This window comes from Podarcis bocagei (genome assembly GCF_964188305.1).
Source record: "Podarcis bocagei genome assembly, chromosome: 12".
NCBI classification, from domain to species: domain Eukaryota; kingdom Metazoa; phylum Chordata; class Lepidosauria; order Squamata; family Lacertidae; genus Podarcis; species Podarcis bocagei.
Window position 1 is genome coordinate 30,273,096 of NC_138137.1, and position 70,583 is coordinate 30,343,678.

Below are 70,583 nucleotides of genomic sequence, written 5' to 3' on the forward strand. Positions count from 1 at the left end.
TTTGGAAAAACAATTATCCAATTTTACATTTTTCAATCCCCCCCCCCATTGACTTCCCTCATCTTCCCCTCCTTGGTTTGTTACTTTTTTTGTTATCATCTGCATGTTAATATACATAAAATGTTATTGCATTGTTTTTCTCCACATTTTACTTAAATAAAATTGTGAGTGTTTATTCAAAACCTGCCAATGAGTCCATCTCTTTTTGTTGTTTCTGTAGATAAGTTGTAAAAGATTCCCATTCTTTTTAAAAGTCACTATTGTCATTTTCATGTAATTTGTCTGCTAATTTTGCTAATTCTGCATAGTTCATCAGTTTTTCTTGCCATTGTTCTTTCGTTAGTACTTCTCCAGTCTTCCAACCTTGAACTAATAGAATTCTTGTCACTGTTGTAGCATACATAATTTTTTCCCCATTTTTCTTTCTGCAATTTTTGACCTGAAATACCTAATGAAAAGGCTTCTGTTTTTTTTTCATTTTTGGGTCACTTCTGGGTTTGGCATGATGTGTGCATGCACAGTTGTGCACCTATCGGACACACCTAAAACTCCTCTTCATCATCAGTACAAAGACTCTGGATTCAAACTATGGTAATTCTGCAGGTAATCACAGCATATCCCCAGGCAGATTTGTCACCAGCTCCTTATTTAGGAATACATTTCTTGTACTAAATGAGGAACAGGAAGCAAGCCTACTGCCAAACAACCGTCTAAACAAATCTCCTTTACTCAGAAGGTGGTAGCAGTGATGGTTGCATGCATACATTGTAAGTAAGCGGGATTCAGAGAAGAGCTTCATTTAGTGGCAAACTCCACACCTAGTATGCACTGGTCTTATTGTGCATGGATGAAGGCCGTGGGGAGCATCTCCTATTTGGATCTTTACCATTGCTTCCCATTCATCCATTGAACCAAACTTATTGGTCTTCTTATTCTCTTGTGTCTTGCTTGGCCATATTTTCTCTCGCTTTGTTGAGTCCCCATATCCAAGAAATATATCAAACTTTCACGAAAGCAGCAATGAGAATTATCATTGCTGCGGCTCATTACAGGCTGCTTGTAGAGTTATAGGCATTGCTGTTTTGCAGATGATTAATGGCTTGTTCTGCTGGGGATTGTCCAGTCATTATACAGTCAAGGCTTGTTCCTGAAACTGGGAGCCTCTCCTCTAGGACTAGAGCAAGAAAATGGAGAGAGGGAAGCTAACACATAATAGGAAGTGGAGGGTGGAAAGGCCTCATCAGAGCAACAAACATTAGCAGTAGTCCTTTCCTGCCACCTGCCTGAAAACTGTATCAATGTTTTCAACCCACTGAAAGACATTAAACCTGCTATTTTTGTAGTTTATGAGGAGGAAATCCAAATGATGTCAGACAGCAAAGTGAAAATGCTGACTGGGTTTTCTCATGCCAAGTTCCAGTTTTTAAATTGCAAAGTAGAATCCTTAGGAAAAAATATGTTACAATTATCTCTGCTAATTTATAAGGAGGTGCATGTGCATAGGCAGGAAGATGCTGTCTGTCAGGAAGTTTTCTTGGTGCCAGCTCTGACATTATTTCAGTGTCAGGCAAAAACTGTATTGCCAGGCATCCTGCTGATTCTTGCTTCTTAGGGTGGAATTAGTTTTACAGGTCAATTATGTGGTGTTCATGACAATGGAATGGGGGTTCTTGTGAAGGTTTTCTTTATGTATACACCAGTGTTTTTAATTTTGAATCCCATGTGTTTTGCATTTGAGATGTGCTATTTTTATATTATCCATCACCTTGAGATGATTCATGTAAGGTGATTCATACCTAATAAATAAATCACATGGAATCTGGTATCCAGCCATTCTTGGCAATGAAATATTAATTCCTGGTTGACATTTTCCTTCAAGACAGCTGAGTCTGAACGAATGCTGTGTTTTGGTGGTTATCTGTCTAACCTAGCCATAAGGCAGACAGAAGAACATTACATCTTGCTGCTTTAAAGTAGATATTGCCCCTAGGTTAATGGATCTGATGTTATTTCTAACCTCCTTCCACAATCCATACTAGTGAAACAAGGAGTGCTATCCTATCCAGAATGAAGTCCCATTGAGTTCAAATAAGCATATTTCCAGGTTAGTGTTGTTGAGTTCAGAGGCCTGAGGCTATATTAGAAATGAGAACATGGACCGAGACTATGGTTTTAAATGAAGATGTTTGTTTTAGAATACTTTCCTTACTCACAATTACAGATGGATGCTCTTCCTTCCAGAATTCTGTGTGTCCTGGGGTGGACTAGTCTATGCTTAGGACAGAGCATTCTGGAATCCTGGTCTGGATCAAGGAAGGGATCTGCCATAGACATTATATAGGATTGCAATATTATACCTTATTTTACTCTGGAATGCATCCCTTGTAAATCATGAAGATATGAGGAAGGAAAGCCCATTTTTAAAATGAAACATTCATTCTAACGCATATACATCTTACATTCAAATAGCAGATGCATTAAATGCAAAACCAAAAAATGATCCAAGTGTTACTTGCAGAAACCACATTCCATATTCCATCTGCAAAAACCATATTCCAGATACTATATCGGGCATGTAATAGGATGGGTGCCAGTACAACCATCACAGACATATATGAAAGAAATGCAGCTGTTCATTCGACTCCCTCTGTACAAATATATGCCCATGCACATGGTGTTCTGCTGCACACACGTTTCTGGGGTGACTGCAATTATTTCAACAAACCAGTTTGAGATCATCACCTCTGTATGAGTCACATTTTTTAAGTTCAAGGGAGTGCCACTAACATGCCCATTCTAAAATATGTTTTAAAAGTAGATTGCATGCATCAACTTGATTAACAATCATGTTGTTTTCATGATAGACACTCTTGATGTACAATTTAATGATACAGAAGAATGTTAACACACACTGTACAGATAATGCCAGTAGAAGGAATTGATGTTCAGAGTTTTCACTATTGGGTTAATGTCAGAATCAGACAACACAGAGAACAATTTAAGTTGCTTACTGGTGGTGGAAAATATAGCATTGCGTTTCATTTGTCTTTTGTTGATTGCATTATAAAAGGAAATTGCTAATCAGGCCTTTCATTGTTGTGTTCATGCAAATAGTAATAAACTTTGTTGTTTTCCATAAGGTGACCCCTTACAAGCTGTGCAAATCTCTTGTGAGAAAATGGGATGCAGCTGTACAAATCTTTCTGTTCTGCATATCTGGAGCCAAAAAAAGTAATAGACCTAACAACTATGAAGCAGCTGAAATCCCTATGAGGGGTTTTGACTAACATGGTGTGTAAGAAATGCCAACAAGGTGGTTCTGATGACTTGTTCACTCTCACAAAGAACAGAATTCCGTAATCTCCAGTGCACTGCACCTAGTGATAATCAAATCTTATTGTAGGATCTATATTCATGGCCAAGTCCTGATGCTATTTTATTTTATTTTGATCTATTGATACATTGTACTTTTATTATATATTTTATTTGCATTAATATATATTGTTGTTCACTGCTTTGGGAGCCTTGAGTTAAAAAAGCATTATATAAGTAAACCATGCCATATATTCTTTAGCATTTGAATCTTGTGGTATTTCAGTCAGACAGGAGGTTGTAATGGGGTGGGGGGCAGTCAAAGATAATCAGCCATTAAATGGCCAATCACTCCCATGAGTACTAAGCATAGGCCATAAAAGTGGAGTCTTTACCCTTCCAGGAGGAATGGCTAAGTGTAGTGAGTTGGGGTGAATCTACACTGGTTGGTTATAACACTAAAAATGTGTTATAAAAATGTGACACCAGAGGGCGCTGCAGAGCAACAATCTGTTGGCAATGGGAAAAAGCTATGTAACTTTTTAAAAATAGCCTTCAATAGTGTTTTTACAGATCAGTATAAATCAGGCTTCCTCAACCTCGGCCCTCCAGATGTTTTATAGCCTACAACTCCCATGATCCCTAGCTAGCAGGACCAGTGGTCAGGGATGCTGGGAATTGTAGTCTCAAAACATCTGGAGGGCCGAGGTTGAGGAAGCCTGGTATAGATCCATCCTTGGACTGGATGGCCTCTAAGGTGCCTTCCAACTCAAAATCTGTTTCTAGACAGAATTATTCTAGGCAACTACATCTCTTTTGAAGTTTAGTAAAGCATGAAGAGTCATGGTGTGCAATATGCACTGCATTACTAAACCAATACTAATCTCAGAGTAGTATTTTTGAAGATGCACATTAATTATCCTGCTAGCAAGAGCTAGTGGAACAAAGGGGTTAAGAATGTTAGATTAGCCCCAGTTGGGTAGCTCACTGAGTGACCTTGGAGCAGGCACACCGCCTTTGCCAAAGCAACTCCACAGGGCTCTTGATGGGAGGGACCATGAACAATACTCTTTAGAGAAAGGTGGGATAGAAAAGTAAGAAATAAATATAAAGAAATATTTACATCTACCTCAGAAAGCTAAATAAAAGATAATTTCTTCAGTTAGTGGGAAAATAAACTCTATGTATATAACATCATGTCAAAATTAGTTACATTATGATAAAAGAAGGAATACAACAATGTAGTTAGATTGTTCAGGATTGGAAAGCATTTATTTATTGGATTCATACATCTATAAAGGTGTGTTTAATTTTTTTGTAAAAGTGCATAATTTAGAAAATTTATAGTCATCACGGCAGTCACTTTTTTGTAATGTATTTGCTTCTTTGAAATATATACTTTAAAAAATAGCTATGTATCAAAATATGACTTAGCACATAGATGCTCAGGTCCAGAAAAGGAGCGCTTTATGAAGAAGCAGGCCTCTACATGCGGGTTTCTTGCTAGATCAGGAACCACACATTCCTCCAAACAGCAATGTGAATCCACTGTGATCTTCATTCACACTCTATGGTGTGGCATTCATTTGCTCATCCATTCTTTACAGGTACTTCATGAGAATTATTTGACATACATTTTATTCCTACATTCATTTCCAGTTCTGCGGGCATCTTGCTCACTTTTTGCCTCTACTCATATAACATGCCATGGTCTGGATTAGGCAGATTTGTCTGGAGAGGTGGTAGAGGAAGAGGTGGTCCCAATGTGTGGGGTTTTTTGGCAGGCCACAAACCTCCACACAATCCTGCAATCACGTGAAAAGAGTGGCAAAACCAAAACAGTAGCATGGCGAGAAACCAAGCTTTGCTGAAATGTGTTTAGATCACAGTTTTGGCACAGAAAGAGGAACAAATAGAGTTTTCAGCAAAGGAGCACAGCTGGAAATGGCTTGAGTATTTCCCTCTAGGCTGTGGCTCTTACCAGTTACATGGGTTAAGAGGAGAGGTCAAATATAGAGACTCTACAAACACACTGTGCTTAAGCTTTGGCTCACTGGGATCAGGGAATTGGTCAAACAAGTTCAGGGATGATATAGCTCCCTTGAATGGCAACGCCCATCGACTTTGGTGGGGCAGTCCCCTCAAATATTTTATTGGGAGGGTGGAGTGACCTCAGCCCCTAGGAGTTTTACAGTCCCCTGGAGCCTTCAACTTTTGAGAGATAATGCAGAATTAGCATCCAGTACTTGAACTAAAAATAGGAGACATTTTGAGGGGACAATGAAAACTCACTGAAAAATACAGTGTCAACAATAACTAAAGCGGAAGCAATCTAAAAAGACCGCACCAACATTATGAGCTAGGCAAGAGCTCAGAGAAATCAGGCGAGCTTCTGAATGCTCACTGAGAAGTCATGATTACCAAGCTAGGTCTGAGCTGAGTGTAACTCACCCATCGCTATTCCTAACGGAGACCCGCACTCAATTACATAACAAGCCAAGCCACCGGCCCAATGGAATGCTATGCAGTGGGCGTTCTATTGATCCTTTTCAAAACTTAATTAAGTCTTGGATTTTGGGGAGTTATGCACAGACTTGGAACTGGAGAAGGGGCATTTCCAGTTGCATCCGGGAACATGTTTAGAGAATGTGTGCATATTTTTATACCGAGGGTCACCGATGTGGCACCTGCAGGTATCTGCGCAGGCTTTTCCCAGTGCTCATAGGGCCCCATTCCTCCCCACCTCACTTCTCACAGAAATTAGGCTTGAAAGAAGCATTGTATTGTAGCCAGCCAAAATAATAGGTTGAGCTGTGTGTGTGTGTAGTAGGGATGGGAGAGAAATTGTATTCAGTTTACATTTAAAGCTCAATTGGTCAAATTTGCACTCTCCAAAACAATATGAGAACCAAAACACAGCCATGCACGTATCCAAATGTTGTGATGCGGTTCCCCAACAAATGTTTACAAAAATGCATATATTGGGGAGAAATGAGCATAAAATTTAACATTATTAGTGAAAATAGCATGCAAAAACGCATTATATTAGAAGAAAATGCTTGCAAAAATGTATACATTGGTCAAAACTGCATACGAAAATGTGTTTATTGTGATAAATTCTTAAGGAAACACTTAAGAATTTTCATGAGGATCTTTTTTTAAAAAAAATGCAAGTTGCTGCAGAAATGTGGAGAACAGAATTCAAAAACGAGAAACTGAGAGAACCAAAGCTGTCGGGTCCTTCACTCTCATGTGTGTGGTGCCCACAGCAGTTTTCCAGTTTACAAAAATATTGGCAACTTCTGTGCTGTACACACACACACAACTGACACATGGACCACAACAGCAGCAACATATACAGTGATTTGCAAACACATGCTTAAAGCTGCCAGAGAATGGCTGTCCTGGGATATCTCTTCTGCAGTTGAAGCTTCAGTTTTTCCATTTGTTGTAATCCCAGCCCAAGAACCAGCCTGTGAATGTGGGGGGTTCGTAACCTTGCTTCACAATAACAAGTGGAGTCCCTTTATCTCGCCCAGAAGGATCAGTCTCAATGTAGCGTTTGGCTGAAACACATGAATATGCAAGATGGTAATCCATTAATTTATCAGTGAGGAGGGAAGTAACTTGAACATTACAGCTCAATCACAGATCACCACCCGCAATCCTAAACTCTCCTCTTTGCTCACAGCAACAGACAGGCTGTTCTCTGTGCACCTCTTTTCACATGTGTGTGTGTGGAGTGGCCTTGCCCTCGGTGGAAAGATATGTCCATATAGTTTTTCCTGCCCCTCACATCCTACCCTGGCTCCAATATGTTGGTTCAGTGCACAGTCGCTGAAAACCACACCTAGCCTGCCCCTGCCCTGATCTGTAGCCTGTGTGATAGACCAGAGGAATTGAAAAATCAGTGCAAGTGGTAAGTCTATGCCAGGGTAGCCATTTTCCTGGCACTGCTTCCTTGACTTCTAGCTTCTAGACCAGTGGTTCCCAACCTTTTTGGGGCCATGCCCCACCTAAGCATCTCTAAAATCCTGATGCCCCCTCCCATGACATATAATTCTTATTATTCAAAAAGTGAACTCCTATTCACGTGGAGGAAGCTTAATAACTCATTCTCGAATTCCCCCCCTTAAAAATCAAATTGCCCCCCTGTGGGGAGCATGCCCCCATGTTGGGAACCACAGTTCTAGACCAAACTGGGATCACTGAATCTTCTCATATGGATATGTAAGCCAGTCCGCACTGTAAATCTTGGCCATTATTCTGTTTCTGACACCACAATCCTATGCATAGTTACCGGGAAGAAATCCAATTAAATTAATTGGCACTTACTTCCAAGTAAACATGCATAGGATTGTACTGCAATTGCCCTATAAGGTAAAGGGACCCCTGACCATTAGGTCCAGTCGTGGACGACTCTGGGATTGCGGCGCTAATCTCACTTTATTGGCTGAGGGAGCCAGCGTACAGCTTCCAGGTCATGTGGCCAGCATGACTAAGCCGCTTCTGGCGAACCAGAGCAGCGCATGGAAACGCCATTTACCTTCCTGCTGGAGCGGTACCTATTGATCTACTTGCACTTTGACATGCTTTTGAACTGCTAGATTGGCAGGAGCAGGGACCAAACAACGGGAGCTCACCCCGTCTCGGAGATTCAAACCGCCAACCTTCTGATTGGAAAGCCCAAGGCTCTGTGGTTTAACCCACAGCGCCACCCGCATCCCAAATTGACTTATAGTACTATCTAAAACACTGTTGCAAGCTCCATTGATTAGATGCTGAAGGATCACTCCATCCCTTGAATTGTAGGGTTCATTCAGACATTTTTCAAAATGCAGAAGCATCTGTGAAGGCCTCCTGCTCTTCAGCTCCCACATCAGCGTTCTCTTATCTTTCAAATAAACTTCCGCAACTTTTCCAAATGAATGAGTTTATTGATTTCATTTTGAGCTGGATAATGTTATTTGGGTTTGTGTTGTTAGCTTTGATTTCATTGTTTGTCTTATTGTAATCTTGTTTGTAAACCACTAAGAGCTTTGCTACAGAGCCATCTGGAAATTTAATAGGTACACATTTTAAAAATGCAAAGCAGATCCTGTCCATACAAAAGATCTGAGTCCTGCAGGCATTTTAATAATCAGCAAAATGCCTATTATTAAAACAAATGGGGAATGTGTGAGCTTTTATACTGCAAGGACTATTGGGGGCTACAGTCTGTCTCATGTGAGATACACATTGCATTGTCTTAATGATCCCCTCCCTCAACATAGACCATCTAGGGCACCCATTGGGCTCCTTTGGGCAATCAAATGCACACAGGACATGGATCTTAATAAGCCGAGATACAAATTGAGGTTTCTGGATGTGCGTGCAGCTTCTTTGCTCTTCCTTTTTGTGGAAGAAACAAGAAAACAAACCAGAAACTGTTCAGTAAGCTATAGTTTCCCAGTTTTGTCCAAACATGGTTAATTGTGATTAATGCCTTTGGAACAAGCAAAGATATTAAGACAACTCTGAACCATGGGTTCGCAACCTGGCTTGTTATAAAGCCAATAACCATAGTTTCCTGGTTCAAATGAAATGGAAAACTACAGTTAATTGAAGACTTTGGCCTGTTCACTTTTGCGAAGAGGATGCATGCATGGAAATTCTTATCTCAGCTTAGTAAGCTGAGATGTTAAGATCAAATTTGGCTTTTCTCACCACAGCGTCCCCAAATATTCCTTATCAAAGTGAATAATGCTTATTTAAATGAGACAGAGAAAAAGGGAGAGTTTGGGGGGGATTTCTGTTTCATAACTGCTTTGATGAATTTTGCGGATTTAAAATGTTGCCCTTTCTGTTGTACAAGGATACAGTTTTAAGTGACTATCACGCAGAGGTCATATGAAGAGGTCCATCAAATGATACATTAGGGGGGAAATAAGGCACGTTCACAAATGCAGGGCAATCACAAACACACACCAGCTAAACCTACAATTCTCCAGGTTTTTTCACTGGCAGGTCAACAAGAAAAGTAGCAGCGTGATAACTCATACACAAATGAAGATGTCCTACATGGACAGAGGCTATCACTATGCCCTAAAGGTAATGTGGGAACAGGCCCAAAGTATTCTGGGTCAGCAGTGGTGGCTGGCACCCAGTGGGGCTGGTAGGGCAGAACTTCAGGAGGCCAACAGAACATGGAGGCGGGAGCCTGAGGATTTCTTCATGGGCAACACAGAGTGAGGAGGAGACTGACAGCCAGTGCCACCCTGGGAAAATGGCTTTTGCCTCTCCCAAGAGCCCCATCAATGCGCCTGTCTGGGATCTGGATTGGCAGAAAGTAGGGGGCAAGCTGAGGGCTGACTGAGGGGTTGGTGGGGCAATACCCCATCCGCCCAAATAGGCCCACCTCTACTGGGGTTACCTCTGACTACCTTGTCTGATTAGTATAAATAACTTGGGAGAAGCTCTTCAAACATCCCCTTTCATTCATCTAAAAAAAGACTGCATCAATTTTAATCATAGCTTACCTGATTTAACTGATTCAGTGCGTTCCGTTTCATTTGCATCCTTACCAATCCAGAGAAATATCTAGGATGTGATGAAGAGAGACTGCTTCAACAAAGTGGTATAAATTTGAGGTTTTGCCACAGTTTGACCTGTACATAAAATACTAATGACCAGCATTCAAAGACAGGGATGATTTCTAGTCAATATTTAAAATTCTGCTCCATGATTTGCCCAGCTCTGTGGGTTTGCAGTCCCATGGCCTTGAAAAAAAATTTCAGGCTGCATGTAGTCTGATTTCCACCTCATTTCTCTGTTGACCATCAACTTTTCCCAGTCTTCCCCAATCTGGTGCCCTCTAAATGTTTTGGACTCAGCCCACCCAGCATGGCAGTGATCAGGGATGATGGGAGTTGCAACACAAAACATCTAGATGGCAAAAGGTTGTAGAAGTCCGACATTAATCTGTCCTCCTCTCCTTCAAGCCATTTGCACCCCTTAGGACAACAAAGGTTCTTCTTTCGGTGTCCACATCATCAGAGATGTGGCAGGTGGCTTCATGGGACAGGGCCTGCTTGGTGGTGACACTCCAACTGTGGCATGCCCTTCCCAGTGTGGCTTGCCTGATGCCTACTTTGATGTCATTTTGATGCAAGGCAAAGACCTTTATATCCCCCCAGTTTTGTCCATTGCTTTTGTGCACATTGAGCTCCTTGGAGGAAAGGTGGGATGTAAATGTAAGAAATGGCCTGGAAAATTGCCCCCTCCTGCATATGCTTCCCCAAACCATGGGGGGGGGGTGGAGAGACTGTTGGCTCCCTCCCCCCAGATGAAGCACAACCCCCAGATTCCCAGTTTTCTTTTATTTATTTTTAAAGAGCAAGTTTTTAGTATTTGTAGAGCACGAGATACATGACAAAATGTTCAGGCACTCTTCTCATTTATTTAGCAAGGAGCTTGCCTGCTCCCACCTTTCAGTTATGGATGCATATTTGTTGGTTGGTTGGAGTGTTTACTTGTCCCTCTTCCCAGAAAAATTCCTTCGGATATTCATGCCCCAACCCTTAAGATACTCCTAAGAGGCTGCATGCACTGTGGGTGACCTTGCCAAGTGAAGGGAGATGGGTGTCTAGGAAAGTGAGAGGTTTTTTTGGGGGGGGGGTTGCTATTAGAACCCTGGCTAGGGTTCTTTCCCAGAGAAGCTTGTCTGGCACCATCTCTATGGTCTTTTGAACACCAGGCAAATACCTTTTTATACACTGTAGTGGTTGGGAGTTACTCGTGCGTAATCCTGCTCCGTTTGAGCATCGGATTGCCTGGTTAAACCCTGCGGACTACGCAGCCCATATTTGCGTGGCTGCCCTTAGTCACTCGTAGAATCTGTCTGTGGGCGTTTCTTAAAGCGTTGCCAACATAAGAGTTGTTTGACGCCCAATCGTTTCCGCCTCTCACTGCGCGGGAGTCTCCTGCGCAGGGTGGGCGTGGGCAGCGGGGTGCTTGGGCTCTCCTCGCTAACTTCCAACGAAGAGTCCTGGAGCCCCTGCACCTCCCTGTCCCGTTGCTCTCCTGGATCCCTGGTGTTACACTCATTCTCTTCCCCTTCTTCCCGGCTAAGTCTCCCTCTAGCGCTTGGACCTTCCCCTGCAGAATCAGAGACCCTCTCCTTCTCCCGTGCCTCTGATGGCAGTTCCCTGACATACACCCAGATCTTTTAACTGTGTTTTGAATTCAAGCTGTTTTATACTTCCTCTGGGTAATGGCAGTTTTCTGTTATCTTTTCAGCATTTTTTTTTGCTGGTTTTAATTATGATATATTGCAATTTTTAGCATTATTTTGCTTGCACGCTGCCCAGGGAATATTTATTGATGGGCAGCTAAATAAACTGTGACAGAAGAACTAGCGGAAGAATGATTGACAGGAAGGGAGGGAATGGAGTTGGGACTGACTGCTAGCGTGTGCCAGCTGAGAAATGAGAGTTGGAGAGTGTGGTTGTGAGGGACAGAGAGGAGGAAATGAGATGAGAGAGATATTAAATTACATATTTAGGAGAGTTGGCATAGCTGTTATGAAACGGAAGACAGTTACTATAAAAAAAATTGTATATGAAGACCATTTGTGCTGAATATCATGTTCCTTAATTAAAAATATGTCTTATGTTCAACTGACTTGTTTTCTGGTTTGGGTGGATTCTCAGATACATATATATAAATAGTCATCTTTTTACTTTTGGCAGAGCATCTGCTAAGTTCTCCAGGTCATCTCTGAGAAAGTGGTGTGAATGACTCATTTAAACATGTTTTCAAGGGAACTGCTCAATAGCCAAGCCAGAGATGCCAAATGTCATGTTGAAAGGGGCCCCAAGAAAGCCAAACATCTAGGACATTCTTCTGGCAAATATAGTTATTTCTCAAATACATTCAAATAAACATCTTTTACAACTGCTTGTTTTAAAATAGAGGTCTCTCCCTCCCCCCATGTCTCCTCCTTTAACTTCACTTCTTTGGAGTTCTGTGTGCCATTCATTTCCTTCACAGCACATCCCAAGATTTTCTTTTATCATTCTTTGAACTGCTTTACACAACAATTCAGTTAGACCAGGGGTCAGCAACCTTTTTCATCCATGGGCCGGTCCACCGTCCCTCAGACCATGTGGTGGGCCGGACTATTTTTTTTTGGGGGGGGGGGATAATCGGATTCCTATGCCCCACAAATAACCCAGAGATGCATTTTAAATAAAAGCGCACATTCTGCTCATGTAAAAACAGGCTGATTCCCGGACCATCCGCGGGCCGGATTGAGAAGGCAATTGGGCTGCATACGGCCCATGGGCCTTAGGTTGCCTACCCCTGAGTTAGACCATGGCTACAGAATGAGCCTGGGATAGGCTATACCATTTCAGACTAGAAATAGGGGTTGCCACAGCTCCCTGCACATAAAAAGCTAGCATTACAAACCAGCCTGCTGTGCCAGTTTTCTATTTGCAGGTATCTTTAATGGGATCGGGATTTGAAGAGGTGATTTCTCCACCTGCAACCTGAAGTGGTGCAGACCATTCTTCTTCTTACATGTCCTTTCACTTAATGCTGCTATAGGTGTAAACCAGATTGTATGTCTCTTTTGTCCCACACAGCTCCGTTAATAGCATGTGCCTTACCTGATCCCAAGTATCTAGCAGCATGACGTCATCTTCAGCCAAGTCCTCCTGAGTGAATTCTCCAGGAACCTCCTCAATCTATATTTTTAAACAACAACAACAACACTTAGCGACATACGTTCCTGTATACAAAATAGCACAGACTAGTCTACAATGTTCTCTGATTTATGAGTGGATGTTGAGGTAGAGTCCATCTTATGCTGGAAGTGGCAGAAGCTATTTAAGATCTGGTGAAGGTTGGGGGTCAAAATTGCAAGCAATGCACAGTATAGGTTGGACTGCGGGAGGTTGAAAGGGAGAAATCACAGCCAGGAGAACAGTTAAGAGACTGAGTCACAGTCAAGATAATGCAGTCAGGCGTTCAGGACCAGCTGCAGCAAGAGGGGAGGTCAAAGTGTCAAGAGTAAGATTATACAGTGGTACCTCAGGTTAAGTACTTAATTCGTTCCGGAGGTCCGTTCTTAACCTGAAACTGTTCTTAACCTGAAGCACCACTTTAGCTAATGGGGCCTGCTGCTGCTGCCACGCCGCCGGAGCACGATTTATGTTCTCATCCTGAAGCAAAGTTCTTAACCTGAAGCACTATTTCTGGGTTAGCGGAGTATGTAAGCATATGTAACCCGAGGTACCACTGTATCTGGTCTTTACTTGAGCATTCACTCTGATTATACAGTGGTTATACGGCAGTGAGCACTCATCCTAATTTGCTGGTGGGGTGTTCATATGGCTTTCCATTAATAATTTGTTCATCCCACATTTTCCAGTGCATTCCCCCATCACATTCAAAACCTCAGAAAGTCTTCATTCCTTTAAAAAAATGGATCTGTTGCACAAAGGCAACAAAATGCTTTAATCTACTTTAATCGCACAAGCCTAAATTTATGGTATGTGCTTGAATTCCTCCTACAAAATAGTGACTGTCAGGAGGCACCCATATTTTCACAAACCGAATAATGTGGAACATATCCTTCTTGGCCAATCAGAATCTAGGACTAACCATAAGACAGAGATGTTCCAGGTGGCATTACACCTATGGCAGCGCTTGTTATTTAGCTATCTGGAAACTTACCCAGGCAGTGAATTTGAGGCTGCTGATGATTTATTTTTAATAAGCAATGGACATATTGTGCTTGTACTGAGGAACCAGGTTTAGAAAGGATTTAAATAAAGAATAAAATGCAGTAAATCTGTTAAATTAACTAGACACCCGGTGACTTTATTTTTTTAAACCAATTAGCAGATTATTATTTTTAAGAGAAACACTTTTTTGGTACAGAACATTGCGTTTTAGAAAATTAGGACAGATGTGTGTGGGAATTTGCATTGCACCCGTTACTTGACTAATGAGTAAGCCGCCACCATTCGATACAATATAAAGCTACCAAATAAGAGAAAATAGGATAGTGACTACTAAAAAGTTCATCTCCCTATCCCTTTGCACACAGAGCAACTAGACTGCTGCTAAACGATAAAATTAAACTGGATATTTCAGTCCTTCTCATACAACTTTGAAACAAAATGTAAGCCCTCTTACACTGCAGAAAGTATGTGTTTTCATAATAAAGCCAAGCTTTGTTCCATTAATATGTTCTTCCTTAAAGCTTCCTGTGTTTTGCTATGACTTAATTATATAGTAAAATTGAAGATCTCAATGGAGTACCTGCTTAGTATGCAAGTATATAGAGCCTATAAGTCAGTTGCTTCTTTCCTTCAGAGTCCAGATACACTTGATGGACACAAGGAGCCATGATTTATTAGATATTTAGGTGAAGCAATGAGCAGATAAGAATCTCTCTGTATTCTTTTTATTTAATTAATGTTATTGGTTATCAATGTTTGTATTATGAAAAGTGGTTCTGGAAAATGTTTCTTCTAGTTTTTTTAAATTATATGTATGTATATGCAGTGCTTTCTTTCTTAAAAAAATGTTTAGGGGTACTCTCATTTTGACTCAAGAAAATCACCATTTTATAGTTCAAATTGGGGGGGGGAGGGGAAATACAGTAAATGGACAAAAGTACAAAGATTCACAAAATGTTGGGACTTCCGGGTTAGCGCCTCCGGCAATGGCGGATTTCCTCTGATCAGGAGGAATCCGCTTCGTGGAAATTAGGGTCTGGACTGCCACGGCGAGGCGGAGACCCATCAAAAACCACAGGCGGGAGAAGCCTATGGATGTGGGATTCGGCAGGCACCTTTTGCGCCTCCCCTACTCGCTGGGAAACCCGGTTTCGGGGATCCAGAGCGACGTGGGGTGAGCGGTGCGGTGCTTCGAATCGACTGCTCTTTTCACGGAGTGAAGCCGCATTGCTGTTGCCGGAGAGCGCTGACTTTTTCTGTGGACAATTGGATTTTAAACAACTACCCGTGAGTAGAACGGAAAATTGGACTACGAAATATCTTAATTTGGCACCGAAGCGGGAAGGCTCTAAACAGGAAGTCCGCCTTCCGCTTTTGTAAATAGATTGAAGCAAAGACATTGCAAGCTAAAGTCTGGAAAGACTTTTGTAAAGAACTAAATCTCCATCGGCTGAAACTACTAAACCTCCCTTGGAAGCACGAGAAGAGGGGGGAAATCTTAGATTGTTCAAGCCTGCAGGAGAGAGAGTAAAGAAAGATAAATTTCCACCGCCTTGAACCTGGGAACGGGTTGCTAGGAAGACAGACGTTTTGGGAAAGTCCATTGACTGTGAATAAAACGTTTGCTGATAGATAGTTAAAAAAGAGAAACATATTGAATCCAATGTTTCCTTTTGCATTTAAAAGGAACAAAATATTTGAAAAACAAAAGTAATTTTGTTGCTGGATCTGCTTTTAAAAGGACGGATACAAACAGAAATTGTTTCCCCTAGAGGGAGCTTTGAAAACTGTTGTTGGAGTCGATCTGGGGAATTCTCCAGCTGTAGAGATTAAAGATCGTGAGAACCAGACATTGACCTTGAACAAGAATGTGCCCAGAAGAAGCCTTAGTGATTGCTCTTTGCAAGACAAGCGCTTTATTGGAACAGCTACATGAGAAGATGGATTTGATGACTGTTGCAGTCAATAATTTTGGACAAACAGTGAATACCTATATAGAAACCACTCAGGAATCGACCCAGGAATCTGCTTTGACAGGACAAGTTGTGCAGAAGACAAAGGAGGAGGTTGCTGTTAAACCTCAAGAAATACATGTGGAGAGAGCCGAGGCTTTGCAGGAACATAAGCTGTTGTTTTTGATGACCGAACCTGGAGAAAGTCAGATTTGGAGAGATGGAGTCTCGTTTGGATTGGAGATGGGAAACTGGATAGATCTCCCTATGCAGGGCTGTTCTGGCTTCTGGGATCTGGTTTTGCGCCAGGGGGAGTCTGGAGTTGTGGGGGCCTTTAACTTTGGAGGGACTTTGAAACATGGCTTGAAATATCTTTTGGATTTTAGTGCTGACTATGGAGAATGGGCCGACCTGTTGAGAAAGGATAAAGACATTGTTAGGTTGGAGTCTCCCTGAGATCTACTCCTCAGCAATAAAGGAAGGAAACTAAGAACAAGATCAGCAGAAGACAAAGTAAGGTGCAGGTATAAATATAAAGAAGACCTGCAGAAGGGACATGGAAAAGAGTTAAGAGCCTCGGATAGAAGATCACCAGGTTGATGGACTAAATGGAATGGATAGAAAGGACTGACAGAACCCAAGACCAGGAAGAAGAGACGGTGGATGAAGATTGGAAGAAAGTTTAAAAATTCATTTAGAGAAATATTGTAAATTTAATGAGTGTTAGAAAAAATGTTGGAATGAAACTATTTGGCTTTAGTAGAAATGCTATAAGGAGTTATGTACAAATAAGTTTTAAGACTTAGGGCTTTTTATGGCAAGATAAGGTTAAAATAAATTAAGATAATTTAATGACAGAACATAGTGAAAGATGGAAAGGATTTGCTGAGATAATTAATAACTAGAATACAAAAAAGGGAGGTGTGAGGAGGTCGATGAAACAAGATAACGAAAGATAAAGATTTGGGAATATTGGATTTGTTTTTAGTTTTTTGTTTGCCTTTGTTTTTGGCTTTGATGTATTGTGTGTTTTGCTCTCTTTTTTCTTTTTATTGACTTGTATTGTTTAATTTCTTTTTTCTTTTTTTTTCTTTTTTCCCCTTCTCTGTAATTTTAAATTTTCAATAAATATCATTTTAAAAAAAAAAGATTCACAAAATGTTTAGGGGTATGCGTACCCCTGTGTCCCTGCAGAAAAAAGCACTGTGTATATGTATGTTTGTATGTATGGAAAGAGAGAAAGGGAGAGATTCAACAAAGCTTTCCTTGGAAAAAATGTTTTAATCCATGCCTCATGAAGATCCTTTGTGTGACCTACATTTTTATCCACCAGTGTTGACTCAGTTAATCAATATCTTCTTTGCTTATTCTGGGCTTGAATACTCAGAATTCTTAAAGGACCCTTCTGTTTTCACACCTATTACATTTCTCAAGGCAAAAGGAATGTATCGAACTCCAAACATAGTACAGCTATATACCTGGAGGTTTTTTGGCTCTTGGCTCTCTTTGACAAAGCTTTTGAGCCACAGTATATTACAAATAAATATATATATACTGCTAGGTGGCTCAGTGGACAAGGAGAAAAACACTGGCCAGAAGGAAATGAAAAGGGGAAAAATAAAAGACAGAATGGCAGGATTGTCAGTGGGTGGGGCAGCATTCCTCCAAAATATGATCAACTATAAGGCAGCCTACGTCTGAGACCTCCATGTTACGATAAACTTGCTCTATGCTCTGCAAATGATGTTCTTCTTTGCCCTTAATCTCATTTAAGAGCCAGAGACGGAATGACCATAGTAATCAAGGGACAGAACAGAAACTACAGTGGTGCCTCGCAAGACGAAATTAATTCGTTCCGCAAGTCTCTTCGTCTTGCGAGTTTTTCGTCTTGCGATGCACGGTTTCCCATAGGAATGCATTGAAAACCAATTAATGCGTTCCTAGGGAAACCGCCTTCAGACCAGGACCTCTCCTGAAGGCCGGCGGGGGGCGAAAGTCTTCCCCCCCGCCTGCCTTCAAAAGCCGTCGGCGACAGCGGAGAAAGGCGCTGCCTTTCTCCGCTCTCCCGGGAAGGCAGGCAGGGGGGAGCAAAGACTTTCGCCCCCCGCCGGCCTTCAGAAGAGGTCCAGGACCTCTTCTGAAGGCCGGCGGGGGGGGGAAGTCTTTGCTCCCCCCGCCTGCCTTCAAAAGCCGTCCGCGATAGCGGGAAGCGCTTCCCTGCTATGCCGGACTGCTTTTAAAATGCTGGCGGTGGGGAGCAAAGCCTTTCGGCCCCCGCCGGCCTTCCTGGACCTCTTCTGAAGGCCGGAGGGGGGGAAAGGCTTTGCTCCCCACCACCAGCATTTAAAACAGGTCCCCGGAGATTTCCCTATGGGCTTTCGTCTTGCGAAGCAAGCCCATAGGGAAATTTGTCTTGCGAAGCGCCTCCAAAACAGAAAACCCTTTCGTCTTGCGGGTTTTCCGTCTTGCGAGGCATTCGTCTTGCGGGGTACCACTGTATCTGCCATATACTTACTATAAACCTGCCGGTCTTATTAGAACAGCCATAAAGACGTGGAGGGTGGTCTTCGGACTCAGTCAGTAACTGTGCAGATGTCTGGTATTCTTTCTTTCCACCAAGGGCACTCCAAAATGGCTCTGGAAGATACAACAAAAACACTTCCTTGGTGAAATGCCCTGTGAACAAGTGTTGAGGAAACAAGATTGTTAGGGGTGTAAAATTTCAACACTGGGTGCTGCCTAAATACAGCTGTGTGCTTCCATCACTGGGCTCCTCCATGGAAACCAGGAAGTGAACTCTCCAGACAATGGAACGACTCTTCTTATATTTGCAGCTGTGATCTCCTGGATGATGTGGACGCAGTTGAAAAGTGCGTGCATGTTCTGTCCGTTTCCCTCCCACCCACCTCCTCCTCTGTATGGCCCTGGGCACTGGCAACCCACGTTACACCACTAATACGGCCAGTAATATTAGGAAGCCATTTTCCCGAATGTCAAGGGCTGTGGACATCTCCTGCATCAAATAATAGAACGCTAGAATTGTAGAGTTGTGCTCACCTGGTTCCTGGCCTTCTTCAATCCTAGAGGTTTGGCACTTGAGGACACCAGCTACATACTGCGCCCCCTTCTCTTCTTCTCTGCTTGCTCCTTTCCCAATCCAGGTATACCCAGCATTACTTGGCAGTTTCAAAACGAAAACATCATTGGAATTCAACGAAGTGGCATCTGCATCAACCTGAGACAGGAGTGAGATTGCATCAGTCTCCTGCTGCTTCTTCTTTACTTCTTTCCCATTTTTGCAGTTTGCAACATTAATATAAGCCCAGAACAATCCCTCTGACTTCACAGCTGCCACTCAAGATGCAAGCTCTTAAAAGGCCAACACAAAGAGAGAGTCCTAATTATAATGTTAAAAATAACCTAGCAGTGAAAGGAAGGTTTTGCTGTACACACATCTCCATTCCCACCCAGCAAAATCAACAACAACAACAACAACAGCAACTTTTTAGGAAAGTGCTTTTGGCAGGACTTTCAACTGACTTATAAAAGTTGGATCTGGATAACACTGAAAAATGCATACGAGCTTCAATATAATCCAGTTTCAGCACAGCAATGATACAGCCTAGTCAGCAAACATTCATATGTGGGACCTGAAATCAGTATACAGGGCCATTCAGCTGAAGAGTTGCACAAATAGAAGACATTGCAAGGATGCCCAGTAGCACAACAGGACTCCCTGAATCTGCTCCAGAGGGTCAAGGATGTCTCTTTTCTGAAGCCCTGGAGAAGTGCTGCTTTGGCCCATCCATACCTTGGTTTCATGTGGACTGTGAACCCCTCACACCCGTTTTAATTCCCCCCTCATATGGCATTCTCCTACGACAACTGCTACTTTACCCTTTCTCTTCCCCAAATCTGGAGATTCCCCATGCTATGAAAATCGAGAGGGGAGAGCTGCTTTGATTGCATACATACGGAATCAATGTATTCAGCAGTGAGCTATATGAACCTCTCTCAATAGAAAACAGCTTGCTAGGGTCTTATCACACCTTTCTACCTGACTGGGGCATATCTGCATGCAGACACACGTGTTTGCTACCATCACATCTAGTTTGTCCCTGGCTCTGGAATTTGGTGTCTGTTTCATCTTGCTACACGGAGAACAGGTTTCCGAACGCCTATTTCTTACCTCGACAATCCTGGTGATGGATGCTAGGTTCCTGCGGATTTGGAACAAGCGTGTTGGAGCAGCAGGCTTCTGTCCGCCTTTCTTGGATGTCCCATCCTTGTAAACAATGAGTGGTTTGTCTTTGAATAAACTCAACAAGTGCAGGGGCTCCTTTCCTTGGCTGACTCTGATCTGCAGCGACGTTTGAAGGGAACAGCACAGAAACAGATTTTTACGAGGCTGCCTGCTGCCCTGGCCTGCCCTGGCCAACAGATGCTTTGCTGGAAGTTGGCAAGAATGAAGAGTGGCACGTTTCTCTTGAATAATTCAAGCTTACGTGACTGCAGTGTGTGTGTGTGCAGCCGTGGCTTTCTAAACCTGCCTCTCACGGAAGCAGAAATGCAGCATGCCATTGCAATCTAAATATACCTCATATAACATTCTGGTGTGTGCATGTGTGTTTGGTTCAGATTTGAGATTTGCATTTAAATGCAGCAGGAAGCAGCGCCCTGTTTGTGTACCTGCCTGGAGCTGGGAGAAAGGCAAGGAGCATAAAGCCATCTGGGAATGGGAAAGCACCAACCAGGTTGATTATCAAGAAGGCTGCCGTTAAAGAAGGAAGCGAGAAGAGCTCTTTCTTACAATTGATCCCTGGAATGCATTATCAGTTGATCTTTGGGGTGCATTATCTAATAATAATAATTTATTATTTATACCCAGCCCATCTGGCTGGGTTTCCCCAGCCACTCTGGGCGGCTCCCAATCGAATATTAAAAACACAATACAGGATTAAACATTAAAAACTTCCCTAAACAAAGCTGCCTTCAGATGTCTTTTAAAAGTAGCATAAATGCTTATTTCTTTAACATCTGATGGGAGGGTGTTCCACAGGGTGGGAGCCACTACCGAGAAGGCCCTCTGCCTGGTTCCCTGTAACCTCACTTCTCGCAGTGAGGGAAGCGCCAGAAGACCCTCGGAGCTGGACCTCAGTGTTCTGGCTGAATGATGGGATTGGAGACACTCCTTCAGGTATACTGGGCTGAGGCTGTTTAGGGCTTTAAAGGTCAGCACCAACACTCCAGTGCATGGAGAATAGAAATACTAATGTCCATCAATGGACCATGAATCCTTCCACTCAGGTACCTGAGATTTCAGATAGTCCAATGCTACACAGAAGGGGTTGGTGGACTCCAGCTTTCATCAGCCCCAGCAAGCGTGGCCAATAGTCAGGGATGATGGGAACTGCAGTCCCACAAAACGTGGAGGGCTGCAGGTTCCCTGTTCCTGCTGCAAGTTAATTGCAAGCATCTCTTACAGCCTGTTCTGAGGCACCCAACCTGCCATGTGTCAAAGACTTGGTACTTGCTAATATTTATAAAGCGCCATCAATGTTCCCAGCACCTAACCAGAATACAAGAGGATAGGTAGCCCTGCCCCGAGGAGCCTACAATCTAAAATTTGACCCATGGGAAACAGCAGCAGAAGAGGAGACAGGGGTGAACAAGGTGCTTGTTTTTATGGTTATACTTCCAAGCTGGAATCATGATAACACCTCTTGCTTTTCTGGGATGGAGGAAGGAGACTGTGCGCAGAAACCTCCGACCTTTGTGTATCTGGGATGCAGCCTACTCTACCGAGGTAAGAGTCACATCCGTGCTACCACCTAATATTTGCCTCTGGCTCCAGCCACCACCAGCATGCAGCCTCTGGAAGGCTGCTCACAAGGGAATGAACAGCCCCATGGCTGTTAATGGTGGTGCAGGAAGGACACAGGCAACAGCTGAGAAGCAAGCTGCCCCATACAGATGGATAGAATTGGGGTCGGATGGTGGTTGAACAACTGCTTCCTTAGGGAGCATGTGAACATTAAACTATGGGCAGACCCAACCATACATTTAAATCACATTGCTCCCGGCCCCCAGAATCCTGAGAATTGTAGTTCCCCCTTACAGCTAGCATTCTCAGTATTCTTAAGAGACTACAGTTCCCATGCTTTAAACATGTTCTGGATGTGGTCTGAACATGTGGCGCTTCTCTTGCACAAGCGCCAAAGAGCACAATGGCTTCCTTTGGCATTTTGCAAGGGGGTTTATCAAAGTCCTAATGCAGACGTACAAAAGTTGTGTCAGTCTGCAACCCCACCCATAGAGTCCATGTATGCACCTGATCATTGCTCGGCTTGCCAAGACTACAAAAAGGGGAGGGCAGGCCACAATAAATGCTAGGCAGGAGTGGGCAGGCTGCGTTTGGATTGACTGCTCACAAAAGGAACAGACCTGCCCTAATGGCTGAACAGGATAGCAGGGGCAGGAGATCAGGAACCCACCTTCCTCACAGGTGAGAAGGGGGGAAGGGACTGTAATCTCCAAACCCACCACAATAGGCATTTCAGCCTGCACAGAGGCAGACATTCATCCATGTCAGTCACAATCTCATTGGCGCCCTCCACAATTTAGTCCACGTTCTGTAGTGCAGCATTCCCCCTCAGTGCAACTTGGGAATTGTTCAGATCAAGAGAAACTGTTCAGATGTCCACAGACTGCAGGAAGTTCTTCCTTCCACCTCCCCACAACCTGTGCAGGACTTGGAAGCCAGTTTTTCGTCCTGCGCTCCTTGCAGGTAGTTGCAGTGGGATGTACAGGTGTGATCAAGGGAGGAGCTGGCCAAATGAAACCAACTTCACACACCACAAATTGCCTGTGCAACGGAGAAGGCAATCATCTGCAGGTCCAGCAAAGACTCCCAGGGAAACATGGTGCAGAACTACTTACAAAGATAAACAATATTTCAAGAGCCTCCTTTTATTGTAATGTAGCCTGCAGTGCCATCTAGTGACAAAAAATATAGTTGCACCACGAGTGTACTGTGATAACGGATGGAAGGTCAGTTTTGGTGTCTCTCAGGTTCTCATTTTTTCCAGTGTGAAGCTCAGTTCTCCACATGAGTTTGCTATTTTGTTTTTCCAGAAAGCCCTCCTAAAAAACTCATCAGCACTGTGGATTTCTCCTGACACCCTTCTGTATGCAATTTTGCCTAATACAGTGGTGCCCCGCAAGACGCATGCCTCGCAAGACGGAAAACTCGCTAGACGAAAGAGTTTTCCGTTTTGGAGGTGCTTCGCAAAACAAATTTCCTATGGGCTTGCTTCGCAAGACGAAAATGTCTTGCGAGTTCCTGCGGGGGTTTTTTTCCTCCCCCCCCCTTTTTCTAAGCCGCTAAGCCGCTTATCAGCTGATCCAATCAGCAGATAAGCCGCTAAAAGCCGCTAAAAGCACTAATAGCGCTAATAGCGCTAATCCGTCAATGGGCTTGCTTCGCAAGACGAAAAAACCGCTAGACGAAGAGAATCACAAAACGGATTCTTTTCGTCTTGCGAGGCACCACTGTATGCACATTTTTGCAAAGCGGCTTCTGTTAATATAAAGCATTTCCACATGTTCTTTTCACTAATATATGCAACTATGTTAATCTTTTACACTAGCAAATGCATTTTTGTTTATATTACTTGGCTGCAGAAGTGTGTCGTTGAAGGATAACTGTATTTTACTTTGCATTATTGTTTCAGAAAGTGCAAATTAGGTCCGACTTTACATGAGAACTTAATGGAATTTCTCTTCCCGCCCCAACCTTAATTGTGATCCTATTTTTGAATACCGTATTTTTCGCTCTATAACACGCACCTGACCATAACACGCACATCGTTTTTAGAGGAGGAAAACAAGGGAAAAAATATTCTGAATGAAACAGTGGACGTATCATTTTTGTGCTTCATGCTGTGGCCACAGACATGTGCTCTGATGGTGAATTTGGGGTGACCCAATGCAAAAATCCTGAGAATCCCTGTGGATCCATGCTTTGTAACCACGTTTTTGCACCATTGCAGCCCCAGGCAACAGTGGGTGCGTGATTTTTTGGGGTGGGCAGGCTGTAGCCATGGACATGCTATGTGCTCTGATGGTGAATTTTAGCTGACCCAATGCAAAGATCCTGAGGATCCATGTGGACCCATACTTTTTAACCACGTTTTTGCACCATTGCAGCCCCAGGCAACAGTGGGTGCGTGATTTTTTTTTGGGGGGGACAGGCTGTAGCCATAGACATGCTATGTGCTCTGATGGTGAATTTTGGCTGACCCAATGCAAAGATCCTGAGGATCCATGTGGATCCATGCTTTGTAACCACGTTTTTGCACCATTGCAGCCCCAGGCAACAGTGGGTGCGTGATTTTTTTTTGGGGGGGACAGGCTGTAGCCATGGACATGCTATGTGCTCTGATGGTGAATTTTGGCTGACCCAATGCAAAGATCCTGAGGATCCATGTGGATCCATGCTCTGTAACCACGTTTTTGCACCATTGCAGCCCCAGGCAACAGTGAGTGCGTGATTTTTTTTGGGGGGGGGACAGGCTGTAGCCATGGACATGCTATGTGCTCTGATGGTGAATTTTGGCTGACCCAATGCAAAGATCCTGAGGATCCATGTGGATCCATGCTTTGTAACCACGTTTTTGCACCATTGCAGCCCCAGGCAACAATGGGTGTGTGATTTTGGGGGGGCAGGCTGTAGCCATGGACATGCTGTGTGCTCTGATGGTGAATTTGGGGTGACCCAATGCAAAGATCCTGAGGATCCATGTGGATCCATGCTTTGTAACCACATTTTAAGTGGGGAGGGAAGGAAAAACACAGAAGGCTAAGAATGCAGGAGAGGGCTATAACGTGAGGAAAGGAAGGCAAAAGTTTCCCCCCACCCACCCACACAAGCCAGCCAGCGTGCTCTCTCTCTCTCTCTCTCTCTCTCTCTCTCTCTCCCTCTCCCTCCCACCAGCATGACAGAAGAAAGCATTTTAACTGCATTAAGAACTATTTAGCAGCGAAACCTAAGCTTTGCCATCCCTTAAGAGGTACAGACACTGTAATCTTCCAGATCGCATGAATTTACAGGCAAAACACTGTTTAAGGATTTCATCCTTTTAAATGGAAGAAAGCATATTTGAATGCTGTGTGTCTCCAAAAACAAAAAGCAGGAAGTCAAATCAGAATTTTAAGCCGAACCTGTAATCTCTCTTCCCTTCACAAACATTGTTCCCTCCGGAGCAGGGAGAGGATAGAAGGAGGGACGCTCCTTTCCTTTCCTCTCTTCTTGCCTGGAGGGGAGGGGCTTTCCCTGCTCTTTGTTCGGTTTGAGCAAACACAGTAACGAAACAGAGAGGGTGGGCAGTAAGACCCTGAGGCAGAATGCAGGAAAGCTGCCACTTCCTCTCTCACGGAGCTCCCTTCTCCCTGAAGCGTGGTTTGATTTTTGCCTCATTTTTCGGCTCCAGGGACCACACATTCGCTGCATAACACGCACAGACATTTCCCCTTCCTTTTTAGGAGAAAAAATCTGCGTGTTATAGAGCGAAAAATACGGTAGGGCTTAACTAAATATGCAATGAAGGGGGAACATACAGAAGTGGGCATCTCAATCTCCCTCCGTGTGACCACAAGTCACAACCTGCAATGGTGAAGCCTCCTATACCCTGCTTTTCTAGCGTTTCCAAAGACACAGGAGCTCCCGCAAGTACAGGGTGGGTGTGTTTGTCTTTCCCGCTCACAGATAGTTGCCCTTAAATCATTTGGAGGACAATAGGGAGCATGGGCTTCCAGCCTTTCTCAACCTGTGGTTCCCCAGATGTTGTTGGACTACAACTCCCATCACCCCAGATGGCCAGAGCTCAGGGATGATGGGAGTTGTAGTCCAACAACATCTGGGGACCCACAGGTTGAGAACCGCTGTATGCAAGAAATAGAATGTAGCTTTCAAGTTGCTTGTGTGACCTCCTCTTTGCACCATCAATATTTCCAGGCTCATCAGGAAGGCACCAACCTGGACTGCATGCCCGTCTAGTGACCGGTCGAGCTGAACTGTCAAGAACGCTGAAGTAGTTAACTCATCTAGGGTGGCATGAGCTCCTTGCCTGTGGATGGAGAAGACGAAGATAAAACGCAAGTCCCCTTAGAAAGGTGAAGCTCCCGACTATAGGAGTCAAAGCACATGGGAGAGGCAGAGGTGACCAGCTGGGAGAACCCGCAATTGCCTTCGGAACTGCAAAGCTTATGCCCCAAATGAGTAGCCGACCCCATCCAAAAGATTCAGGGAGGTTATTGATACGGCAGTATTAACTATGGAGTATGTGGGACCTGAAGAGATAATGGATTAAGTGATCGCTCATCTATCCAAGAACTCCTCAGGTCAATCCCTTCAGGTTTCGCTCTAGAATGTAGAACTGGGTTATGCCCCACGGTTTCAGGCAGGTGGGCTCTTCCCATAGGCCAAAGCTGGAGTGTCCCTATTGCAGATTTAGCTATTTAAAGCACAACTCAGTCCGATTCTGAAGGCCTGATGCAGGCATAATGTTATCAGGCAGAGTGAGGTGGCTCCTTCAGGTGGCAGATTCGGGGGGGGGGGCGGAGAGGATGTTTCAGCTACCAGTCCAATCAGCTTCCGGTTATGGAATAGGGGAGGGATCTTTTTGTCCTTTGCTCCTGGCACCAAAACATCTTGCGGCCGCCAAAGGGGATATTGGTTTTCAGAGAGGCTCCTTGCAACGCATCGAGGATAAAAACAACAGTAAGCTAAGAGGCAGCATGGCTTCCATGTAAACATACCATGTGTAGATTATCTGTCCTTTGGGATAGGTGTACAGTATGATGTAGCAATCTCCGCCATAAAACTGCCCATAGCTCTGAGGTTCCACAGGGATTCTGCCATTGCTTTCGACGCGCCAAATCTAAGACATGAAAGATGTCACGGGGGAAGAGCGTTTGCAAAATTCTCAAAACAGAGCATTTTGATAAGGTGACAGATTCAAGAGAGCTGGTTAGCTGTGATAGTTGCAGCAGAAACACTAATCTGATTTATTGTAGCTGAAGCTTTCATGCACTGCAATCAATTCCCATGTAAACAGTAGGTCCAAAAGGCCATGAGATGTATTCTATCACTATTAGGAATTACAATCAATTATCGTTATCAGGGATTGAACCTGAGACCTTCTACAGGCAAAGCAGATGCTCTATCACTGAGCTACATTAATTCCCCTAAATGTGCAGTATTTTTCGCTCTATAGGACGAACCGGACCACAAGACGCACCTACTTTTTAGAGGGGGAAATCAAGAGAAAAAAAATATTTCCCCCCCAGCCCCAAAGAGCAGCTGGAGAGGATGCACAAGGCTAAAGAGGAAGCCAAGGCAGTGAGTGGGATGGATCACGCTCACTGCCTTGGCTTCTTTAGCCTTGCACAGCCTCTCCTGGCTGGAGAGGCTGCGTGCGGCTGCGGCAATTCCCCCACCTCCTGCAAAAGCCCACAGGAGCCGCGCACCCTTTAAGGAGCGTGTGGCTCCTGTGGGCTTTTCTACAAGGAGGGAGAAGGGACTGACTAGCCACGTCAGTCCCTTCTCCCTCCTGGGGAAAAGCCCGCAAGAGCAGCGCAAAGCTTGTGTGCGGCTCTTGGGGGCTTTTCCTGCCTGCCTCCCCCCTGCATTCACTCCATAGGACGCACAGACTTTCCCCCTTAGTTTTTAAGAGGGAAAAAGTGTGTCCTATAAAGCGAAAAATACGGTAAGTATTGTAGGCTCCAGTATAATACTGTTATAATTTTGGATATCCCTAATAAATGGTAGGATTTTGATTATTTGGGTTATGAAAGGAGAAATACCAGCTGCAGAGGAATTCCTAGGTTGCATATGCAAAATGACCTGGCCGAGCAAGGCCCATTAAGAAACAATACAAGGCCACAGGCAATAGAAGAGAACTGTCCTTTCCCCATTGCCCTGAGGTGTGAATGGGTGTTTGGAAGGTTGTGAGGTGACAGGGAAAGGGAGTCTTTGGCAAAGGTTGCTGTGTAGAAGGAGGAAGAAGAGAGACTGGGATCCATCTTGGGCAGGCTGGCTGCAGGTCTGCTGGGAGAGATGCCTTGGGCTCCAGGACTGCATTGATGTGGGGTCCAAGCCTGTCTTGAAATGACCATGCTGTAGGATCTGGACTCCCCTCCCCCCCGCATGCAAACTGAAGGTGTAAACAGGTGAACAAAGCATATTTCTTAAAGCTATGACATACTCCTCTGTGTCTTGATTCTCCAAAGGAGCACAGACCCCGGGGTGAGTGCCTGGAGCACCCTGGACTCTTGCTACTGCTCGGCGGGAGGCACCCAACTTTTGTAACAGTGCTAAAAGCAGAAGTCATAACAGAACCTCTCCACACCTGCAAAGGATTCTGTATTAAGAGGAGCCCTTCCCCCATTTACAGGGTTCGGATTCCAGGTAATTCTCAGACTCAGTTGTATGTCACATACACAATCTCGCCCCCCCCCCCCATAAAACAAGTACTAGACGTATTTGTATGGGAGTGGAGAAAATAGGTGCAAAGTACAGGCGTACCTTGGAGGTTGAACGGAATCCATTCCGGAAGTCCGTTCGACTTCCAAAACGTTCGGAAACCAAAGCGCGGCTTCTGACTGGCTGCAGGAAGGTCCTGCAGCCAATCAGAAGCCGCGGAAGCCCTGTTGGACGTTCGGGTTCCAAAGAACGTTTGCAAACTGGAACATTCACTTCCGGGTTTGTAGCGTTCGGGAGCCAAAATGTCTGAGTACCAAGGTGTTTGGGATCCAGGGTACGTCTGTACTGCAAAACTACAACCGTAAAGCAGAACAGCAGCTAAAAGAGAAACCCGGGAGCTAGATGTCAATAAATACCTCCACTTTCCCAGAGCCATCGTCCACCATGTTGTGCTGGGCTGCCATCTGCGGAGACTCGTGCAACTTGGTAGCGTCAAACTCAACCTGCTCAATCCTCGCCACTCTCTCTGTGACATACACTTTTCCGAAGCCATCGCTTTGATCCTTATCTTTCCAGTCTCTAAAGAACTGCTTGAAGATCGGTGTTTCACCTCCTTCTGGAAGAACCTGAATCTGAAACCAAGAAGCAAAGGGTTGGAAAGCCTATAACTGACAGCTCTCCTTCTTTCCTAGAGTACTGCTGTGTGCTAATGTATGGGAGAAGAGAAACAGTCGCCAGTTAACCCAGTCTCTAGATATATACCAGACAGGAGCAAGGGCTCACATGTATGGCCAGTGATTAAGGGCGATGACAGTCCTGCAACTTCTGGAGAGCTGCAGGTTCCCCATCCCCAGTTTTGCCACTTTTCGCAATGGTGTATTTCCTTAACATGCTGCCATATCAGAAGGGGGAGTGTATTTGAACACTCACTTAAGAGTGTTCCTAGACTGGCCTCATCATTTCTACCTCAGCCCCCTATACCAGGTTGCTCACCGGAGCAAGATAGTTTGAGCATATTACACCGACCCTGGTCCGACTGCACTGGCTACTGATTAGTTTCCGGGCCCAATTCAAAGTGCTGGTTTTGACCTATAAAGCCTTAAATGGCTTAGGACTGCAATTCCTCAAGGACCACCTCTATCCATATGAGTCTACCCAGACACTGAGATCATCTTCTGGGGCCTTTCTTCGTGTGCCTCCTCCTCGAGAGGTCTGGAGGGTGGCAACACAAGAACAGGCCTTCTCTGCAGTGGCTCCCTGTCTGTGGAATGCTCTCCCCAGGAAAGTTCACCTGGTGCCTTTATTACACACCTTTAGGTGCCAGGCAAAAACGTTCCTTTTTAACCAGGCCTTTGGTTGACCTGATCAACATCCCATACCCTTTTAAAATGTAGCTCTTTTTGGGGGGCATTATTGGGTTATTGCTTTTATTTTAATTTTATATACTGTGATCCTTTTATGTGAACCACCCTGAGACCTCTGGGTATAGGGCAGTATATAAATTCTAATAAAAATAATAAAAATAATAAATAATAATACCAGTGGCTGGCCTTATATAAACTATATTCAGGGTAGTTTCAGACTGCCACTGTTTTCTGGTGTGATTTATCCACATACCAGCAAATTCAGGTTGTGCAATTCAATTTGAATGGGTGCTCTTGCACAACAAAAATGCTCCCCACCTACCCCTGCAAAACCACACCTTTTGCAACAAGAAAAGTGGCAGGAAAATGCACCCCAAAGTGTGAGGTATCAATCGAAGCAACATCATCTAGCCTCCCTGGAAACAAATTAGGATGAACAACAGACAAACAGGTCATCTGGAAGTGACCTTAGTCACCTGTGGGGGTTTACTTGGGGGAAAACGGAAAGTATGGTTGTTCCTTGCATAGGTATACCTGTGTGTTGGCAGGATAATTCATTTGCTGAATGAATTCTTCAGCAGATTTCATGGCTGCTTTTCTCTCACTTGGATTAGCATTTTTACCTTGTTAAAACAAAGCAGAAGGAAAAATTACAATGGCAAAAGGAGAGCGAAACTCCCAGAAGCATTTGTTGATTATAATAGTAAATTATAATATTGCAATGTTAAAAGAGAAGCAAAGAGATTTGCCACATACCTTTCCACACAAATATCTTCCTAGCTACTCCGTGATCCAGTATAAAGCACTCTTCAGACAAAAGCATTGCCCTCAAGAAAGGATTCTCCTCTGCAACAATCGAAACCTTCATTGATCCACTGGCGTCTGATACCTAAGGATGCAGGGCATTCACATTTAGATCACCTACAAATCTGCATTCAAGTAATTAAAAAACAAACAAACACATATTGTCATGACTTCTAAAGTTGAAACAGGATTCTGTTCAGAAACAGCCCTGCAGCAAGCTGGCAATTCTGCTCATACCATGTAGAGTTTGGCACTTTTCCTGTTGGTAATATCAGCAGCCTCATCATCGTTATCATCACCCTCACGAAGTTCTGGTTTCCGTCCCAAGACCTTCAGAATGAAAAGAGAAAGATAAAACGCTCACCATCCATTACTCAAAGGTCTGAATATCTTACTCCCCATTCTTCATTTGAACATATAATCTTGTTATCATCTGCTTGTTTGGCTATCTATTTGGAAAGATGGACTGCTTAGATTAATGTGCCCGTTTAAATTAGGATTGATGGGTTATTTTTGTTGTTCACGTGAGCAGATGTTGTTTCCTTCTTCCTTTCACCATGTTTGTGATAAAAAGAAACAAAAGCCAAGCACCCAGACTCAAGTAAGTACCTTATTTTTTGCTCTATAAGACTCACTTTTTCCCTCCTAAAAAGTAAGGGGAAATGTGTGTGCATCTTATGGAGTGAATGCAGGCTGCGCAGCTATCCCAGAAGCCAGAACAGCAAGAGGGATTGCGGCTTTCACTGAGCAGTGATCCCTCTTGCTGTTCTGGCTTCTGAGATTCAGAATATTTTTTTTCTTGTTTTCCTCCTCCAAAAACTAGGTGCGTCTTGTGGTCTGGTGCATCTTATAGAGCGAAAAATACAGTAAATAAACAAAATCAGAAAAAGAAAAACCCAGTCATTTTTAGTTATGGCTTTATTAGCAGCATCGTGAGAAATCTGGGATAATTTTGAAAATTGAATTTTTTTTAAAAAAAAGATGTTGCATGATTTAGGGCTACATTTGGCATGGTACAAAAGTTCTGTGATGGGATATACAAATGTGATATTTTTCTTGGGCAATAAGCCGGTTGGGAGATGATTTGAATTGGAGCCACAGTGCTAGGGGTGAGGAGGGGTGGGATTCAGGTTGTCACTCTGTGATGACGTCTCTCCAATAGACATCACTCCCAGATCCACCCAGACTCTGCTCTTAGCCATGAAGTGAGGAGGCAGGGCAGGAACAGCAGTAGCTGTATTTTTTCCTGTCTGCAACTAATAAGCCTGGGAGCATGAATTCCTTTGGGAAAAGAGCATGGAAGAAGAATGAAAGCCCCCTTTCCTCTGTGCCATGGCTGCTCAGGAGTGTCAACATGCAAAGGGCGCAAGGCCAGCTGGCTAGCCCCAGCTGGGCCATCTCCTTCCAGCCATCCCACTGCAAAGACTCATCACCCTCTGTTCCAACATAAATCAGTGGCCCAGGCTTCAAAGCCAGGGCACACTATCAGCAGATCGAACTGTGCACACAGAATAGGCGTGAGGCTTGTGAAAGCATACTACAACTACAGATTTATTAATCATAAATCAGGACAAAGAAACATGTCTCTCTCTCTCTCCGTCTTCTCAGAGAGAACAGCTAAAAGCAAAAGCTATATACACAACGGAAGTTCCCAGCAAGCTGTTCTGGAATGTAAACAGACATGTGACACGCAACAGTTCCACACATCTGCTCCTTAAGGTGGAATGGAAATCTCAACAAGGAGGACGCAGCCTGTGCAGGGTTGTGTGCTGGGGGAATCTTGCCATTGTCTTCTTTGAGTGCCCTGGCTGCTTCTGTGTATGAGCAGCATATAGGTGTCATCAGTATAGTCCCTGACTGATGGGCTGTAATGGCCGTTCCAGGGATGCTATGGGCATGTCTTTCATATTTACAAACTTTTTGCATTTTCAGGTTGTGGGTTTCCCCTCTCCAGGGCTGTTAATAACTTAACTGAGGTTTTCCCAACCAAGAACCCTACAGATGTTTCAGATTTCCTTCGGTCCCATCAAGTGCCTTTTTTTAAGAATAAAAGGTGCCAATACTCACAAGAAGTTTTAACTTTTTGTGTGTGTGTTTTAAGGTGCCGTACCTTGGATCTCAAATGCCTTGGCTCCGAACAAATTGGCTCCCGAACGATCGAAACCCGAAAGTGAGTGTTCCAGTTTTCGAACAATTTTTGGAAGCCAAATGTCCGGCACTTTTGCAGCTTCCTATTGGCTGCAGGAGGGTCCTGAAAGCCAATCGGAAGCCGCGCCTTGGTTTTCGAACAGTTCTGGGAGTCAAACTCCCGGAACGCATTCTGCTCGAGAACCAAGGTACAGCTGTACTGCCTACCCTTGAGTAAGGTAAAAAAACAGTAAAAGTAAAGGATCCCTGGACAGTTAAGTCCAGTCAAAGGTGACTATGGGGTTGGGGCGCTCATCTAACTTTTGAGGCCAAGTGTCAGGGACTGGGCAGAGGAGGAATGGTGGAGACCGCCTCCCCATCCTGACCCTCCCAGGGAGGAGGAGGAAGAAGACAGTATAGATTTACAACAGTGGTTTGCAGGAGGTCACAGCTCAGAGGCAGATGAGGGTAAAAGTTGGGAAATAATGGGAGAGGAGGAACAGGCAGAACTGAAGTGGCAGATGGCTGACACGGTGCCATTAGAAAGCATTCCAGACCCTCCATCTCCCAGAACCCGGCGGGCCTTAAAAGTAGGAGAGCAAAGAGCTCAAAGACAGAGGGCACATAGCAGCACCCGTAGAAGTGACGACTGAGGAAGTGGGAGAGACGGGGTGTGAAGATTCACTCAGGACAACACCATGATCCAAGAGGCTGGGTTATATAGCCTCTCTCTATAAAGATTGAAATAAAAAAGGACGGTAATAAACTTTTCCTTGTCTTTATATTTTTCTGGGCAACTAGCTGGGAGCCACTGACAGCATCCTGACACCGAGGGAGCCAGCGTTCGCCCACAGACAACTTTCCGGGTCATATAGCCAGCATGACTAAACCACTTCTGGTGCAATGGGACATCATGACGGAAGCCAGAGCGCACAGAAATGCTGTTTGCCTTCCCGCCACAGCAGTGCGTATTTATCTATTCATGCTGGTGTGCTTTTGAACTGCTAGGTTGGAAGCTGGGACAGAGCAATGGGAGCTCACCCTGTCGCGGGGATTCGAACCGCCGACCTTCCAATCGGGCAAACCTAAGAGGCTCAGTGGTTTAGACCACAGCGCCACCTACCCTTGAGTACCCCCAGAGAAAAAGCAAAGCCAATAATCAAGGATGGTAGAATTTGTAGTCAGGCTGGAGAAGCCTGACTTGACTCAGTGGCTTAAAACAACCTTAGCTTTTATGGTGCTGGAGGGAGGGGGAGTGGAAGAGCAGGCTGAATTAATAACTTAAACACAGATTAGGGTGGCCCAAGGAGCCAGTTCAGATGTTCTCCCACGTGGTCATCTTGGGAGAAATGCAAGAGACGTCAACCCACAGTTTTGGAAAACAGAACCGAAAATACATTCCTTGTGTACTGAGTGTATCAAATCCTTTTAATGGCCACAGCACAAAAGCCAGCCAGAAAAAGAAGAATAGGTGAACTTTAACCAGGTGCTGAAATAGAACAAACTGCTAACCGTGCTTCACAAATGCCTTCATCAGAGGTGAATTGAACTTCTGTGGTTTAACTCAATACATGCTGATTCTGAAGGAAGTTTCACTGAATTCAATAGGACTTGCTTCCTTATAAGTGGATATAGGAATGCAGTACCTTCTGATAGAGGGGAAACTGGTTGAAATGCATTGGACAATTCATCTGGCTTTATAATTTTTTAAAAAATAAATTGGAATAACAACAACAAAATAAATAAGCAATTGTGGCTACAAAGAGGGAACCAACCAGCAACCACCCATGCAGGAAAGAGGAGCTGAGAGGCATTCAGGAATGCTATAGCTACAGAGCAAGAGAAAATTAATTAAAAAGTTTTAAAATTGGTTTACGGTAAGTTTCTAAATCTAGGTCTCAAGCACAGAGCAAAATAGTAACCCAATATGGCTTGCTGCCTCATATGCACCAGCTGATAGATATGACACCATTCCTATAATTCTCCTCCTATTCACCAGAGAAGGGCCGGCTGAATTTGGCTTAAAGTCAAACTAGCTGAAATAAGGTAAGTGCAATGTAGTATCACCCATTCAAAGGAGATACTTATATTTAGACAAGGAGGGGCATGTTGACAACGTAAATATTGATAAGGGAGAAATTGCCAAGATAAGGAGTGCAAAGGTAGCTGATGGAGAACACCTTATATATTTCAAAGAGCCATCTACCTATACGGCTTTCTCTCTCAGCAAGATAAATATTATTACAGAGTCTATAAAAAGGCTGTATCAGGTTAAATGCAAACAGAATTTCATTTCTCAGCTGGTAAACGCAGTAGCGAAACTTGCTATGTATTAGTACTGTGGGACAGGCATATCTAAATAAATAAATAAATAACCTGTATGCATAGCCCTTGTCACTTAGTGGCTGATAGATTTTATAAAAATATCGCCAACAGGCCCATCATGATGTCAGGCAGGAAATGGCCCAGTGAGAGGCTGATTTGTCTTCTCAGGTACAAATCTTTTATATAAGGCAGTAGTGGACAGCATGGTGGGGGTTGGCGCCCACCTGACCTCTTGTTGCCTATCAGAGGCAGAGCGGGAAGGATGACGCAACTATGAGGTCAGAGTGGTGCAAGCTCTCCACCAGAGCCAGTTTGGTGCTCCTGCCAGGGCATTCGCACCTTGCCAACTATGCTGCCGCCTCCCTCCTCTCCTTCTCAGTAAGCTGCAGTGATGCAATAGATCAGAGGTCAGGGGAGTGGCAGGTTAGGAGTGGATTGTAAGCAATGAGGTCAGAGGAAAATTAAATGCAGAAAGTATGTCAACAGTGAAAATTGCATAATTAACAAAGGTAGTTCGTAATGCAGTTGTTGGTGACACAGACGTCTTGGCCTTGATATGCCAATTAAGAAACATAACGAGATTTAGAAATGCCTTTCGCCAGATTCAATCCACTGACTCCAGAATATGGGAGATCATCTACTGTATCCACCTGGGTAATCTTGTACACTCCTACTGTTCTCCTCTTTAACAACTTGAGCTCTGCAATTTGCACAGTTCTCATATTATGAATATTTGCTGGCTGTATAAGCATTGGCACTTGAGGAAATGAATTCACTATTAGTATATAAGATTACGAGTAGAATGCTCAGAGATGTAGAACGACAATATCTGCTTCTAACAGAAGGCTTCCCATAGAAATTAGAGCAATAAGACAAAAGACTTCAGGAAGATACAGTTTTTCTGCCCAGGTACTTATTATTTTACCTTCTCCTGCAGCTGTACAATGCAGTCAAATAGGTTTTATTGCACCAGGGCATTCAACCCAATGTGTCCCTATTTAGGATGCTGTAAAACGGCAAGATGGAATTGAAATCACCAGGCAACATTTCTTTTTTTCAATTTTCAGCTTCATAAGTATTGTGACTCTTTGTTCACAGTGTATCACTCTCAATTTTCTACAACACAAGGCATTCCACTTTGGCATCGTTCCAATAATAATAATAAAACGTTTGCTCCTTGAAAGCACTTTGTAAGGTGCACTTTGAGGTAGCATGAATTCTCCTCTCTACACTACAACACTCTACACATAGATCTTGCATAAATATTAGGAATCTCTTTCCCTTTGTTCAGCAATAGGCGAGCACTCAGCTTCAAAAACCATAACAGATAATGGACCATACTCACAGCTCTGAAATACTCTCGCATCAGTCAAAGTACTTAGCTCTCTTAGTTTCTGGGCTTGTTGTTATGAACCTCTCTGAATATGGCAGCCAATTTTGAGAGTTGAGATTATTGTTGTTATTTCATTATATATTATTATATACTTCAGCCCGACTCTCCGGTTCAAATGAATATCCAATGCAACTCGCAAAAGAAACAGAATTCAAATATACAGTAATAGAACTAAAGGTAAAGGTAAAGGGACCCCTGACCGTTAGGTCCAGTCGTGACCGACTCTGGGGTTGCGGTGCTCATTTCACTTTATTGGCCAAGGAGCTGGCATACAGCTTCTGGGTCATGTGGCCAGCATGACTAAGCCACTTCTGGTGAACCAGAGCAGCGGACGGAAACGCCGTTTACCTTCCCACTGGAGCAGTACCTATTTATCTACTTGCACTTTGACGTGCTTTCAAACTGCTAGGTTGGCAGGAGCAGGGACCGAGCAACAGGAGCTCACCCCATCGCGGGGATTTGAACCGCCAACCTTCTGATTGACCTTTTTTTTCTTTTCTTGCTGATATGAGTCCTGGGAAAAGGTAGCTTTGCAGAAGCACTAGACCAAATCATCCAGTCATATCAGCTCATGATATCCATGACCATAATTTAATTAAGATTTCCTCAGAGCTGCAGCTGCCACAGCCATGGGAAGATTCTCAGGCACAAATCACTGCCATGATTAATCCTCCTCATCACAACCATGCTGTTTTCAAGAATTATCCCTGAAGAGTGCCATGTCTTGACAACAAGGCTTTTGCAAGTCATTCTTTTCTAGCTAACCACCCGATCAAAACAAATATTTATGTCACGCTATGCCACCAAACAATAGGCCTCATATTTGTGCTTGAATACTGAATTCATTATTGGACAATGGAAAGCGATTTAGAGTTCCTTGGAACTACTTGCAAAAACTAGAAAGAAATGCACAGTTGTTTACGTTAGGGAAGAGAGCTGTGTATTCTACAGTGAGCCAGCTGGGGAAAGGATTTTAAGGATTTCACACTATTTAGCAAGGACGGCGACTTTGGAATCCCAGGTATCAAATGAGGGTTGCCTTTGCTCAAGTTAGGCTGATGCACCAACTTTACCCATGAATGAAGACTTTAGAACTGCCCAAGGTGAAGCACACTTATGGCTTCTGACTAATGCTTTCTGTTGTTTTATAGTTTCGATAGTTGCAATTGGACTGTAGTTTTACTAATTTGGATGCTGCCTTGAAAACTGAAAAGCAGGGTCATAATGTTTTTAGATATCTGGCAACAAAGGATCGGGAGACTCACCCAGTGCCGAATTTACATATAAGAGAAACAAGCTATAGCTTAGGGCCCCACTCTCTTGGGGGGCCCCAAAATAATTAAAGGAAAAAACTGGATGTACATTTCCAAAATATAAGATAAAAAACAAAGAAAATAAAACCTACATACAGCAACAGTGTTTTGTGTTGTGTAGGCCCCTATTTGTTATGTGCAAATGGCTTTAGATACATATTAGGTCCATAAATTACCATATAGCATATATTCAACACAAAAACCAGCAACAATTTGTTGTTGACAAAGGACAGCTGGACATATAGAGCCCCATTACCTTCAGTAGCTTAGGGCCTCATCAAACCTAAATCCAGCCCTGAACTCACCTCAAGTGTAATGTCATCTTGGCACAGAAGGCTATGAGAAAGTAGGTGGACCATTTGCTTTTAAGCATAATGAATCTGGGCATCCAGCAGTGCAGATGATACAATGCTTTTAAGTGGGTCCTGCAATAATTGCAGGGAGGGGCTTGGTTCCTGTGGAGATAAACCATGACTCCTTCTATGGTAAGGCAGCAGAACACCCCTTTCCCTACCACCTTTCCCATATCTGATGGGCGGAAGATGGAACCAACAACCATTTCTATCTCAAGTGAATTATAGCTGTGTGATAATAGCCTAGTGCGTGAAAGAAAGCTTCGCTGTTTTGATAATTGTAAGGTAAGGGCATGAAAGTAATTTATAACTGTCTAAGGATCTAACCTTGTGTGTAGTTATGATGCCAAGTCGGAGACCACACAACACAGATGAGTAGGTTTCAGCATGCAGATTCTGTATACTATAATTTAATTGTAAGCACTTCCCTCCCCCCCCCAAAAAAAGAGTTGTAATTGCCTTAGAAAGCTGTTTAAACACCTAATAAAAGGGTGTCTCCGCTTGCTCAAGGAATTAAAGAGTATTTGCATTGGCAACCATCCACTGTAGAGTTTCTCCTGAAGTCTAAGATTAATGCCTTGCAATAATTGTCAGGTGAAGAAACATTAAGCAAGCCACACAAAATGGCATTTAAGGCCTCTGGAAAAGTACCGCATCTTGTACTTCAGGCACCTAACTTGGCAAATGGCAAGCTGTAGACCAGGAATGGGGAGCTTTTGGCCAGGCTTCCTCAACCTCGGCCCTCCAGATGTTTTTGGCCTACAACTTCCATGATCCCTAGCTAACAGGACCAGTGGGATGGTGGGAATTGTAATCTCAAAACATCTGGAGGACTGAGGTTGAGGAAGCCTGCTTTTGGCCTTCAGGATGTTGCTGGACTACAACTCCCATCAGCCCTAGCGAGCATGGCTGATGGCCAAGGGATGATGGAAGTTGTAGTTCTGCAAGATCTGGAGGGCCACATATCCCCCAAAACCTTCAACACTATCCACCCATCCCCATTCAGCAGTGGTGTGCAGTGGAATTTTTCATAGGGGAACAGTTGGGACCAGAGGCACCAGCTTGCAAGGATGATGGGGGAGGGGATGTCACACGTGTGATGTCACAAGGTCCCGATGTCGTGAGCATGAGCATCACACCTCCCTCCCTAAGGTGGGCAGAGGCTTCCCGGGCTTTGGCAAAGAGGTGCCAGGGGAACATTTAGGGGACTAGCACAATCGCACTATGTGAACTTGGAATTTAAGGTAGGCTCAGTACTTACTGACTCCTGGCCAAACCGGAGGTAGGCCTCAGACTCATCTCTCCATAAGCAGAAATCAGCAAGTGAATTGGGATCCTATCTATTTGAACCTTGGATCCTCCTAGTGTTCTCAATACCTTCTTTACCATTGCCTGAAGGAAGATGACCATTGTAAGAGGGAAGATGAAAGCCCAAGAAGTTGTTTCCAATCCCACCACTGACAGAATCCTGGAAGCCAAGGAATGAATAATTGTGCCCTGTCCTGAGATCTTAGGATGGAGAGCAGGACAGAAATGTCCAAATAAAGTCTTGCTCCAGAACAACTGAGCTGAGCATCAGGCGAGACATAGCGCAAGAGAGCCATGATCAGGAACACTGGAAGCTGCATGATGCTGGACCAAGTCAGATCATTGTCCATCTAACTCACTACGGTGTGTTTGCTATCTGGCAGTGGGTCACCAGGTTCTTGGACAGGAGTCTCAGACCTCCAAGTGTCCCTATTTTCCAAGGACAGTCCCAGATTTTGATTTGATCCTGGAACGTCCCATTTTTCCTTAGGACATCCCTATTTTCGTCAGAGAAATGTTGGAGGCCAAGGAGATAAGCAACTATACAACCTTTAGAAGACATCTGAAGGCAGCAACAACTAGAAATAGAAGTGGTGAAGAAAGTTAAATATTTAGGAGTTTGGTTAACCCCCAGAAGTATTGATTTGTATCAGAACAACTACATAACAACCTGGAGTAAGATAAAAAAAGACTTAGAGGTGTGGGGAAGAATGAAATTCTCATTTTGGGGAAGAATTGCAATAATAAAAATGAACGTGCTACCAAAGATGCTATTTCTATTTCAAACCGTTCCAGTAATCAGGGGGGCAGCTATCTTTAAAAACTGGCAAAGAGAAATTTCTAAGTTTATATGGCAGGGTAAGAAGCCGAGAATAAAGTTTAAGCTACTGACTGATACGAAAGAAAGAGAAGGCTTCGCCCTGCCAGACCTGAAATTATATTATGAAGTATCTTGCCTCTGCTGGTTGAAGGAATGGATGAAATTAGAAAACACTGACTTGCTAGATCTAGAAGGTTTTGATAATAGATTTGGGTGGCATGCTTATTTATGGTATGACAAAAAGCGAGTACATAAAGGATTCGAAAACCACACCATAAGAAGGTCTTTGATAGAGGTTTGGGAAAAGTATAAAAACTTGTTGGAAGTAAAAACTCCGTATTGGTTGTCACCATTAGAGGTGCTGTGTGTGAAAAAAATCAATATGAAAGGGGGGTGGGCAACATATCAGAATTTAATAATAAAAACAGAAGGTAAATGGAGGCTGAAATCGTTTGAAGTAGTTAAGGAACATGTTAATGATTGGCTGCATTATTTCCAAATCAATGAAATGTTTAAAAAAGATCTAAAACTAAGAGGTTTTGAGGACAAAGAGTCGAAATTTCAGAAAGAAATAATAAACAGTGACTTTAAAGTTTTGGCTAAAATGTATAAGATATTATTAGAATGGCATACAAAGGATGAAGAGGTAAAATCGGTTATGATTGACTGGGCCAAAGATTTTGGATATAATATACAAATGGAGGATTGGGAGAAATTATGGAAAGAAGGGTTAAGATTCACTGCATGTACAACAATAAAAGAAAACATGATGAAAATGATGTATCGATGGTATGTAACACCAGTGAAGTTAGCAAAGATGTATAAAGGATGTAACAAATGTTGGAAATGTAAAGAAAAAGAGGGTGCATTCTATCATATGTGGTGGGAGTGTAAGAAAGTAAAAAGCTTTTGGGAAATGATATATAATGAATTGAAGAAAATGTTTAAGTACACTTTTGTTAAGAAACCAGAAGCGTTTTAACTTGGTATTACAGGGAATGAGATAAATAAGAAAGAAAGGAAGCTATTTTTATATGCAGTGACTGCAGCAAGAATACTGATGGCTCAGAAATGGAAGCAAGAGGAGCTACCTACATTAGAAGAATGGAGAATGAAGATGACGGACTATGCAGAACTTGATAGACTGACGGGAAGGATCTGAAATCGACGAGATCAGAGATTTATAGAAGACTGGGAAAAGTTTACAGAGTATATGCACAAATTAAGTGATAACCAAATAATGCTTGTAAGCTTTAATGAAGCTCTGTAAGAAGAAATGTTAGAATATGAGTAAAATAAGACTTAATTTATAAAAATAATAGAAGTAAGGTTTTAGAAATGTGTAAGAAATTAAGAAGGGAAGGAGTATCAGTCAAGTTGAGGGAAGTCAAAAAAGAGAATGGATACAAAAAAGATGTATGAACTGTATAAATTTTATATTGGAAAAATTGAATAAAAATTATTTATATAAAAAAAAGAAGAAGACATCTGAAGGCAGCCCTGTATAGGGAAGTTCCTTTTTATGTTGAATGTTTTATTATGTTTTTATATACAGTGGTACCTCGGGTTAAGTACTTAATTTGTTCCAGAGGTCTGTACTTAACCTGAAACTGTCCTTAACCTGAAGTACCACTTTAGCTAATGGGGCCTCCTGCTGCTGCCGCGCCGCTGGAGCACGATTTCTGTTCTCATCCTGAAGCAAAGTTCTTAACCTGAAGCACTATTTCTGGGTTAGCGGAGTCTGTAACCTGAAGCGTATGTAACCTGAAGCGTATGTAACCCGAGGTACCACTGTATGTTGTAAGCCATCCAGAGTGGCTGGGGCAACCCAGTCAGATGGGAGGGATGATGATGATGATAGGATGTCCCTATTTTCATCGGAGAAATGTTGGAAGGTATGGAGTTTTTCCCAGCCCTTCTTGCAGAAGCCGGGGGCTGAATCTGGCCACTGAGGCTCAAATTGGTCAAGGAAGTGGAACTAAGGGGTGGGATTTTTAATGGCTTGGGTAACTGTTTATCTTTTCATTTCTACTGATCTACTGTCTGTCTCATTCTGGTTATAGGGGGTGGGTGGGTGGGTTGGTGGGTGTGTTAAGCCCCAACTCACATTAAGGCGAAGGCGACTGTACACAGGTGATATGCTTGTTAGCTTATCTTAATTTGCCTAAATATCATGTGAAACTTTCTAAGCAGCATTTGAGTGCATTATGTTTGTCCCCAACCAATGAAAGATGGAAATTACTGGACCCTGGCCCAGTTGATATTCCCTACTCAAATAATCATGTTTGAAAAATATCTTTCGGTTTACTTTTCCCAATACAATAAGCAGAAGCCCACAACAGATGTGGGAATGGGGTAGAGAGGAATACGTTTACTTTGAGATTAGCTCAGTTATCATCATGTTGAAAAGCTAATCAAATAAATGCCAAAATCCCCATTGTGACAGCCACTATGTAATCAAAAAGCATGGGAGGCAAGTCCAGAGGACACCTGTCCTTGTCAGGAGAAGAGGCAAGAGTCTAACTTACAAGCATTTTATGACCAATGGTGCACAACTGCATTGCAATGAGTTAGATCAGATGACTGCTTAACAAGCTAAGATATGAATGAGCCTTTCACCTGTGCTCATATCCGCTTTGTTCCTTCCCTCTGAGCAAACCATGACATAACCAGTGTCATAGAGCCAGTGTGGTGTAGTGGTTAAGAGCAGTAGTCTCGTAATCTGGGGAACCGGGTTCGCTTCCCCGCTCCTCCACATGCAGCTGCTGGGTGACCTTGGGCCAGTCACACTTCTCTGAAGTCTCTCAGCCCCACTCACCCCACAGAGAGTTTGTTGTGGGGGAGGAAGGGAAAGGAGAGTATTAGCCGCTTTGAGACTCCTGAAGGGGAGTGAAAGGCGGGATATCAAATCCAAATTCTTCTTCTTCTTCTAACCAGGAAATTAACCAACCACAGTTTCCCATTTTGTCCAAACTTAGAAATTCTGGTTAATAGCTTCAAAACAAGCCAGAATATTGAACAAACTTCTGGCTTGTTCTGAAGTTGGCAGCCACAGTTTCTCAGTTCAGATCAAATGGGAAACCATGGTTAGTTTGAAACTTCCCAATTTAATTGTGTCTCACAAAAAAGGAGGAGTGAAGAAGGCAAATTTTTTAGTTTTTCTTTTTCAAATCTCAACTTGTAAGTTTGTGATATGATCATCTGAACCAGCTCAATGTGTACCCAAGGCAAAGGCTACAACAGACTCCTTTGTGTAGAAAATGTATCCCAATCAGTCTAGGCAGTGGTGAGTCATTTCCATTTTCACTTCCATTTTTGACTTTCACTTACAAGAGCAAGGATATTTCTATTGCCAGTTTGTTTGTTTGTTTGTTTGTTAAATTTGTATACCACCCTACACCCGCAGGTCTCAGGATAAAAACCACAATATAAAAACACAAAATACCTGTACATAATCAAAATAAAAACCAGAACAACCCAATAAGTCAAAGTATCTGTTGTTTCAGGTGCATCTTGCTCACACAATTAAAAGGTAGGACACAAGTCATTCTGAGTCCTTGCACACCTTTACAACCGCCCAGGACCAGCCCAAGACATTTTGGCACCTGATGGGAACCACAAGAGGGGGGACCCTCCACCAGTGAAGAACTACATCAGGAACAAGGGCAAAATAAAGGTCTACATTGGGAACAATAGTGGGAGGAGACCAGAAGTGCCTCCTATTTGCCAAGAGGCTGCTGCAGAGACGGCATTATGAAGGGCAGCTAAAGCGACAGAGCAGAGACGGCTTCCAAGTCACATGGCATAGCTCTCGCTGCCACCGTGGCAGCCATGGGTGATGCAGTCCTTGGAGGCCAGATCTGCTGCCCCTGTGGATCCAGCCACCTGAGACGGTCGCCTCAGCTCACAGGTGGGCCAGCCCAGTAACTGCCACATGTTTCCTGAACAATTTGGAAAGAGGTCAATCTTTGCCCAAAGTTCCTCAAGATAAAACCTTCCTAGGAAAAGGTATTTTGAGGACGTGATCCGAAACGCATTGCGAGTAGGAATGAAGCGCCTCTGAGTGCGGTGGGATTTATTTTTGAACGTCCTGATCAATACAACATAGTAGCGATATAATTCACACGCTTCCTAAAGATACTGAAACCAAATTGTTTTGTTTTATTGTAAATAAAAAAATGTGAAACATAGAGACTCTATGAAACGAATTCAAATCCATGCACTTCAGTGCAAAAAATAAATAAATGGAAAAAGCAGACATATTCTATCATACATTTATGTTTGACATGTGCCTTTTTCGGTATTCCATGCCCATCTGCCTGAATGATCTGTGATCTTATCTAGAAGTTAACTAGAGAAATGTGCTGTTTGACCTTTATGGCTGAATGGAGTCTATAAGGAAGTTCCCACTGACTTTGGAAGGATGCCAGCATGGGGTTGTTGTTTTTTAACTGCTTAAAGGGTACAGACCTTTTTCCAAAGAAAAGGACAGAGGAAAACACCCCATATTTTAAACACGTGGCTTGTTAACATAGATGAAAACTTTATATGAAATCACTGGGCAGAGGGAATACCCCCTTTTTTTATTCTGTCCTGGAGAGTCCACCTCCTAAAAAAAAAACTGAGAGCGGATTGTACTCATGCAATGCTACGTTCATAGCTTCAAGGTCTTTGCAGCTGTAAAAAGGAGTGTACTAACTTAGATGGAATTCTGCCAGTCTATGCTAGTAAATAGCTTGGAAGATTCCTTTGGCGACTGTACCAAAGGGGTGGGGAGCCTTATGCAATCTGAGGGCTGTGTTGGCTTCCAGGGGACACTTGCCAGTGGTGGGGAGGAGACCCAGAGGCAAAAGTGGACAGATCAACGAATGCAGATTTTACTCTTATAGGCTAGTTTCCACACATCCGGCACCCAGGCAAGCAAGAGTCATTACCAGGCATCAAGGTCACATCCCAGCTGGGCAAAGGCCCTTGAGGAGGGTGTGAAGCAAGGCTGCTGAGAGGTGTGGTCTGGGGAGAAAAGGTGTGATTGGGAACTGGGGTGTGGCCTGAAGAGAGTGTCAAGGGTCACAGAGAGAGAGAGATGCATGGAGGGCTGCATGAACCCCTGGGCCTGAGGTTTCCCACCTATGAACTAATGGAGCCTGGATAGCTCAGTTGGTTCAGTGGCATAGCTAACTGCTCGGGTGCCCAGTACAGTGCACACGTCCTGCAGCCAGGAGTGAAATGAGCTGCCCATGGGGGCGAGGCGAGCCAAGGCAGGGCATGCTGTGTAGAGCCTCTCCGCAGCCTCCCCCTCAGCTGTAGGGTTGCTGAGGCGGTGGGCAGACGCAAGCCCCACGCTGCTTGAAAAAGCAGCGCAGAGCTTGCATGCAGGACGCCCACCGCCTCCCCCTCAGGAGTAACGTGTGGCTCAGGCATGCTGCAGGCCCCGCCGTGTGGCGCCCAGTGCCCCCCGCCTCACCTAGCTATGAGTGGCGTAGGAAGGGGGGTGCGGTGGGTGCAGGAGTTCCCCCCCCAAAAAAGGGTTGTGAGCCCAATTTTTAAAAAAATTATTTTAAAAACACATATTTTTGCCATTTTGTCACCCCCCTCAGTAATGACACCCAGAGTGGCCTGCACCCACCGCACCCCCCTTCCTACGCCACTGAGTTGGTTAGAGCGTGATGCTGATAACGCCAAGATTGCAGATTCAATCCCCGTATGGGACAGCTGAATAGACCTGCATTGCAGAGGGCTGGACTACATGATCCTCAGGGTCCCTTCCAACTCTACAATTTTATGATTCTAATACCCTGGATCATATATTAAGGCAGTGGCGGTGCTGGAAGAGCCTGGTGGTAGAAGAATGCACAGCCCTCCATGTCTCCCTGCAGATGATCTCCAATCCTCCCACATCCACCAGGCCCTCATATCATCAGCTGTTCATGTGGAGAGCCTGACTCACTCTAGAGGGAACTTGTACTACCTCAACTGTAAAAAGCAGAAGCAACAAGCCTCTGAATGCCTGTTGCAAGGAATCGCAAGTGGAGCAAGTGTTGCTGCACACAGATCCTGCTTGCAGGATTCCCAGAAGCATCTCGTTGGCCACTGCGAGAGCAGAACCTTGGGCTAGATCCAGCAAGGCTCTCATGATGCGCTGCTCCTCTGCCATGTTGTTTTAGCACCTGCACCAGTTAAATGGTAGGAAGCGGAGCTAAAAGAAACTGGCTTTGAAAATGGCAACAGGCCTTTCTTCCTTCAGCAAAAATTACAGGCCGTGCTCAACTATGGCCTTCTTCCTCCCCCCTCACCAGCCCAGGCATCCATGAATCATGCATGGCCAACATGCCTCGAGGCACAACATCTGTCATACTCGGTTGCTCAAGCCACAATCGGCACGACAAAGCAGAGACGCAAATATCAGCAGCGGTGCTCTCATGCACACTCCATTGGTTTCCCCATGTGGATGTGAGAGGAACTCTAACCCAAACCAATATTAACGTTCCAAACAGTTGTGAAGCTTACCGACTCCAAAAATAATTAAGGGTTCTAGCACTACTATAATTAATTGCTAACTTATTTTCCATTAGAAACCGAGGGAGAATGCAACTTAAAAATATCATTCATTAACCATTTATTACCATCTAGGTTAATAGCTCATAATGTGACCTGGGTCCAGGCCACAAGTGGTGAGCTGCCATGTTTGCTGGCAATGGCACTCCAAGGTTTCAGGCTCTTTCCTGGAGATGCCAGAGACTGAACCTGGGATCTTCAGCACGCACTCCGTGTGGTCCATCAGTGCATGTGGCCCATCACTGAACTCTGGTTCCCCATGTATGCAATAGGCAAGCCCCGTTCTGTCTACTTCATGGTATCTCGAGCCATAGCCTGAGGCAGGGTGACTGGCCAGATAAACAACACAGCTAATGGAGCGGGGGGGGGCGGTTTCACCACCAAGTGAATATACAATACCTTTAGGAGTTCTTTTGGCTCACTTCCTTCATCCACAGCAATCAACTGGGCTCTTCCGTTCCGTTCATTGTCCCGAATGCCCACAGCAACCTGCGTAGCTTTCAGGCGCTCAAATTTATTGCATGTAGAGCCACACCACTGGTAGATCTCCTAGAACAAAACAAGAGATCTCATCAGTCAGCAGAATTATTCAGGGGAAAGCTTCACATGGATAGCTTGCAACGTTCCAGCGTCATTACAATTCCAAAATTTTCTGTTGGAACGCAGCTGCAGATACAGTGGTACCTCATGTTAAGTACTTAATTCGTTCTGGAGGTCCGTTCTTAACCTGAAACTGTTCTTAACCTGAAGCACCACTTTAGCTAATGGGGCTCCCACTGCTGCTGCCATGCCGCTGGAGCACAATTTCTGTTCTCATCCTGAAGCAAAGTTCTTAACCTGAAGCACTATTTCTGGGTTAGTGGAGTCTGTAACCTGAAGCGTATGTAACCTGAAGTGTATGTAACCTGAGGTACCACTATATTTGTTAATACTGACTGCACCTGGATGTTAAGTAAATTTTGGTTTATTGTTATGGGAACAAGTCTAAGGCAAGCCTAGAGCTTACCTGCTCCCCACTTTGTTCCTCTGTTTTTCTAGGATGGCTGTGAGGAGTTTAGGATCATGTCCACACCCTAATCTATGGTTGATCTTAACTACAGTTTATTGAAACAAGCCAACACCATAACCCATGAGAGGGGAGAGCAATAGCCACAAGCCTTACCTAAGTTCATTCCTTACACAATAAACCATGGTTTATTCATTGTGGCATCACAAAGCTACAACTGTGTCTACAGATTAGTATACAGATCAGTTGCGTCTATATGGCAGAATGATTCATAACTGTTTCTATTAAGGAATAGCAAGAATGGTTATTTGACACTATATGCTGGTTGCTATAGGTTCCCAGAGTTCCTTATGAAGAGGGGTTGACTGTGGAACCAATTTGGGAATTGTAGCTCCATGTGGAGAATAGGGGTCTCCTAACAGCTTTCGGAACCCTTAATGAATTACAGCTCCCAGAATCACAGTGCTTTGTAAGTACTTGGTGTGAAGGCAACTCATATCAGCCCTTGATGCCAGCCCTGCCTAGTGATCCCTTGGCTGCCAAAGATGAAGGCTTCTTTGATTTGCCCTGGCATCCCAGCCGTTGGTTTAGCCAGGCATTTCTGTTTTCTTAATTATTGTTTCACAATTCACAGCTGGCTCTTCTTAATTGCTGTCACTGTGGCTTTGATTGCTGCATTTTGATTGTTTCATTTCATTCTTTTAATTGTTCACCGCCCTGGGAGATTATGCTAAAGGACAGCTAACAAGCTGACTGAATAAATAAATCCCACAAACTCATCCAAATAAGCTTGTATGGAAGCAGAGACTTTACTTCAAAGACAAGCTGCAAATAATTTCATGACAGAATTGCATGGAATGAACAGGTTTTGGTAGCCTGAAAGTAGAGAAACAGAAAGGTGGAATAAGAGGACTCTAAAAGAACTACAGTTCCTAGTTTATGTGCTTTGCCTAAAATTTATCTCCATTAATAAACGTCTTGTTCCTCAGTCCACAGGCGTTTTGGCATATAATGAATCCATTCTGAGCACACACCCAAGAATACAGCATTTTCTACTTACCAGTGAAAGGAGACCAAACAGCTTCACTATTCACAATTCACAATTTTGAATTCCGATTCATATTCCAATAATGCTACTACAGTGGTACCTCGGGTTACAGACGCTTCAGGTTACAGACTTCACTAACCCAGAAATAGTACCTCAGGTTAAGAACTTTGCTTCAGGATGAGAACAGAAATTACGTGGCAGCAGCGGGAGGCCCCATTAGCTAAAGTGGTACCTCAGGTTAAGAACAGTTTCAGGTTAAGAATGGACCTCCTGAACGAATTACGTTCTTAACCCAAGGTACCACTGTAAAAGCACTTGGCATGTGCCTAAAGTCAAGACAGCTATTAATTCCCCTGCCTGCTGTGAATGGGTCCCAAATGGTGAGGTCTGAAACAACTCTTTACCATTTTAATAAAAGCCGAGAATCTGAAAGCCTTTCAGAGTCCCAGCTGTGAAAGGTTTCGAAACTTTCAGAAAAGCAAGAGTAGATAAACATTCCAGATTCCTAGGCAGCAACATCTAATGCAAATCACCTCCCTATTTAACCGACAAGTCGGTTTTCGCCAAGCCACATCCTGCATCATCAGGCGTTGGGCACATAAACATGTGGCTCAGCTGAAAGGGGTGAGGACTGCAGTTCTTATCAGAGACAGGCAGGACTCTGAGGGGCGTGTGAGGAGGCAAGGGGAGTGGAGGATCATGGGGCCAGTGATTTGTGCAGAAGGCAGGAGTCAGGGCTTGGGGAAGAAGGAAAGTCAGGGCTGTCAGAGACAGGGGAAGAGTTGCAGGGAGGGCAGGAAGAGGAGAAAGAGCCGGTCCATGAGAGAGTTGGGCCATTAGGATCTCCTCAGTCCAATGTCTCCAAGGTCAAGGAGGGGCCCTTTGCACCAGGTGCAAAGGCGGAAGATGCCGGCTACTTGCATGAGCCCCGTCAGGTGAGGGAATTTGAGTTTGGGAAGAAGTGTGGTCGTGCTGCTGCATCAGTGGTCCAGTTCAGGGCACAAGCATGGAGGGGAGTAGATGCCTAGCTAGCTACATAGCAGGAGGGGTGTATATATAAATAAAATAATAATAATAATAATAATAATAATAATAATAATAATAATAATAATAATTTATACCCCGCCCATCTGGCTGGGTTTCCCCAGCCACACTGGGCGGCTTCCAGCAAAATATAAAAAATAATAAAATGTCAGACATTAAAAACTTCCCTGAACAGGGCTGCCTTCAGATGTTTTCTAAAAGTTGTGTAATTCTTTATCTCCCTGACAACTCATGGTAGGGCATTCAGTCGTTTTTATCCCCTGCTGTGGTTGCAGCCTTGTGGCATATTTATCATACTGGGGCCTTGTTTTATCATTTAATAAAACTGAATTTTATCCTTTTTTCCTTTTGTGGTCTGGATGCCTGTTCCCAGTTACATGATCTGTTTAACCCTTGTGATTATGTGTATTATCATTCACACAGTAAGGAATCCTTATTGGCCTGGAAATAAGGTAGTGGCAATGCAGTCAAGTGAGAAATCTAATTAGCCTATTAACATCATTTTTGAGTGTTGAAAGGCACCCCAGAACAATATTTAGACCGACGAGCACGTCTCACCAGCACAACCTCTGAACTGATAATGAAAACCTCCTTTTTTCCCCTCACACACACATAAACTAAATAAAAGGACATGGGGTCATTAAGGAAACAAAAAGAAGAAACAGCAATTGGGATGTTTCAAAATATTCATTCCACAATTCTGTACATTAACAGTGAACTCATTCTGTATGTGTGGATTCTTATGTAGCCAAAATGGAATAACCCACGCACAAGACGGAAGTATGAGTAGGGTTGAGGAGACCCCGAGAAGTACAAAAAAAGTTATTTTTAAAACTCTAAGCTGGGGAAGACCCAATGCAAACTGACTGCGTTCGGTAGGGCACAGATTGCAGATTCACTGCTGGAGGGCAAATGGAATATGTGAGGAGAGTAAAATGGAGTTTCCTGGAAGAGCTGGCTGGAACCCTGATAGGAAGCACTTTTACTCTGCAGCATTTTATTGCAGGTCCAAGTTGTTTCAAAGCACATATTGCCTTCTAGAGAAATGTTCTTTCAGCTGCAGCTAATAGCATCTCATTGCTGAATTTACGAAGTATTCTGCATTTTCATTATCTTAGTTGTGCAATGTTTATTGGTGGCCAGTACAAACGGTTATGCGAACGTAGCAGAATATTCTCATTTAGCAACGCTAGTGTGCATTTGCTATGGAAGGCTTGCCAAATTAATCAGATTAATTGTTTAGTAAGGCACCTGAATTTCCAGTTCTTGCTTCATGTACAGTAAATGCCAACCAGATGCACAACCACGTAGGGATATGAAATGAGAAAATCTCAACATCTCTTGGCTTAGTCAAGAAACAGAAAACAAAGCTCAAAGCATTTTTTTAAAAAATATAGGTATATGCAAATAACATATGAAAATATACTGCATGGGCAAACACCATGGCTCCATGGAAGCTGTGTTTGCAATCCATAGACCTTATCTGGTTACAAAAGTAAATCAACAAGATTTGAAGGCTGTTGTGTGTTTCCTCACCATACCCTCAAAATAATCAGCCACACTGTCTAATAAATTGTATCACTGTGATCCCTAAATTCCTCAGAAGGACAGCAGTACAACGGAGCTGAATGACCTTTCAACACACACAAAAGCAACATTCTGAAGTGACCCAACTGTAATTATGGACCTAAATATGTTTATTCTGCAATATTCTTATTCAGAAAAAAAGCATGTCTTTCCTTCAAAACTCTAGATCGAGCGTGGGGGATCTGTGGCCCTACAAATATTACTGGACTCCCACTCCCATCAGCCCCAGCCAGCATGGTTAGAAATGATGGGATTTGGAGTTCAACAACAAAAGGAAAGCCATAGTTCCCCCAGCCCTGCTTTTAGCTCACAGCATCTTCCTTCTGCATTCTCTCTAACCTTTCACAATGGGCTGCTTATTCTCAGTTCTTTGTAATGATAAATCGTGAACATTCAGCCCGGGTCCCATATTGACCACCTGATAATGAATACTACATCCTTAACCAGGTCTCATGCCACTGCTCTAAGTCAAATTTAATATTTTGACCACACGAGGGGAGTAAACAAGATGAAGGGAAATAGCAAATCTGATTCCAATCTTGAGAAATCCTGGCTTTTTTCAATGCTTCTTACATATGGTTGTTTCTGTCTTTGAATCAGAACTACATTAAGATAAAGGTATTCCTTTTTAAAGGGACGCGGGTGGCGCTGTGGGTTAAACCACAGAGCCTAGGACTTGCTGATCGGATGGTCGGCGGTTCGAATCCCTCCGACGGGGTGAGCTCCCGTTGTTCAGTCCCTGCTCCTGCCAACCTAGCAGTTCGAAAGCATGTCAAAGTGCAAGTAGGTAAATAGGTACCGCTACGGCGGGAAGGTAAACGGCGCTTCCATGCGCTGCTCTGGTTCGCCAGAAGTGGCTTAGTCATGCTGGCCACATGACCCGGAAGCTGTACGCCGGCTCCCTCAGCCAATAAAGCGAGATGAGCACTGCAACCCCAGAGTCAGTCCCGACTGGACCTAATGGTCAGGGGTCCCTTTACCTTTATTCCTTTTTAACCAAGCTTTGCTGGGGCTATTTTAGAGCATGACAAATTCTAGAAAATATTGTTTCCTGTTGGTCTTTTATCTGCTTAAATGCTTCAAGGGATGTGGTCAGCAGCAAACCACCAGTGCTTGCGACACAAGTTATTTTGAGTCTAATATTGCAGAGGAAGTGTTTGTAATGTATAGAGAAGATCTTGGTTTGGGGCTCAGACTTAATTATATGGCAGTTTTTGTAGGAGATTTTGTTGCTTTGGAAAACTTCATTCCTTGACCACTTACCGTTCCAAGGTCAACAATGAAGCAGTCTCCTTTGTTGAAACTGTCCCAGCTAAGAGGAACTTCGGTGGCTCGAATCACTCTCCGGCCTTTGATATGCAGAAGTCTTCTTGCGCTGAGGTCATTGGTGACCACGTGATTAAAGCCCGAGGCAACACCACCTGCCTAAATAAAGTGAAGCAACTTAGGGTTAGTTGGTTTCTGTGATGGAGTATATAAGGGCCTAGTACACATATACACATACAGAAGTAGATCATACATCACACCCAACCAGATTTGCACTAACACAGAAAACTGAATTTGAAACCTGAGAAGGTGGTCAGGGAGACAGACCAGTTGCTTCTTCTCGATGAGCGTGCACTTCCTTGGAAAGGGCAAGTTTGAAATTTGAGGCTGTACCTGGATCCATCTTTGTCACTGAAAGATCAGGTGGCCTCAGTGCCTTTTACCAGCTATAGCTGATACATCATCAACAGCAGCCATTTTTTGACAGGGATAGTTGGGCCAAGAGGATCTATACATAAGTAACCTTAGTGGTGTCCAAACCTTTTTCAAAGAGGGCCAGATTTGATGAAGTGAAGGGCCATGAGGGCCAACCAAGGTTGTTGACCTTTTCCCCCCCTTTTTTAGGATTGAAGTTGTTAAGCTTTTTTATGATTTTACCCCAAAGTTGTTGAGCTCTTTTTAGGATTTTACCCCAGGAAATAAACTGCCGACTGGTGGGACATAGACTACATGGGGCTGTCCTATTGAACTTCTGCCGCTTATTGAAGCCTTAAAAAAAAAAAAAATATTCCAGCATGCATTTTAATTGATGTGTGATTTTATAGCCTTAATTGATTTTGATTTTTTTGTATCGTATCTTTGTAAACCACTTAGAGACTATTGTTTGCTTCAAGTTCTGCTTTAACACCGAGTCGGAACTGTAACTTCTTTTTAGTTCCCTTTTCAAAGGTTCCAGTTATTGTAGACACATCACGCAATCACACTATTACGTACCTTATACTTTATGCCACCTTTGAAATAGCCAACGAATTGAGTAGACTCATATCCCTGGATTTCCCGATGCTGAACAGGCTTTCCTCCAAGATAATCATCCATCTGAACCGTAAAGATGGCTGCTGCAGTACTTTCATCCTGACTGCACTCTTTTCCTAAAACCAGACAGGAATGTTCTTAATAATATTCTCGATTTCCGGTGAACATAAACACTAAAGCAGTATTGATCTTTGTGGACGCGGAGAAAGCCTTTGACAATATTTCTTGGAGTTTTATGATAAAGAATCTTCATGGGATGGGGGTAGGTCAAGGTTTTGAGAATGGTATGGCCGCAATATACTCTGAACAAAAAGCTAAATTGATTGTAAATAATGTAGTGACGGAGGAACTTAAGATAGAAAAAGGAACACGACAGGGGTGCCCAATTTCCCCATTACTTTTTATTTCAGTTCTGGAGGTGTTGCTGAACATGATAAGGGAAGACCAGCAGGTTAAAGGAGTGCAGGTCGGAGCTAAACATTACAAGTTAAGAGCGTTTGCAGATGACCTAGTATTGACTTTGCAAGAGCCAAACACTAGTACGAAAAAGGTTTTAGAAATAATAAAACAGTTTGGCCAGGTAGCTGGATTTAAGTTGAATAAACAAAAAACCAAAGTCTTAGGAAAAAACTTAACAGATACAGAAAAGGAGAAGTTTCAAGAGGAGACAGGGTTGACATTGGTTAAGAAGGTGAAATACCTAGGGGTTTATTTGACATCTAAAAATGTGAATTTGTATAAAGACAATTACGAAAAATGTTGGTCAGAAATTAAAAAAGATCTAGAAATATGGTCAAATTTGAAATTGTCAATGTTAGGCCGAATTGCTGTGATTAAAATGAATGTATTGCCTAGAATGTTATTTTTGTTCCAGACCTTGCAGATTCTGGATAAGATGGAATGTTTTAAGAGGTGGCAGAAAGATATTTCGAAATTTGTCTGGCAGGGCAAAAAGCCCAGAATCAAATTTAAAATATTGACAGATGCTAAAGAAAGAGGGGGTTTTGCCCTGCCGGACTTGAAATTGTATTATGAGGCAGCAGCATTTTGCTGGCTGAAAGAATGGATGCTCCTCGAAAATACAGACATCTTAGATCTGGAAGGTTTTAATAATGCTTTTGGTTGGCATGCATATCTATGGTATGATAAAGTCAATAGTGCCTTTAAGAATCACATTGTTAGAAAAGCATTGTTTAATGTTTGGATAAGATACAAAGATCTGTTGGAAAACAAAACCCCTAGATGGGTCTCACCAGTGGAGGCCAAGGCAGTGAAGAAACTCAATATGGAGGTCGGATGGCCGAAGTATTGGGAAATCTTGGAACAAGATGGAGATAAGTTCAAATTGCAAAGTTATGAGAAACTGAAGCACAAGGTACAAAATTGGTTTCAATACCATCAAATAATGGAATTTTTCAAACAGGACAGGAAAATTGGCTTCCAGATGGAAAAATCAAAATTAGAAACTGAATTGTTAGAACCCAGTATTAAGAATTTATCTAGAATGTATAACTTGTTGCTGAAATGGAATACACAGGATGAAACAGTCAAATCAGCTATGATTAAGTGGGCACAGGATCTCGGTCACAACATCATGTCAGATGACTGGGAATGGTTATGGAACACCGGTATCAAATTTACGGCGTGTAACGCCTTAAAGGAAAATATTATGAAAATGGTATACAGGTGGTACATGACCCCAGTCAAGCTGGCAAAAATTTATCATCTGCCCGACAACAAATGTTGGAAATGTAAAGAGACTGAAGGTACCTTCTATCATCTTTGGTGGACATGCCCGAGGATTAAGGCTTTCTGGGAAATGATCTATAATGAAATGAAAAAGGTACTTAAATGTACCTTTCCTAAAAAACCAGAGGCCTTTCTCTTGGGCATTGTCGGCCAATTGGTGCCAAAGAGGGACAGAACTTTTTTTATGTATGCTACAACAGCAGCAAGAATACTCATCGCAAAATATTGGAAGACACAAGATCTACCCACTCTGGAAGAATGGCAGATGAAGGTGATGGACTATATGACATTGGCCGAGATGACAGGCAGAATCCGTGACCAAGGAAAAGAGACGGCGGAAGAAGAATGGAGAAAATTCAAAAGTTATCTTAAGGACTATTATAAACTTAATGAATGTTAGAGTGTTGTGGTTTTCTGGAACAAAGGGATACAGTGATATAAGGTCAGAACACAGAGATGACTAAGATGACAGAGGTTGGAAAATAATAATTGGGAGTTGCTTAAAATTATGGACATTGGGATGCAGAAAGGGGGGGTATGGGGAAGTCCCAGAAAAGAGGTTTATGAAATTATGTTATGAAATTATACGTGTATGTTTGTCCTTTTAAGTGTTTGTTTGTTCTCTAAAATTTGGTAAAACTAATAAAAATTTTATAAATAATAATAATAATAATAATATTCTCGATTTCCTAAAGTAATTTTCCTAAAGTATTTTCCTAAAATAAGAATATTTAGAGGAGCAAAAATAGCAAAGAAGGGCAAACTATTACAGATTAAATGCCTGCCTGTACAATACAGTTAAATTATTTTAGATGCCATGAGTTCCTCCTAAGGAACTTTTGGTAGTCCGGTTTGCTGAGGCCAGCAATGATCTCCTCCACATACATTGACCAGGTTCCAAAGAGTGCAGTTTTGACATATGTCTATTTATTTAATAGGGACGCGGGTGGCGCTGTGGGTTAAACCACAGAGCCTAGGACTTGCAGATCAGAAGGTCGGCGGTTCAAATCCCAGCGACGGGGTGAGCTCCCGTTGCTCGGTCCCTGCTCCTGCCAACCTAACAGTTCGAAAGCACGTCAGTAGATAAATAGGTACCTCTCCAGCGGGAAGGTAAACGGCGTTTCCGTGCACTGCTCTGGTTCGCTAGAAGCGGCTTAGTCATGCTGGCTACATGACCCGGAAGCTGTACGCAGGCTCCCTCGGCCAGTAAAGCGAGATGAGCGCTGCCATGACTAGACCTAATGGTCAGAGTTCCCTTTACCTTTACTATTTATTTATTTATTTTCGCTTTTCTTCCAAGGAGCTCATGGTGCTCTACTTGATTTTCCTCTTCCTCTTGTCACAGGAGCCCTGTGAGACAGATGAAGCTAAAGCCTAGTGACAGGTCCAGGGTCGCCCTCTGAGCTTCATGGCTGAGTCCAAGTTGAACTCTATCTAGTTGGGGTCCTCCTGAATTGAATGTTGCGTAACACTCTTGATGTCAGCATTTCCACATGGCTGAGTCCACGCAAATCCAAATCAAAGCCCCATTTGATGCTCTTGTCTGTACTTCAGAAGTACTGGTAATTCGCAACTTCAAAATATAATCTTTAATCACAAATATAGCCTTTAATAGTTTCCCGTTACATGCAGCCAAAGAAGGTATCTTCAGGTGCAGGACTTTGTTTTGTGCACCAAACAGAAGCTGTGTGCATATGTGGATGTGTGTGTGTGTGTGTGTGTGTGTGTGTGTGTGTGTGTGTATGAAACCTCAGGTGCAACCTCAGGTCAAAATGGAAATTGGCAGATGTAGATAGAGAGTTTTCATCAAGGGATATATGAGTTGAGCACAAAACCAAGCAGAAAAAGATTTACACACTGCCAGACCTTCTCCTGAGAGGCCTGGGCCACTTTCAGCATTTTAGGCCCCTAGCCATGATAATAAAAAATAAAAAAATGATGATACACGAAAACCAAATAAAGCATCCCTGCCAAAAAATAATAATTAATGGTTGGTTTATATAATCAGCATATCTGAGACGGCATGTCCATCACAGTCCAATCTTGTGCCATCAGATCAGAAATATTTTTTAATTAATATGGATGAACATTTTAAACTCAGGTTGGATGGCCATCTGTCAGGGATGCTTTGGTTGAGATTCCTGCACTGCAAGTGGTTGGACTAGATGACCCTTCACATTCTATGATTCTTTAATGTGACAAAACCTATTATCAGCTAACCCAAAAAATGTGTTTCGCCAAACCACATCTCTTCGTTGATTCACTATGCAGCTCTGAGCGGACAAAGCGTGTTGCATTTTGGTCTTATGTGCATAAGCTTATCAAATGCCTCCAAAATTGACAAGAGTATAAATCTGAGGGGCCCAACATTTGAGCTTGAGACCCAGGCCAAAGGGCCCTCCTTCTACCCTCCCCCCACTCCTGTCAGCCCTGCACGCAGCCTCTTCTGCAAACCACAGGAGATACCTAAACACAGCGCAACACAGCACTGTGGGTGGCAAAATTCATTAGCAAAACTGCCAACTCCCTCACCTTGCCAATAGCCTCTGGTTCTTTCTGCAGAAAAATGAGTTTACCACATTTTATGCGTAGATAGGTAGCCGTGTTGGTCTGCCATAGTCAAAATAAGGAAGGAATTTTTTTATTTTGACATTTTATGCGCACATTACTCCTTGCAGCATCCACCTGGCACTGTGGAATGAGGTGATCTAGAAAAGAGCTCTTTGGAGGAAAGGTGGCTATCAATGTAATAAATAAATGTGTATTTTGTTTTATCACTTTCAATTGTTCTGCTTTCATCATTTGTTTTTGTGTTACTTATATGCTATTGCAATTTCTGATGCGATGATCTTGATGGAAATGTTGTCCACTATTTTTTTAGTGCTTTGTCATGATTGTGAGCTGCTTTGAGCTCAATATTGCAGTTGGAAAAACAGTGTACAAACATTAAATCAAATTCCAAACCCTACTTAGCCATGAAGCTCACTAGGTTATTTGGGCCAGTCATTCTCTCTCAATCTAACCAAATTTACAGGGTTGTTGTGAGGATAAGGAGGGAGAAACATGTATGGCACCCTGAACATCTTGGAGGAAGAGCAGGATAGAAACATTATTTTATTTTATTTTTTTAAAAAAACTATTTCTAAAAAGAGAGGCAACGTCATTCAGGGCAGTATGGGAAACCTGCCATCTCTCCTGGATAGAAGCCTCATACCTCAGTTCCAGAAATGCAGGGACTTAAGGCATTTGCTCTGTACATGCTCAGGAATACTTTTTATAATTATTATAAAATATTAATTCATAACTGTTTCTTTAAATATGGAGCAGGACCAAAGCAGGAAAAAGGTGATGCTAAATGGGTTGGACCCTAAGACCAAGATTAACATTACCTGCAAGTTCCTAGTATCTGCAAAGAAACAAACTCTTATGTCACCTTGAAGGCTAACAGATTCATTGTAACAAGAGATTCTCTTTTGCATTTATTGTAGGAGGCAAATCTGGTTCCACCTTTCCGGCACATGTCACCTTGGAAGGCACCGGATTTAGCCACATTGTGGGAACCCACAATAAATATGTTGATAAAATCATTCTTTCTACAAAGCCACATGTGTGTGTAGAGCTTTAAAGGGCTCAAGAGCGCAGGTCACTGCCTGCGGGGAGTTTACAATCTAGACTGAACGGTGCCATAAGATTCCTCTTTGTAGCACCTACAACAGATATCTGCTGCTTGCAAAACAGCTCGGGTGCTGAGCTCCTTTGCAACTCATCTTCTGGAATCAGCATCAAAGAAGACACACACACACACACACACACACACACACATCTCCCCACTAGTACTTTAAATCCTATAATCTGTGCCCCGAAGGAGAAACAGAATTCTGCAGAAACATTATGGCACCAGCTGGCAAACACTGCCAAAACTTTTTGACAGCAAACTCAGGCAGCTGAGAGGAACACTGTCGCATCTGCTTTGCACACGAAGGGGCTCAGTTTCAAACCTCAGCATCCCCAGGTAAAAGCTGATAAAGATTCCTGCCTGAAACCCTGGGCAGTGGATGCCTATCAGTCTATAACAGAGCAAGTTGCACCAATGATACCAAGCAGCTTCCTAATAATGTGTAGCAGCAACAAGGAAGGTGGGCGTGTCAGGAGCCAACACAGAAGGAGAGACGGTATGGTGTAATGGTTAGAGCACCAGACGAGGGCCTGGGAGAACAGGATTCAAATCACCACTTGGGATTTGAAGCTCATGAAGTTCACCTTGGGCCAGCCACTGTCTCACACCCTAACCTACCTGACAGGGTTGTTGGGAGGATAAAAGGGGAACACCCCGCATTTCGACCAGCAGCCGCTTTCCCAAGCTCCCTTGAGGAAAGCGTGAGAAAATATAGATATGGAAAAAGCACCTCCCTGAACGTGTCAAACTCTCTTGAGTAGAAGAGATTGGCTCATCCACAAGAACTTTTCCAGACCGGCGGGGGAAGCAGCCAAAACAAAAGCGCATCATGTGGCCCCTTAAAGCCTAGCGACAGGTGCCGCTAGACCAGGAGGTGGCTGATTTTGCCCCCTCCCTTCTGCCCTGCATCCACCCCCGCTGTCCCGTACCTAGCCAGTAGTGCAGATTGTAGAAGGTGGCGTTGCTCCTCTTGACCGTGTGCAGCACCAAGTAGGCATCGCCCACGTAGAAGTTGCCGTGCAGCGGTTCGGGCACCGGCACCAAATCCAGTTTCTCGATCCGCCAGATCTGCAGCCCAGCCCGGTGGCCCGCACTGGCGAACTCTTTGTGGTACAGCTCTGGGGGCGCCATCGATGCTCCTCCTGCCCCGATGTCAACCAGCGAAGTCCTTCCCGAAGTGGCCCAAAGTTGAGCGTAAAAGCGCACGAGCTTTAAACCCACTTTGCAATTACGCAGCCGGACGGAGTTTGCGAAGCCGGCGCTGCAACTCCCCTGTTTTATGGCACGAGCGCTGCGTTTGCACAGCCAAGGGGCGAGGCCTGTCAGTTCCCCGAGAGGCGGGTCTTGCGGTTGTATCTCTCCCCAGAGCCGACGGGGCGGCCAGGAGAGGCCTCGCTGCGCCCAGCCCCAAGCGCACCTATGGCAAGGCGAGGGCGCGCGGAGGGCAGGAGCTGCTGCTGCTGCTCAAAGGCCGCTTGTGCGTCGAGGAACCGCAGGAAAACCTCCAAAGTGCTGCTCAGCTCTCCTCTCAATCCCGGCCTTGTTCTCTCTCCTCTTTGGAAGCGATTCATTCTTACAGCAGTTCCAGCCAACGCCTGTCTACCAATCTATATAAAGCTGTCGGGGCCATTTCTTTCTCCAGTTTTAAGGGCCAGGGACGTCATTCCTTGAATATGTAAAAAAAATAAGTTTTTTATGTCTCTGAGCATGCACAGCATGCTTCCCTTTCCTCTGCCTTTGAGGAGCTGGTGAGGAAAGGATCCCGGGTGGATTTGCAGCTGGAGAAAACTCTTCCTTCATCTATCTGTTTCAGAAATGCACACACTTTAATAAATTTTACGCTGCCCTGGTGAAGCAGTGCCAACTCTGGTGGTTGTGCCAGATTCAGGGGACAGAGCAAAAGTACAGTGGTATTCCTGTGTGAGAAGAGAGGCAGGGCAAGGTTGATAAAGGGAAACAGGAAGTCAACATATCTGTTTATACATTATACACAAGGTTGTGTACATGTTATTAAAGCAAACCTGAAGGACATTTTCCCCTTTCAAAGAATTCCAGGCCCTGTAGTTTTATCCCCCACTGAGGTACAATTCCCATCAGCCCTTGACAAACTACAGTACCTACCATCTTCTGAGGGAAAGAATGTGTTTTGGACATGCTTGGAAGGTATAAGGTAAAGGTAAAGGCACCATTAGGTCCAGTCATGACCGACTCTGGAGTTGCGGCGCTCATCTCACTTTATTGGCCGAGGGAGCCGGCGTACAGCTTCCGGGTCATGTGGCCAGCATGACTAAGCCGCTTCTGGCGAACCAGAGCAGCGCACAGAAATGCCATTTACCTTCCCGCCGGAGTGGTACCTATTTATCTACTTGCACTTTGACGTGCTTTCAAACTGCTAGGTTGGCAGGAGCAGGGACCAAACAACGGGAGCTCACCCCGTCGTGGGGATTTGAACCGCCAACCTTCTGATCAGCAAGTCCTAGGCTTTGTGGTTTAACCCACAGTGCCACCCGCGTCCCTCTTGGAAGGTATAGGGTGTACCAAAGGTCCATCTAGCTCAGTATTGCATACTCTGACTGGCAGTAGCTCTCCAGGGTTTCTGATGGAGGATATTCCCAAGCCATACCTGGGATTGAATCTGGGGCTTACATGCAAGGCTCTGCCACTGAGCTATGGCCCTTCCTCACTCACTGAGGCTCCACACTCGCCCCATTACAATGTATATTGCAGGGAATTATAGGTTGAATTATTTTTGTGGGAAGCTAGTCCATGTCGAAAGCAGTTTGTTGCTTTACCTGAAGGAGCGTCTCCACTCTCATCATTCAGCCCGGACACTGAGGTCCAGCTCCGAGGGGCTTCTGGTGCTTCCATCATTGCAAGAAGTAAGGTTACAGGGAACCAAGCAGAGGGCCTTCTCGGTGGTGGAGCCCGCCCTGTGGAACACCCTCCCATTAGATGTCAAGGAAATAAAGAACTATCTGACTTAGAAGATATCTGAAGGCAGCCCTGTTTAGGGAAGTTTTTAATGTTTGATGTTTTATTGTGTTTTTTATATTCTGTTGGGAGCCACCCAGAGTGGTTGGGGACACCCGGCCAGATGGGCGGGGTATGAGTAATAAATTATTATTATTATTACAGCCAGGCCTCTACATGAAGTGAGAGTGTGTCCCCAGGATCATCAGCAGCCTTGAGGAAATGGTACACGGTTGCTGACAGTTTATTTTCCCATCTTGTTTGTTTGTTTGTTTGTTATCTGCCTTTTGATTGAATGATATGTCTAAAGTGGATTATGCAACACCGTATAGTATATCAGTTTGAGAATGGACTGCAGCTTTGGCTTCACCATGCAAGAGTGGATCAGATAAGAGAGGTGTTGAGGAGGATGGTTATTAATATAAATTAATTAAGTTTATCGCCTTCCACACTCTCATGTCAAGGTGATGTACAAGTTACAATTTTAAAAAACAGCCAACAATCCCAGTGTGATCAATCTCAGCAGCGTGCTCAATTAAAACATAGAGAGTTCTGAGTGCAATGAATCCTTCCCCCCCCCCACTTTTGCACCTGTTAAATATTGGCCCAAAGCAAAGGACAGGAGACTGATAGAAGAAAATACACACACGCACACACACCCCGAGCCCTGTGGCCCATACTGGGGGTGGCCTATACTCAGGTTGCATATAGCCAACTTCTTGAAATGCCAAGGGACCCTGTGCGTGTTTATTGCAACAGACTCACAAGATCAGCCCTTTGGGATTCACCAGTAAGAGGAACTAGAGCCATCCTAGGTATCTAACACACCACAGCAAAATTGTGCCTTTTACCCCTGTCCAATAATGAAACTGGCACACTGGACACAAAAATGTAAGTGCTGTACTCAGCAATTAAATTAAAGAACCTTCCACTTTTTCTCCGGTATTAAAAGAAGGGGGAGAAATCTAAGACAGCATATGCAGCTTGCTAGGAAATCAGATGAGATGCTTTGCTTGCTACGTTCAGGGGTCAAAGAAGAGTTTGACTGACAATAGTGGCAGCTAACAGTATTGGTTTGAAACAAAACACTTAATGGAACAGGTGGGTTTTGAGCCGGGATCTGAAAGAACAGCGAGAGACGACATCGCACGAGGTGAGCTCAGAGGCAGTTTGAAGCATAAGGGGTAGGAAACACAGACTGAGAAAAGTAGACCTTCAGCTGGCTGAGGGTGGCGGAGCTGCAGGAACAAAGGTCACGGAAAGCTACGTATTTGGGTATAAAAGAAGGAAGTAAGATGCTTGTTAACAATATTTGCTAGCGAACAATATCAATGCAGAACAAAATGCTTACTCAGCAACTTAGGCTGCATACCCGCTAATCCGTCTGGAAGGCAAAAATGTAGTTTTTCTTGATCTGGAATCGTTCAGGCTTATCTTCAACAAGCTTCTTTCATTCATGATTGATTCTTAATCCTGCCATCTGCAAGGGTGGGTGTGGTTGCTAGTTTTAGGTTGTGTTTTAATATTTTGTTTTAATGTAATACTCTTTAGACTATATGCCATATAGAGTCTTTTAGACTGCTTTGTGTCTTCTAAACTGCTAACCTCCTACCTGTGGTAATCCAGCATTTATAATACTTGCTTATAAGTGTTTAGTTCTCTCCCCCCCCCCCATATGCTAAGTTGTTGAATAAGCAGTTTGGTTTGCACCAGTTCTGTTAGCTACTAATATTGTGAAACTGGCATGCCATATGACCCCTGCCCCCACTGCCAGACCTTAGCAACCATCTGCTGCATATGCTGACTAAGTTTGTTTCATGCTGGAGAAAGTGGGTGTCTTTAACTGCTGACTACCATACTTTCATTTTTGCATCAATTGTGCCAGTTTCGATATGTCTTGGGCAGGCGGCAGGCCTGGGCAGGCTGTTTCTTCCTGTAATATACCTGCTGGGATTGACCCTCACCTGAATCTCATAGCTCTCCTGACGAGTGCTTTGGTCTGCCCACCAGATACCAGGCCCTCTTTTATTCAAATTATGTCCCAGTGTTTTTGTTACAATCCCCACAAGTGGCCCCCGGGCCGGACTTCCGACATACCTGCATTAAATGAAATCCGGTGACATTACGGGGATGGATTTTGTCAGGGGATAGATTTGTAAATCTGGGGACTGTCCCTGGGAAATGGGAATGTCTGGTAACCATAACATATTATCAGGCAGGTGTGGATACACCTTTCACTGCCAGGACCACCTACATCTGTTTTCCAATGAACACACTGAAGGATGCCAGAACTAACCATGAACACCTCCCTTGTTCCCTTATAATGGCAATGGTGCTCACCTGAGAGGTGTCGAGTTTCTGCTGAAAAAAAGCCCTGGATTTTGTGTGCAGCAGAACTTTCAAAGGTTTTCGTTTCTTTGCCAAGCTGAAGTTTCTCATCTGAAAGCAGTGCCCGGTGCCAGCACTCAATAGATGCCATTAAGTTCTGAGAAAAAGGAAGCTCTGCTTTGAAGATCTCTCAATTGCTGATTGCTACATTTGCAAAAAAAAACAACAACCCCACTTTCCCGCAACATCCTCTTAACAAGTTATTAGAAGAATGTGACAGAAAAGGGGAAGGCTGGTTCCTCTTACGTGTCCCACCAAAGTGCCTGGGTACCCTCAAAACAGTATGTGTATCAGCAATGCTGCACCCTAAAAAATGTTTCAGTCTCACACCAGTTGGTGCAACCTTGGCAAATATCAAGACTGAGCGGGTCTAGGCTATGTTTGGTGTTTAGTGAAATGGTTGTTCAATTGATTCACCACTCTCTCAGCTTGTAGAGCAACTACCTGGTTGCCTTAGCTCACTTTACTTTTTAGAAACACTGTATTTCAGGCATTCCTGAGATACTTTAGACAGACAATTAAAGCCCACTACTTGCATATGTGCGGAATGCGGGTGGCGCTGTGGGTTAAACCACAGAGCCTAGGACTTGCCAATCAGAAGGTCGGCGGTTTGAATCGCCGTGACAGGGTGAGCTCCCGTTGCTCGGTCCCTGCTCCTGCCAACCTAGCAGTACGAAAGCACGTCAAGTGCAAGTAGATAAATAGGTACTGCTTTGGCGGGAAGGTAAACGGTGTTTTCGTGCGCTGCTCTGGTTTGCCAGCAGCAGCTTAGTCATGCTGGCCACATGACCTGGAAGCTGTACGCCGGCTCCATTGGCCAATAAAACGAGATGAGCGCCGCAACCCCGGAGTCGGTCATGACTGGACCTAATGGTCAGGGGGTCCCTTTACCTTTACTTGCATATGTAGGCAAATACTGAAGTTGTCAAGAGTAGATTGTGGGTTGTTGTTTTTTAAATGACTAAAGATATGCTCAGAGTAGACTGGAAATTACTTGGGAAACATTGCATTGCAAACTCGTTGCCTAACAATCCATCCGATGACTGCTTTTGCTTTGTGGCAAACTCAGCGCAGGTCCTGTCATGCCACATGCTGACAACAACAGGATGGTCCTATCAGTTGGCCTTCTGTTCCTATTGTATCTCCGTCATTGACAACGTATTATGACTGCCTTCAAGCTGTCAGTTTTTGCAGGTCAGATTCAAGTACATCCTGGAAATTAGGTGGATTAGAGTGCTCTTTTGCCCTGGTGCAACAAATGTGCTTCTTAAAGTAACCTGAACTTTTTACGGTTAGGAAAGTGAAACATGGGATGAATGAATGACTAGTGAGAAGTCACAGAAGGGAAGGCAGATCAGAATGCATGCTCAATAAATCTTACCTCCATATAAGCTTTGGAGGAGCTCAAAGTTGTTTTTTTATTATCTGTTTCTCACTCTGATTATAGAGAGATCCCCAAAATAAAAGTCACTGCTAAATACTGGGCTTAACACATGTTCTCACTAAGAGTCTAGCTTGCATTTAAACCTGGAGTTGCTTGTATCTGTCATTTCTTTTACCTGATTTTTCTCACTGCTTTATACAGTGGTGCCTCGCAAGACGAAATTAATTGGTTCCGCAAGTTTTTTCTTCTTGCGAGTTTTTCGTCTTGCGAAGCACGGTTTCCCATAGGAATGCATTGAAAATCAATTAATGCGTTCCTAGGGAAACCGCTTGCCTGGCTGGCGGTGCGGAGAAGGGCTTTTCTCCCCACCGCAAGCCTTCAGGACAGGTACAGGAACAGAGGGGAAGGCGCGCAGCGCTTTCCCTCTGTTCCCGGGGCTTGCGTGGGAGGAGGGTTTTTCCTCCCCGCCGCCAACATTCAGAACAGCATTCTGAATGTTGGCGGTGGGAAGGAAAACCCTCCTCCCACCCCAAGTCTTCAGGAAAGCCATCCGATGCCGATGCCGCGCGCCGGGAGGAGGCGTTCCCCCCCCCCGCCCGGCATCGGAGCTTCGTTCCGATGCCGTGCGCCGGGAGGAGGCGTTTCCCCCCCCCCCCGCCCGGCATTGGAGCTTCGTTCCGATGCCGTGCGCCGGGAGGAGGCGTTTCCCCCCCCCCCCGCCCGGCATCGGAGCTTCGTTCCGATGCCGCGCGGCAGGAGGAGGTCCGAGGACAGTGGGGAAGACGCGCTGCGCTTCCCCGCTGTCCCGGAGATTTCGCTATGGGCTGTCGTCTTGCGAGGCAAGCCCATAGGGAAATTCGTTTTGCGAAGCACCTCCAAAACGGAAAACCCTTTCGTCTAGTGGGTTTTCCGTCTTGTGAGGCGTTCGTCTTGCGGGGTACCACTGTAATCTAAACTTAAGCCAACTATTGCTCATTATACTCTTCAAAAACACCATTATATGCTTCAGATTGAGTCACTGTTCCTGAGTTACTTTAGACTGTGCTCATTAATGGCCACTGTTTGCATACACAGCGGAACATTAAGGTCATTCAGAGCAGGTTATGGGGTTTTGGGTTTACAAATGCCTTTAAGAGCTATTCCCTCCAGAGAATTGCACAAGGAAGCATTTATGTATTCTTCCTGCTTTTAATGGAGGAAATGGGGAGAGGGATTTACTGGTCAGCAGGTGTGTTGGCCTGTAAGTCACGTGGCCCTAATAACAGGCTGTCAAATGAGCCACGGATGGGACTGCAATCTTTTGGTCAGTGGTGGAAAAGGAAAAGGAGAAAGCTTTCTGATAGTTGGTCAAAGGGTTCCCCACGCACTCCAGGTCTGATCTTTCCTGAGGTTGCTTGGAACTGTATAGGTGTCCTCTTATGTGTTATCAAAAGAGGAAGTGTGTTTAAAAACCGCACACACGCACACACACACACTGAACAACAAGTTTGTAGGCTGTGACGCCTTGTCAAGTCAGGCTCCAAAGACATTGGGTTTCTAGAACCAGAGGGAGCTGGCTGTCAATCCTAATGGGACAAAAGCAAATCATAGAATCTTAGAGTTGGAAGGGACCCTGTGGATCATCTAGTAGTCCAACCCCCTGCAATGCAGGAATATGCAGCTGTCCCACACAGGGATTGAACCTGCAACCTTGGCATTATCAGCACCATGCTCTAACCGACAGAGCTATCCAGCAGTGTAGTCCCAAACAGGAAGGAGGCAGAGATAAGTTCAAAGGCAGCAGTGAAGAGCTGGAGGGGCCAGAGGAAAGTTTCTTAACAGATCTGGGCAGGAGTTTAGGTCCAAAGCAGTCCATGTCTTCACACAGGAAACACTAAAGTTGCATAGACATGTGTTTATTCTACTTTCCCAACTTGTCCTTACGATTTCCACACGTCCACAGAAATGCCTCTTGTGGAGGGGTTTTGTAATGAGTGAAGTGTGTGGGATATGCATTGCACAGGGTTGGACTAGATCATGGGTAGGCAAACTAAGGCCCAGGGGCCGGATCCGGCCCAATCGCCTTCTAAATCTGGCCCACGGACAGTCCAGGAATCAGCATGTTTTTACATGAGTAAAAATGTGTCCTTTTATTTAAAATGCATCTCTGGGTTATTTGTGAGGCATAGGAATTCGTTCATTTTTTTCTTCAAAATATAGTCTGGCCCCCCACAAGCTCTGAGGGACAGTGAACTGGCCCCCTGCTGAAAAAGTTTGCTGACCCCTGGACTAGATGATCCTTGAGTCCCTTCCAACTCTATGATACGATTATTCTGAGTGACTCTAAGTGTGGGGTAGCCAATATGGTGCCTCCTTGATGTTCTGGACTGCAGCCAGCATGGTCAATAGCCAGGTTTGATTAGGAGTCATAGTCCACAACATCTGAAGGGTGCCACATTGCCTAATCCTGTCCTAAATGATCCACAGTGCTGAGGTAACAGGGGTCAGTTTTGTATTTTCGCAGAATGTATAGTGTATAGTGACATAATGTATAGTGATGTCACTTCGATTCCAACAACTTCACCATACAAAAATCCAGAGCAGTCAGACTCCATGAGATACAATCCACAGGGTCTTTTCATAAACAATCCCTGCTGAAGTGAATGGCATCATAGAATCATACATCCATAGAATTGTAGAGTTGGAAAGGACACCAAGGGTCATCGAGTCTAACCCTCTGCGATGCAGGAATCTCAGCCAAAGCATCCATGACAGATGGTCATCCCATCTGTTTAAACAGAGCTATTCTGTCTGGCTTTCAATTTGAACTTAGCCTGATCTTTTATTCCCCTTCCCTCCCTCCCTCTCCCCTTTTTATGAAGATTATCCGCTCTGGGATCCCACAGCTAATTCTCCCCTGGTCTCCTCGCTGGTCCAAATAGGACTAATTTAGCCAGCTAGCCCTGATGATCATCTAATGTTTATTGGATGGATTTCCCCCCTAAATTGATTTTTGAATTCTGAATTTATTGTTATTCACGTTTTATATTGTATTTTATGCTGTTTTTTGTTGCATCAGTTGTTTTAAATTTGTTGTTAGCCGCCCTGAGCCTGGTTTTCTGAACCGGGAAGAGTGGGGTATAAATAAAAATTATTATTATTATTGAAAACTTCCAAGTCCACCACCTCCTGAGGGAGTCTGTTCCACAGTTGAACAGCTCTTCCTGTCAGAAAGTTATTCCTGATGTTTAATCAGAATCTCCTTTCTGTAACTTGAAGCCATTTGTTTGGGTCCTAGCCTTCGCTGTGACAGCCCTTTAGCTATTTGAAGATGGCTATCATATCTCAGTCTCTTCTTTTCAGGCTAAACATACCCAACTCCCTCAACGGTTTTTCATAAGGCTTGGTTTCCAGAACCTTGATCATCTTGGTTGCCTTCCTCTGCACAATATCCTTCTTAAACTGTGGGGCCCAGAACTGGACACAGTACTCCAGGTATGGCCTGACCAAAGCAGAACAGAGTGGGATTAGCTTTTTTTAAAAAAAAACAACAGCATTAGCCTTTTTTGCTGCTGCATCACACTGTAGACTCATGTTAAGCTTGTTGACTTATGATAAGACCACTGGATCCTTTTCACATGTACTACTAACATGAAATTTAATAGCACCTGGAAAGCTCTGCTTTGCTGGGTGATATGTCCTCTCCCTGCTCTTTGAGTTCCTTTGGAGAAGGGATGGGATATAAATTTAATAAACAAATAAACCCCTCATAGTTTGTTCCCGCTCGACACAGTACACCACAGAACATTTTCACCTTTACTTTCCAACATTTTGTTTACACCACACAGTTTGTCTCTCACTGAACAAATGTGCGAAAGGCGTGATCTTTACCAACTATGATTCTATTATTCTTTAAATAGACACTTCCCTTTAACTTGCCATCACTGCCTGAAGAAAACCACAGGAGTGAGAAGCATCTAGTCTGTATAAACAAATAGCAAGCTGAGTTTTCTTCAGTACAGCTCCCCTTGACTGTCTCAAAATCCAAGAATCCAATGTTAGCAGAACATTAAGCAGCAGCTGAGACAACCCTCAAGCTATTTAGAGCACTTGCATTGTTCTGTGATTAAAACTCATGACCATGTTATGATGTAACAATCTTTACGAGCTAAGTGGCCAGAATTAAAATTGTGTTTCATATTCTACCGAGCAGAGATCAGAATGGCTGGTGAGGATAAACTGCAACTGTACAAAGTCCGCCTAATTTATTTCCAGTTCTTGTTTTGCAAAGCGTGTTCTCCCTAAAATGAGAGCACGTGTTGCGGTGGGGTCTGCCAAGCCAACCCTCTGTTGCCAGGCAGGTAAAGGGGAGCTGGCCTGGGGCAACGATTGGATGGCCAGGTTGCTGAGGCTAATTGCATGTTGCAATGTGGTGGGTGGGACCAAAGGCTTTAAATATTGGGGCACTCAGCTTTTGCGTTCTCTTTCGCTGAGTGTATCAGATCACCCGCCCGCCCTGAGTTCCGGTTGACCTTGCTATGCCTGTCATGGGGTCGTCTGCCGTTGGGGCAGGGGCCTAGTAGGAATTTTGTCCATTTGGCTGATTGGCTGGTG

At 44.0% G+C, this 70,583-nt stretch overlaps 1 protein-coding gene across 1 annotated transcript; it reads right to left on the minus strand.

Annotated features, from left to right (window-relative positions):
* Positions 1 to 6,399: 6,399 nt before the first annotated feature.
* Positions 6,400 to 60,542, minus strand: SCIN (scinderin). Its single transcript, XM_081164566.1, has 16 exons — positions 60,178 to 60,542; positions 53,785 to 53,939; positions 52,789 to 52,950; positions 47,240 to 47,389; positions 30,884 to 30,976; positions 30,599 to 30,731; positions 30,377 to 30,465; positions 28,895 to 29,110; positions 26,813 to 26,934; positions 26,031 to 26,121; positions 20,184 to 20,354; positions 19,052 to 19,229; positions 18,510 to 18,631; positions 12,963 to 13,040; positions 9,831 to 9,891; positions 6,400 to 6,878 (listed from the first exon to the last, which is right to left on the minus strand). The coding sequence occupies exons 1-16, from the start codon at positions 60,377 to 60,379 to the stop codon at positions 6,745 to 6,747; spliced, it is 2,157 nt and encodes a 718-aa protein (XP_081020692.1). The 5' UTR covers positions 60,380 to 60,542; the 3' UTR covers positions 6,400 to 6,744.
* Between the last annotated feature and the right edge of the window lie 10,041 nt (positions 60,543 to 70,583).

Coding starts and splice junctions, on each gene's coding strand:
- SCIN (XM_081164566.1), bottom strand. CDS start 60,379: ATGGCGCCCCCAGAGCTGTACCACAAAGAGTTCGCCAGTGCGGGCCAC. Junction 30,732..30,883: donor AAAGTGCCAAACTCTACATG/GTATGAGCAGAA, acceptor CTGCATCCTTAG/GTATCAGACGCCAGTGGATC. Junction 18,632..19,051: donor TGAAGAAGGCCAGGAACCAG/GTGAGCACAACT, acceptor TGTATCTTCCAG/AGCCATTTTGGAGTGCCCTT.